The sequence below is a fragment of the Zophobas morio genome, unplaced genomic scaffold (genome assembly GCF_036711695.1).
Source record: "Zophobas morio isolate AGI-343-1 ecotype UQ-CSIRO unplaced genomic scaffold, CSIRO_AGI_Zmor_V1 ptg000006l, whole genome shotgun sequence".
Lineage (NCBI taxonomy): Eukaryota > Metazoa > Arthropoda > Insecta > Coleoptera > Tenebrionidae > Zophobas > Zophobas morio.
Window position 1 is genome coordinate 11,142,861 of NW_026972111.1, and position 72,089 is coordinate 11,214,949.

General features: G+C 32.5%; 4 protein-coding genes and 1 long non-coding RNA gene across 5 annotated transcripts; 3 read left to right on the top strand and 2 right to left on the bottom strand.

Annotated features, from left to right (window-relative positions):
• Positions 1-2,845: 2,845 nt before the first annotated feature.
• LOC135123103 (zinc finger protein 99-like) lies at positions 2,846-4,800 on the top strand. The gene is made up of 3 exons (XM_064047618.1): positions 2,846-3,014; positions 3,076-3,259; positions 3,307-4,800. The coding sequence occupies exon 3, from the start codon at positions 3,316-3,318 to the stop codon at positions 4,531-4,533; it is 1,218 nt and encodes a 405-aa protein (XP_063903688.1). The 5' UTR covers positions 2,846-3,014; positions 3,076-3,259; positions 3,307-3,315; the 3' UTR covers positions 4,534-4,800.
• Positions 4,801-20,549: 15,749 nt separating this feature from the next.
• Positions 20,550-26,052, top strand: LOC135123104 (U5 small nuclear ribonucleoprotein 40 kDa protein-like). Its single transcript, XM_064047619.1, has 3 exons — positions 20,550-20,617; positions 24,626-24,947; positions 25,010-26,052. Exons 2-3 carry the CDS (start codon positions 24,928-24,930, stop codon positions 26,034-26,036), a joined length of 1,047 nt encoding a protein of 348 aa, XP_063903689.1. The 5' UTR covers positions 20,550-20,617; positions 24,626-24,927; the 3' UTR covers positions 26,037-26,052.
• Positions 26,053-28,848: 2,796 nt separating this feature from the next.
• On the bottom strand, positions 28,849-29,429 carry LOC135123836 (uncharacterized). The gene is made up of 2 exons (XM_064048712.1): positions 29,263-29,429; positions 28,849-29,198 (listed from the first exon to the last, which is right to left on the bottom strand). Exons 1-2 carry the CDS (start codon positions 29,267-29,269, stop codon positions 28,849-28,851), a joined length of 357 nt encoding a protein of 118 aa, XP_063904782.1. The 5' UTR covers positions 29,270-29,429.
• A 5,527-nt stretch (positions 29,430-34,956) lies between these two features.
• On the top strand, positions 34,957-35,678 carry LOC135123105 (uncharacterized). Its single transcript, XR_010279541.1, has 2 exons — positions 34,957-35,394; positions 35,447-35,678. It is a non-coding gene; the product is annotated as an uncharacterized LOC135123105 (long non-coding RNA).
• Positions 35,679-40,279: 4,601 nt separating this feature from the next.
• On the bottom strand, positions 40,280-41,251 carry LOC135123106 (uncharacterized). The gene is made up of 2 exons (XM_064047620.1): positions 41,141-41,251; positions 40,280-41,076 (listed from the first exon to the last, which is right to left on the bottom strand). The coding sequence occupies exons 1-2, from the start codon at positions 41,216-41,218 to the stop codon at positions 40,399-40,401; spliced, it is 756 nt and encodes a 251-aa protein (XP_063903690.1). The 5' UTR covers positions 41,219-41,251; the 3' UTR covers positions 40,280-40,398.
• Positions 41,252-72,089: the final 30,838 nt, after the last annotated feature.

Genomic DNA, 72,089 nt, shown 5'->3' on the forward strand with positions numbered 1-72,089 from the left:
GACCATGAAATTATAGAACTGGAAGGAGACATCATTGTTCTGATTCATATATACCTTTATTGTAATTCCTCTAGGATAAATAATCATAGATTCTCCATTTCTTCCCTTTTATTTAGAAACGGTCACCACATAAAGCTAATGAAACTGACAGATAATTTGCATAAAGTGACACATATGACCATACGTTGCACAAGGGAAACTATAAAGGACTTCACCTTTATGCAACGGATCTATAAGGGTCCTATCTTTATATAAAGGACAATCCTTTTACCAAAGTGCCTTTATACTTTACAGAATTCGGCCCTAATCTCTTTTGTACATACTCATTTCTAAATTAAATATAATTATTCATTTAAGCAAAATGCATATACTTGAAGTAGTCCCTTTGTCCAGTCACTAGAATGTGTTACCATCATCACGAACCAGCCTACGAACAAATAAATAATATTTTCACTATATGTCGGGTACAAGGTCCACGACAAGAATATATACTAAATTAACAAAAGTTAATTTTGAAAATCTCCCAAGCCCGTCACAGTATAGTGTCGTATGGTCCGAAGCAGTGTGGCCTGGAAGACTGGCCTGGGATTTATACGAACCATTGATTAAATACATATAGATAGACCCATGCTATTGTTTGGAGCGAACAGGCCAACGGCCGGCGAACAAGAGATGGCGCACCAACGGTCGGCCGTCAAACGCCGGCGAAAAGCTTGGACACCAATCACGCGCATAGGTAACACAAATCACACAAATAATATATTTAATGAATCTACCACTCGATAGAGGGCGACGAAAAAATGTGTAAAAATCTCATAGTCACCATTTAAATAATTTGCAACGTTGCCAGTTGCCAGATGAGCCTAACACAAATTTGCCGTTATTTCTAGCCAAGTAGGTTTTATTTCGTTTAAAAGTTTCTGATAAAGAAATGGGATTATTATAATGAATAAAAATAAATAAAACAAACAAATTATTACTTGTTATTTTAAATACTTGTTAGTCCTAACATTATTATAAATACGGTCCGGTAACTCAAATTTTATAGAAAGAGTGAGATGTTTCAGGACGAGGCGACCGTAGGGAGCCGAGTTTTTAATTTCGAAACGAGTTCTGCGAAAAGAGTTATCGGAGGTATGTCGTTATGGATTTTATTTCATACTGTCAACATATTTTTTTTGTTCGATAAAATAATTACTATTTTGGAAAAAGTTCAAATCAAGTCACTTTTTCTGACATCGTTAGCAACCGCTGTTTGGCTAATGTTTTAATTTGTTTATTCGTGCAAATCAGCATCAAATGTTTAAACTAAAATTTATTAGTCTAGAGACGGACAGATATATACTAAAGACAAAACATATGTATTTAATCAATGTACGAACGTTAAAGTGTACATGTCGTGGATACTGGATAATATAAGACCATAGTTTAATACTGTAATATTCTTACAAATTGTGTACAAAGCAGTTTTTAATATATTTTTACGTACCGGCTGACTCTTAATGATAATGATTAAATTTTTGAGTTAGCAATGTTGTTTACCTTTGCCACAGATTACGGATACCAGATGGTTCACTTGTGGGCGTAAATGTCCGCAAATTTTCCGTGCGCATGACACTAAAATTGGTTCAGCACTTTTAAATCTCTTTGAAACTGGTTCGACAGATTAACACGCAAAATAACATTTACAATGAAGCAGATATAAGAATAAAAGTTTAAGTAATAATTCAGGGAATAAATAACATTACAAGGATTAATTTCTACGTTTTTTGGTTACGAAGGGATTTTTTAAAAGTTTTAAAATAAAATAATCAGAAAATTAGTTAAATAAATACCTACCTGCATTAATAGTTATTTATGTACCAAGGGCACAAAGAAGATGTTTATATTCGAGGGCAACGTTTACAAAATTTTGTAAGTTGCCCGAGATTTATAAACATCAAGTTGTGCCCGTGGTGCATACAAACTTTTATTTTTCACGAGAAAATCTAAAAAAGACATTAATTTATATAATTAATTCGTAAAAAAAAATTACGTGGCGTTGATTTTGTTGTCAAGGAGATTCTATGTTTATGGCAAACACTATTGACCCTTTTCCTGTAAGATCGTAAAACTTCCATAGTGGCTTTCCGTGCGCACGCATCTTCAAAACCACGTTGGAAATAGTATCCGGCACTCCGGCAGCAGAGCAAAAGCCTGTGACAACAAACCGCTTTGACAGAATGCAACCGGCTACACATGCGTAATCTGTCGCTCATTGGTTAATTTTAACTTGGCGCTCCAAAAAACTGACTTCGCCTGCGCGATGTTGTCTCACTCTGTATCATTGGAATTTATATAATGTCTACTCACTTTGCTTACAGGAAAAGGGTCAATTCACGGTGTCAACACGTATATTTTCGACCGCGAAAATGAATGAGGAAAAGTGTGAAATTCCAGAAAACATTGCGAAGAAAGCGCAAAAAAAGCAATGAAAATGTGTTACCTAGAACATCAGGATCCATATATGAAAAAGAATACAAAATTTTCCTTAAATGGAAGATTACAAATTTTGTAAATCGTATCAGCGAGACCACGGTTGTAGAATAGATAGGTTTGTACACTAATGGCTTGGAATGGCGACGCTTCTTTTCGATCCCTATATCCATGGAAAGGACACATACAGCTAGCGCCTCTACCTTGTCGAGCGGAAATCGTTCTAGTTATTTTGGGGATTTTCATTGACATTTCTTTATGAACAATACAAAATTTGTAAATGACATTTGATCGGAGTCGATAAATACGATTTCTTTTATTAATTACATCGGTTATAGACAGATGCCTATAGAGTTCTGGGTCCCTAAAACGTCAAAAACCAGGCGACGCGATCGGCAATTGGCGTCGCTGACCAGGGATATGCAAATGTATGCTAGTGTATCAACCTATCTATTCTACAACCGTGAGCGAGACAGTTATGATGGCTTCATCTTATAGACTTTTTTACGTTTGAACAAAATTTCTACACAAAATATACAGTATGTATATAAATTTTTTATTTTCACGATATTTGTTTATGATTGTGTCCATCTATTTAAGAATAGCTCAGTCGTGTTGGTAGTGGTGGTAGTGCTGTCAGTTGTTTCAATTTTTGAGGTTATGTGCATAGCGAAAATGTAAGGTTATTAACTTATTAGTCCGAGTATGACATTGAATATAAGTTTCCAAATCGTGAATTGCCGACAATCAGTGCAAATTTGAACAATACTTAAAGGAAATTAAGGTAACCAAAGCTAGAATTGCTTCATTAGTGTAATAAAACTATTTCAGACAACCAAAATGTCAGCAGTGAAAAATTCAGAAGCATTCCCAGCGGAGAGATTTTCATGGAAAAACGTTCACAACTGTAAACTATGCCCATATTTCACAACTTCGTATTACTGTTTGGTGAACCACGCGAAACTGCACCGTATCCCCGTGGAAAAATTTACATGTGGAAAAGCCAGAATTGAAGTTTTTAACTGTAAAGACTGTGATTTTCAAACTGAACTAACACTCTGGTTGAAGCAACACGTTGATAAATACCATGGTCGTCAGAGAGAGTTTAGAAACAATTTATCGAATGAGGAGTTCTACATACAAAACTACGTTTGTGAAAAGTGCTATTTCGAAACAAATTTTTCATTAAAATGGCTTCAGCATACTTTAGCATGCACGGGAAATAAAAAAAATCGTGAAAGTGAGAGTGCTCTGAACCAGTATGCCACACACAGTTATGATTTCAAGCAGACTGAAGAGATACGTTGGTTTCACTGTACAGAATGTTCCTACAAAACTAAACTCAATATTTATTTAAAACGTCACGTAGAAAATAAACATTTGAACAAGCGTTATGGATGTGATAAGTGTCCATTTAAATGTAGATTTGAAACATCTTTAAGAAAGCACACAAAAATGGTTCATTTAGATGAACACCTTGGTGAATGGCACAAATGCGAAAAATGTCCCTTCAAAACCAGAGCAAAGTGTACTTTAAAAAGCCACATAAATAGCTTACACTTGAACGAAGAAGAGGTCAAATGGTATGAATGCAATAAGTGTCCTTTCAAAACTAAGCATAAATCATCTTTGAGGATGCACACAATTGCAAAACATCTAGACAAAGAGGAAATTAAATGGTATAAATGCAAAGATTGTTTATACAAAGCAAAGAAGAACACACATTTAAAGCGACACATAATTAGAAAACATCTGCCTGAAGAAGAAGTAACCTGGTTTAAATGTGACTATTGTCCATTCAAAACTAATCTCGCGGCGAGTTTAAAAAGCCATATAAATTGTCGTCATCTGGATGAAGATAATGTTACGTGGTACGAATGCGTGAAGTGTCCATTCAGAACTAAAAACGTTTCAAGTTTAAGAAATCACATGAATTATCAACATGTAAATAAAGAAAAAGGTAGGTGGTACGAATGTGAAAAGTGTCCGTTTAGAACTACATTTAATTCATATTTAAAGAAGCACGTAAGTATTAAACATTCAGAAAAACCACAATGAAGGTATGAATTCTTTCTATAAAAGCAAAAGAAAAGATAATTTAAAACGTTGTATATACATAAATATTCACATATAAAGCGAAACGTAGTTGTGATGTTAAATGCTAAAGTAAAAATTGATGATTTTTTTAAAACCACAAAAAATCATATGTAAGATTTAAGCTACTTTTAAGTTGTATGTGGTAGTATCAAGTCGAATTTATATAACTATAATTACGGTTTTGGTTTAGTGCTGGTCTTAAGATATTTATGTCAGCATTTTTATAACATGTTTTACATTTTCTGACTATCTTTTCATTAAAATTTTGAAGAAAAAACTATGTTTTATTTATAGTAAATTAGAAATCCATTGTTCGCCCTCGTTCCTCGTAATATTTATTACAGTAAGATCCAATTCAACACTAATTTCTACTTTTTTAGAACATTTTCGTTTGTCTAAATTTATCGATGCAGCTAATAGTGTATTATACATGGAGCTGAAAGCTATTTAATTTTTTCATTCCTTTCGAGAAAAAAAATCATTATTTCTGGAGAAAGGAATGAAACTTTTATTTTGTATACTATTTTATTCACAATCTTTCTAAGTATATTTTAAATAAGTAATTAAAAATGGTGTGGTAATCCAACATCCCTCCTAAATGGGACGTGTGCACAAACTTACACAACCCTCGAAAATTTAAAATTTGGCCTTGAATTGTTATGGTCAACAAAATTAAACCTACGTCATGTTTTGAAGATGGCGGAATGTGTTCAAATGCAAACTGATGATTCTGCCACTCCAGTATGCAGTATAATGGTTAAATCCTTATCCCATCACTGGCAGTAGTAATCTATTGTTAAGCAAGTTAACTTTTACACATCATAAAACCGAATTAGAACTGGGGAAACTATAATATAATATGTCGTAATAGATTAAAAGTTTTCTGTTTTATAACAATTTTTTAAATTATTATTTGTGAAAGAATATTCTTTTAATTGTTTTTTTCTAGTTGAAACTATCTCTCAAATAGAATTAAATGAACAAGGACTAAAGTTTCCTTGCTTTATTACAGAAATTGATTACACAGTACCTTCTTCACGTAGAAACTGTGTTGTAGTATAACACAATAAAAGATTTTAAAGTTTAGAAAGTTTTTTTCTTAAGATAAAAGTAAAAAAAAAGTATTACTCTACTTTATGCTTCAAAATATTATTTCATAAAGTTGGTAGACACCATGCCCAACAGATTAAGACAATGTATAGAAAATAATGGTTTGTATACTTCACATCACTTTCTAGTATGTTTGGAATTTGACCAAGTTGTTTTTTTCTTCTGAAGTTTCTTAGTTTTAAATTTATATTTTCATTTCAACAAATTTTACGTAAGTGTTTTTATTATGCCAAGGACATATAATAATTTTTTAACATTTAACAACAAATTGTTTTATTTCTGTTTTTAGGAAAAAAAAACGAGTATGCTCAATTAATTATCTAGTCTCTCCTTTGCGTTGAGGAGACAAAATTAATAAAATTTCATTTTCTTTTAACGCAGATATTTGTTATCGGAGTGTGCTAATAGTCGAATTCTTTCGAAGTATGAACATGAACTGTCCAAGTGAAGCAGGCACTGGAAAATTGGGAGTTCATTTTTTCCTGTTGGTCATGTACTTTAAATGTAATTCAAACATAAACCGCATAATCAAATTTTATAATTTGAGGATTTGTTGGACTATACTTTAAGGGCGAGGGAGGTTCTGTAGAAATAACTTTTTGGTGTGAACAGATATAACGTTGTAATATACACTTACCCCCTTGGCTAACGAATAAAAAAATCATCACAACTGAGATAGGGCGGGTGGGCGGGGCTACATTTTGCCTGTTTTTACTTAATATATGTAGACTTATTTCGACAACAAGAAACTTAAAATATCTCTAAAATGTAGGAGTTCAAAAGTAATTTATGTTGAATACTCACATAGCTATAATTGATAGTTGTTTTTATTTACCTTTACAAATTTAACCAGTGGCCATTTAATTAAGACGCAAAACTCGAATGGTCGTAAGTTCTAACAATTATCAATTATATTTAAAAATCATGTTCTAAAGTACAGTGTTCATTTAAACTTATGATCACTCATGTCGTAATGCAAGATACAATTTAGTTTTAGTTTCATTAACTATAATTGATACTTCTATTAGTCAAATGTGGGCAATTAATACATAACTGATAAAATTGTAACGTAGTAAGATGCATAATATTATTATTATTATCTTTACCGAGCAGAGGTAACCTATAATGCTCGTCAGAGGGAACACATTATAGCAGCTATTTTCAGTTTACTACTATTTCTTCGTTAAGAAGTGTTCGGGCGGATGGTAGATAACGCAATATTCTATAACACATCATTCAGATGAATATTTAAACTTTTTTTAAATGAATTAACAGTTCTCGAGTTAGCAATTTGTTCATCTAAATTATTCCATAAATGGAACACCCTGTTGGTTAAAAAGTTTTGACGCCACCTTGTTTTATATTCCTCATGAAACAGTTTCGATGTATGTCCACGTAGTCGAGATGTGTTAGCCATAACAAATATATTACTTAAATTAATACTGAATTTATTTGACAGTATGTTATAGGTGCAGACAAGATCATTTACTATACGACGTTTTTCTAAGGATGGTAGCTTTAATTCTATTAATCTGTTTTCGTACGACTTGTTCTTTAAGTTTACCACAGTTTTGATGTAGCGTCTTTGAACTTTTTCTAATAACTGTTTTTCCTTAACAAGATATAGTGACCATATCACACTGGCATATTCGATAATGGGCCGAACATACGAGACAAAGAGTTTTTTCATTAGGTCCCCGTTTGGATTAGTAAAAATTTTCTGGAATAGATAAGTTTTAATATTAGCTCTTTTCACAACGTGTGCAACATGTTAAGAAAATACGAGTTCTTTGTCAATTAAGACACCCAGGTCGTTTATTTCACGAACCGTCTTCAAGGAATGGTTTTCAATTATATAATTTGTATTTGGGTTATTTTTCCCCAACCGGAGGACAAAACATTTGCTGTTGTTTAACGGCATTAACCAGTCACAAGTCCATTTGTGTATGATTTGAAGATCATCTTGAATCGCCTGCGAATTCTCTAGTGGATTTCCATACAACCTGCCATCATCAGCGTAAAAAGAATGGGAAGGCTTTATCAAAGCTAAGAGGTCTGATATGTATAAAAGAAAAAGAATCGGACCTAGTACGGATCCCTGTGGTACGCCCGATAGGACTGTGCGCTTAGTAGAAGAGAGTGAGCCGACTTTGACTGAAAAACATCGATTTTTAAGAAAGGCCTCTATCCACCAGTCCAGCTTGTTCTAAAAATTATATCCAAAATTAAGTCTTTGTTGGACAGTGTATATACATAACACTTTATGTTAGTTGTTAACAAAATCGCCATTTAAAATTATAGTTAATTGACAATAAAACGAATGTAAATTATTATTTTAAGTATTTGAATTAAGTCGGGACTCAATTTTGTCCACGGGAAGAATAAATCACGTATGTTATTACAAAACTATAATAGTTAATTAAGCGATGGAGAGCCATAATTACCATTGTTGTTTTAATAGTGATCTGCAAAATTTTTTGTCTTTGTTTTTAGGGTAACATTTAACTATAATTTAATTAAATTGAGAAGACTATGGATGTGAGTGTTTTAACGAAGAATAATTTTCGTTGTGCCACTTATCCAAAATAGTGAATCTGACCAAAAAACTAGTGTATATTTAACTTATGTTTCTTTCTAACGAATAAAAAATTCATGATAGTTAAGATCAGGGTGGGTATAGGTGGAATTTAATCTTTGGTTTTCTTTTTAATTTAACACATATAGTTTTACTTAAACAACACTATTTCTTAAGAGCATGTTCCACATGATAAATTTCTTGTAGAAAAATTAGGATTTTACAATTAAACTCCGCCCCCCGGCTCACGACGAATCAAAAATTATCAGAATTGAAATAGGTCGGGTGGGCGGGGCTTATATTTTGCCCTTTTTTTCTTAATATACATACTTTTCTTTCCACAACAAGAAACTTAAAAAATGTTTAAAATGGTAAATTTTTTGAAGGATGGAAATATGCATTTTGCAATTAGACTCCGCTCCTTGATCTGACAACGAACGAATTCATCACAACTGAGATCGGGGGATTAATTTTTGTGTTTTTTTTTTCCCTTTGATATATATAGGTTTTTTTTTAACAACATAATACTTAAAACATGTTTCATATACGTATATATATGATAAAAAAATAAAATATAAGCCCCACCCACCGGCCCTATCTCAATTGTGATGATTTTTTTTTATTCGTCGTGAGTCCGGGGAGCAGAGCTTAATGCAAAATTCTCATTTCTCTACAAGCAAGTATCTTCAATTATCTTGTGAATTTGTGATTCTTCTTTTCACAATAAGAAACTTCAAACGTAAATTTTTGTTCGAAAATATGGATTTTTCAATTATGCTCCGCCTCTTCTCGGTCTGAAAACGAACAAAAAATTCATCGCATTTATTTATTCATCGTGAACCGGGGGGTGGAGCTTAATAGCAAAATCCATATTTCTCTACAAAAATGTACCATTTTGAACATACTTTAAGTTTATTGTTATGAAAAGAACATTACGTATATTAAAAAAAACAAGGCTAAACATAAACCCCGCCCACCGTTCTATCGCAGTTATTGAGTTGTGATGATTTTTTTTTATTCGTCGTAAGTTGGAGGAGTGGAGCTTAATTGCAAAATACATATTTCTCTACACAAATGTACCATTTTGACATGTTTTAAGTTTTTTGTTATGAAAAGAAGTTACACATATCAGTAAAAAGCAAGGTTAAATATAAGCCCCGCCCACCCGACCTATCGCAGTTGTGATGATTTTTCATTCGTCGTCAGCCGGAGGGTGGAGGTTAATTACAAAATACATATTTCTCTACAAAAATGTACCTTTTGAACATGTTTTATGTTTTTGTTATGAAAAAAAAGATTACATATATTAAAAAAAAAAAAGGTTCAGTGTAAGCAACGCCCACCCGCCCTATCGCAGTTGTGATGATTTTTTTTTCGTCGTGCGCGGGGGGGGGGTGGAGCTTAATTGCCAAATCAATATTCCTATACAATAACTTACCATTTCTTGTTATGAAAAGAAGATTACATATATTTAAAAAAAGCTAAATATAAGCCCCGCCCACTCGCCCTATCGCAGTTGTGATGATTTTTTATTCGTCGTGAGTAGGAGGAGTGGAGTTTAATTGCTAAATACATATTTCTTTACAAAAATGTACTGTTTTAAGTTTTTTGTTATGAAAAAAAAGATTACAGATATCTAAAAAAGCAAGGTTAAATATAAGCCCCGTCCACCCGCCCTATCGCAGTTATGATGATTTTTTTATTCGTTGTGAGCCGGGGGGGTGGAGCTTAATTGCAAAATGCATATTTCTCTACAAAAATGTACCATTTTGAACTTGTTTTAAGTTTTTTGTTATGAAAAGAAGATTACATACATCAATAATAAGCAAGGTTAAATATAAGCCCCGCCCACTCGCCCTATCACAGTTGTGATGTTTTTTTTCCTCGTGAGTTTAATTGCAAAATCCATATTTCTCTACAAAAATTTACCATTTTGAACATGTTTTAAACAGCCCCGTAGCTACGGGGGGTCAAGATGGGGCTGAACCCCTCCTAGCAGTTGTGGTTGCCCCCCCTAGAAGACTTACACATTATAAATTTCAAATTAGTAATAAAATTCGAATATAATGCCGATTACCGAAGTAAATTTACTAGCCCCACCCGCATGCCCTTTATTTTCTTACAGAGTATGATGTTGATGTTGACGTTGTTAACCGTATAAAAAAATGAACTGTCATGTCACATTTTATTCCATAGCCTACTACTAAACATACAAAAAAATAAACTCAAACAAATTGGTTCTTACCAAGTGTTATTGGCCACTGCACAAATTTTTGTATGCAGTACAGCTGTTTGTGAATCTACATTCTCTGTTTTGACTTGAATAGATCGCCCGGCGCGTTCAATGACGCATCAAAGATTGGCAAACTTGGTTTTTCTGGCTTTTGAAAAGTACCTTACCAATTCTTTGGACTTCGACAGGTATTTACGAAAATTTCATATCGTAAAAAATCGACGTTTACAATTATTTCAATGCTCTTTCAAATGTAAAAACTGAGAAAAAATAAAGTAGTTATCTGAGTGTATTATTAAAATATATACATATACATATTTACATGAAGCCCCCTCTGTGGACAAACTTGCCCCCCCTGAATAAGTTTTCTAGCTACGGGGCTGGTTTTAAATTTCTTGTTATGAAAAGAAAATTACATACAGTTTTCGACAAAAAATTTCAAACATCACTTTTCTGTCATGTCAAAAATTTTAATGTAGTCTATGCTTTATTGTCATTATTTCGGACAGCTGGAATGTCAAACTTTCAAAATACCTAAACATCTAAAGGTTGCTTTACACTATCTGACGACTGAATGACATTGACGTCTGAAATTTTTTGGCGGCAACTGTATATTAAAAAAAAAACAAGGCTAAACATAATATTGTTAATATTATTGGATATGTGAGGAATCCATTGGGCAGATTTATTAAATTCAAATTCTTGAGACCGAAGTTGAGTAGAAAGTTGTTAGATTATCATGATTAATATTATTGTTACTATTATTAAATAAAGATTATTATTTTTGAGTATTTCGAATTGTTTATTCTTTCATAAAGTGACGTTTGTGATTGTTAAATTTATGATAAAAAATATAAAATTGACTTATGATTTAAAAAATGGTATTTATTAACAGACAAGGGAAATTTGTTCTATGCGTTGTTTTATTTATTAACAGATTTTATTTCATGAGGCCCTTCAGGAAAAGAGAAAAACTACACCACTGTTATTCGGATAGGCGCGCATCTGAAACTCCGCCCATGTCATCTTTCGTTCTGCTTGGCCAGAGAACATAGAGAAGCGCCATAGTTTAAATTAAATGACGGTTGCGGCACAGTATAGATATCAATCAGTAGAGGCAGCTCGCCGTTTTTTCGTGACCCGTTTTCGTGGGTGGTCGTTCGCATTATGACCGAATGAGGGCGCCCAACTGACGTCTAAAACAAAGTCAGTTGATAATTTTTTTTATAAAGTACCGACACGAGTTTGACAGGGCAACAATAACGATTTTTAATCCGTATGATGGCGCTTTCAAAGCAAATATTTCATGATACTCTAGATTTTGACGTAAAATCGTCATAAAATAGCATGGCCAAAAATAGTTTTCAAATTAATTGTAAAAAGTTTCATTATTTATTAATTTCAATTAACTCAGTAACGAGAACAAAATAATAACTAACACAAAACAACACTTAATTAAAGTTTAAAACTGCTCGCATACCTACACTACGACTAGATTTAGCTAAATTAGATCCAACAGAGGCAGAATGGTAAATTCTTAAATGAATATAAATTCTTGTTTTAAAAAATAAATTAATAACACGTTTTTGGATGTTGTGACAAATAGGAAATTGTTCCTCATCTAACAAATCTAAAAATCCGCAGACTAAATGATCTAATTTTAGAGATCCTGCACTTAATTTATTACAGTTTTGTCTAAAAATTTTTTCTGCTTCAAGTACTAAGTACATCAATTATTAATTTAGACGGATATAACAACAGTCCTTCCTTATATGATTTTAAATCTACTAATGTTTTTAAATCCTCAGTAGTTTCCAAATCTTGTGTAGCAATAGTTGAAAAACAGGTATGACAGTGCAGTTGGTTGTTCTTTATATTTCTTATGATGGACCCCAAAAGATAATAAAGTGATTGTTTTTCTTCAAGTTTTATGTCGTCTGCTGAAGAATCTATTGTAAGAAATGGCTCAACTTCTATATCAGACTGATTATCATCCGTAAAAAAATCCACCAGTGGAATATCGTCAGTTATGCCATAATTTCCGTATTTTGGTTCTTTAAAATACTGAGACACTGAAATTAATCGCATAGCCGTTTTAAATTCTTTTGCGTTAGCAACTGGATTTCGAGCTCGAATATTTGAAAATACATTTTCGAGAGCATCTTGCGTAAATCTACTTAGTAAAAGATACTGAAATTTATGGGTGTTTAAAAATTTTTCCTGTAAGTCCAAAACAGTTTGGGTACTTAAAAGAATGCCTGTTTGAATTGGTTTCCAGTGCCCTTTTTGTCCAATTTTAATGTTTGATGTTATGTGGATCATATCTATTAGGAATTTCAATGTTTCTTCGTATTCCACCATGTTATTTTTGCTGATCGAGAACTCAGGATACTATACCACTTATAAATAAGTTCTAAAAACCAAGCTGTTGTTAGATGATTTTGTGAGATTTTTCCTTTCGAAATATAAAATTTAATTGTTGCAGATGTGTCGTGATTTAAAATCGCCATAGCCCCTTGTACAGCCATTTTTTGGTAATGATTTGGATTTAAATGGGTTTCTTTTAAATAGGGTGCAATTTTTAGTTCCATTTTATTATCTTCTTCTACAACTTTCTTTATGGGTTCAATGGTAATTTCATTGGTTGGTAAATTATATTTACTAACATCTTAACTTAAATACAATGTGTTTCCTTCTGTTGACGCAAATCGAAAATTTTTGTACACATGGGTGGCGTCTGCTACAAAATAATTTTTTTTCTTTTCGGTGTCGTTAATGAGATATTCTTGTTCATTGTTAATTTTTGAAAACCTACCAGCCGAAATTTGATTTAGACGCCACAGAGCTCGATTTTATGGTCCCATATCCGAAATGATAGCGCAAACATCCAATTTGATCGAATGAGCTTTTTTCAAAATTGATAAAATTATTTCATTTGCCTCTGTAGCTGAGTATGTATTTCCTGTAAAATGATACCCAATAATTTGTTTCCATCTGGTCGTTACGCCGGCCAGCATAAACACAAGAGCGTGACTTGATACTCATCGCTATCTTTATCACCAGAATTTTTGAGTGTAGGTTTACCTAAGTAATTATTTATTATGACTAATTATTAAAAACAAAATTTGTGTTATGATCATACCTATAACTTCAGCACTACTGTTGTCAAATTGTAATCCAGGCTTTATAGCCATTTCATCAATCATTAACACGGCGTGTTTTTCTTCTGGAAGTAAACAGTCCACCTTTATCTCTAACAATTTAAAAATTTGGTCGTGTATTTCTGGCGTGCACTTAAAAAATTGTAATCTTCTTTGCAAAGTTCTGATACTTGGAAAAGGATAATTTTGTTTTCTAAGTTCTTCATAGCCATTTGAACCACAGGTAAGGTATAACTTTAAAGGCTTTCTTACCGTCTGCTTCGACCATTTTGTACAGTTAGAAAAACCTTTTTTTAAAGACCTAATTTGTTCGGATTGGAAAATTTTCTTTAAACTTTTAAGTAGTTGTTCATTTTCATTTTTTAAAGTTTGGATTGTTTTATTTGCAGTTTCCAATTTTTCTTCTAACGATTTTATCAATTCCTAAAATTCTTTAGAATGTTCAACGTTGATACTAGCGGTGTCTGCTATGGCTATAGATATTTTAATACGTAAGTCAGACTAATGTTACAATAATATACCAATATTTTCTTCATTCATTGTTATTCTTTTACGTTTTAGCGATTTCTTAGAATCTTGATTTGTGAAGTTAAAAACATTTGGGACAGCATTCCAACGTAACACTTTACGTAAAGACTTTACGGTCCTTTCTATTTTCGAACTGGTCTTCCGTAAAGTGATTCTATAATATATTTATAGTTATGAATATATTATTTTATGTTACTAGTTATTATTGGTACTTCGCAAATCATAGCGTATTCAGATCAATTTTCCCTCTGTATATTGTCAAGCCATTTTTTTCGTCTCTCCGGATCTATTTTTTTTTTTATGGCAGTCTGTAAAAGTGAACACCACATTTATTGTGGCAGTTTATTGCACAACAACACGGCATTTTTAGCACAACAGTTAAAAAATTTAAATTGTGCAATTTATTGTCGTCAAATTGAAATTTGACGACAATAAATTCTGAGAATTAATGAACCTTTTAAAAATCGTTATTGTTGCCCTGTCAAACTCGTGTCGGTACTTTATAAAAAAAAATTATCAACTGACTTTGGTCTAAAATATTTGAAATTTGGCAGTTTTGCTACAATATTTTTGCCGGTTTTGCTTGTTTAAGACTGCTTTTCCGGTAGAATTGTACAAATAGTATAAAAATGTAATTTTCACAATAAAAGGTAAAATCTTTGTCCGACGAATTTTCATACAGGATCCCTGTTGTGCGCCTTATTCTCTCCATCGTGTTTGGAAGTCTTGGAAAAGATAGCAAACATAACACACTTTTTGTTTAAAAAGTCGTCGCAAACGGACAACAACGGTGGTTATGAAATAAATAATAAAAATTTATTATATATGATTCCGTTGTTGTGGTAAAATTAAATATAAAAATAATAAGAAACAAACTACAAGTAACAAAAAATTATATAAGCAGACCTTCTCTCAATAAACAATTTTTTTATTCATCATGTATATATATATTTTTTTTTGACCTACACAATCTTGAGTTTTATTTTGGGACGTTGCTTAACCCATAAGCAGTCGCGCGTGGGTAAAAATGACCCAATCCCTATGGACTTCCGGTTTCATGAATTCCTTAATTATTCTTACCTGCGTCGACCCATACCAATTATCTGCACTTTATGTGAGCCGACAAATATGAATTTTTTTTGTAATAATTTTTTTTAAATAAAAATTTTACTTTATATGATATTACGCTTACGGGTTAAGTTGTTAGGTAAAATGGGTTTAACTATATATTAATAAGACGCCTTTGCCAAGACGCACTAGAAAACTGTTTTGGATGGATTAGGAAACAAAATGGAAATTCTATTAACCCCACATCTAATCAATTTCAAATGGCTTTTAGAAAATTAATCATACAAGATTATTTTGATGAAACGAACACAGGTAATCAAAACTGCGAGCCTGATATGGAAGAAATTTTAAAATTAAATGTAGGTCGTCGTTTTGATGAAGAAGACTCAGTCACCACGATGCAGAAGACCACCTTAAAAGATTGTGATTATCACTTTCACACAGCTGAACAAAACGAATTAGATATATCTGTGGCTACCTAATTCGGAAATGGTTATTAGTACATAGTTGTAGTGAATGTGAAAAATATGCAAATGAACATAAAAGTTTAGACAACACAAGCATATGTTCACATTTCAGAGCCTACCAAACGAAGAATTGCGAGTTATTTGGTAAATTAAATATATATGCCAAACGATAATTTCTCTTTTTTTACATTTGTGAATTAGAGCAAATTTTTAGTGAAAATTTTGAAAATATAATTTTACAAACAACTACTTTGTTGAAATTTTTAAATTTATATAAGCAAGCTACATTTGTTCATCCATGCCAAAACTTTCCATACGATTATTTGCTTGCTTTGTATGCTAGGATGAGATTATTTTATGCACTAAAATTTGTAAATGCTAGCTTTAAATTTACAAATGCCAAAGGTGAAAAAATTAATCGAAAGAAAATAATTTGGCAGCATTAACTTTTTTCATTTTTGTAATTTAATTTTTTATTTTATTTATTTTTTCTTAAATAAACCTCTTTCTTTTAGATGTATTTATTACATTATTTTTACAATGATAATTAAACCTCAAGTATTCGGGGAAAGAATGTGCGAATTGTCAAATTGTATAAGTAATAAAATAAAAACTGAAACAAATCATCGTGTTTATAAATTAAATATCGACTTTTCTTTTTTCTTGTTGCGATTCACGATTATACGATTTGAGCAAACTACACAGTTTACAATAAATTGGGTACACGAATCAATTTTTGAAATTGTAAATGAAGTGATACTTTTTAAATTGGGTGGCGACATCTAGGAATAGTTTAGGCAACGACCACCCATGACGGCTTAAAATTCGGGTCAGAAAGAACACAGGCGAAGACACGAGCTGTCTCTACTGATTGATACCTATACTGTGGTTGCGGACTCCTCAATTTATGTTGGTAGCAGTGTTTGTTTCTAACTAGGGATAAAAGTAACTAGAAGAAATGTCATAATATTTTTAACGACGCGTTTTATTTCCGACAAATTGACACTAAATTTACCAGAATATTACAAGCTGCTTACTGTTTCCTTGACTTTCATTCAGGTCACACGAATTACAATTATAGTGAAACAAGGTTTTTATGGGCGTCGACTATTTAAATTTGGCGCTTGCCTTTGGCGGTTGAGGACTCCAGTGTCAATAAGGGTGGTTTTGCAAAATCAGCCTCTATGTCGCTTCTCTATGTTCTCTGGCTTGGCACTCTACCTCTTCTTTCTTCTATGACATTTTGCAAGATTGAGTCGAAGCCACGATTTTAGGCCTCGTACTCCCTTTGGTTTATTCTTTCCTCCATGGTTCAAGCAAGGATATTCATACACTTGACCGACTTAAGCTAAACTATTATTTTTGAAAAAATTCTAAATCTCATTTTTGACGTAAAAATGTTAGGTTATGCGGTGGCATTTCTTTAGTGGTGAAATCGTTCAGTGGTGTGTGTGACAACCGTGAGGGTTAAAAATTTCTCAAAGATATTGTAATTTTTAAACCGTCAGTTATCGCAGTAAATGAGATTGAGGTAAACAAAGCTGCATTTATTTCCACAATGTAATAAAACGGTTTTAGGCAAACAAAATGTCAACTTTGAAATGCTCAGAAACATTGGCAGCGCGAGGAAGATCATCAAGGAAAAACGTTCACACCTGTAAATTATGTTCCTATTCTACAGCATCACTTTTTCTTATGAGGAACCACAAACGACGACACCATTCATCTCTGGAAAAATTTACATGTGACAATGCCAAAATTGAAGTGTATTACTGTAAAGAGTGTGATTTTAAAACTGAGCTAACACTTTGTTTCAAACAACACATTGATAAATGTCATAACCTTAAAAGCGACTCTAGAGGCGATTTATTAAGTGAGGACTACTTCTTCTACATACAAAACTACGTCTGTGAAAAATGCAATTTTGAAACAAATTTTTCATTAAAATGGCTTCAACATACTTCAGAATGCATGAGCAAGAAAGAAGAGCTTCAAAGTGCGACCTGGTATTATTGTGCTAAATGTTTGTACAAAGCTAGATTTAAAATTAATTTAAAACGTCACATAAATAGTATCCATTTAGATGATCAAGATGCTAAGTGGTACAAGTGTGAAAAATGTCCATTTAAAACTAAGTTAAAACACTGTTTAACAAGGCATGTAAATTTCTTACACTTAGACGAAGCAGACATTAAATGGCACCAATGTAAAGAGTGTTTATTCAAAGCTAAGACTAAAGCGGATTTAAAGATACACATAATTAGAAAACATATGAACGAAGAAGAAATAAAATGGTACAAATGCGAAAATTGTCCATTTAAAGCGAAACTCGCGTCGAATTTAAAACGTCATATAAATAATCTACACCCAGACGAAGAACAAGTTAAATGGTATGAATGTGCAAATTGTCCATTCAAAACTAAAAACGCTCTGGATTTGCAACGTCATGTAATTTGTGGGAATTTGAATAGAAAAGATGTCAAGTTGTACGAATGTGAAGAGTGTCCTTTCAAAACTAAATTTAATTCATGTTTAAAGAAGCACATAAATGGTAGTCATTCAAAACACCCAGAATGGTATGAATGTGCGAATTGTTCATATAAAAGTAAATCAAAAAGAAATTTAACATGGCATGTGAGGGTTCATTTGGAGATGAAATCGTATCAGTGCGGATATTGTACATACAGGGCGAAACACAATCGCGATTTAAAGTGTCATGTAAATCACCGTCATTTGGATGGAGCAGATGCTAAGTGGTACAAATGTGAGCAATGTCCTTATGAAGTTAAAAATAGATCAGCTTTTTATCTACACAAGAAAAAACACGCGTAGGACTTAATTTAAGTTACGTTGTGGAATTTTATTAGACAGATATTCTTTGAAACTACTGAACTGATTGTGAAATTTTGTATGTATATTAGAACTGTCATGTAGATGGTTTTACAATAACAAATTTGTTTTTATTTTTATAAAATAAAACTCTCCTGCATTTGTGGTGTATGAATCCGTGTTGAGTTTTCACCCTACACAGATTTTTGTAAAAAAAATAAAATTTTATAACAACATTTTATAATTTAACTTTGAAACTGCAAAACCGAATGTTCTGAAATTTTCCAAACGTTATAAGTTTATCGTAAGGATGATAAATCGTTAACCTAAATTTATTTATTATTATAATGAAAAATAAAATTCGTAAAATCAAATCTTATAATTTTTTGAAAAATGTGGAATTATTTACGTGCGACCAATTTTTTGGTATCACAATTTTTCGTTGTTTATTTTCTTTAATTTTTCAATTTTTCTTTGTTTCGGTTTAAAATTTTAACTTTAATTTGCCAATTTTTCGATTTGCAATTTGTCATTTTTCAGTTTGTCAATTTTTGATTTTTCAGTTTTGCGAGTTCTTAATTTTTATTTTTGATTTTCTCACTGTTTTAATTGTCTCGGTGTTATCTGACAACTTTTCGTTTCCTTTATTTTTTCAATGTTTCTGTTGATTTTATAATTTTCTGTTTATTCACACAAATTTCCAATCTTTGATTTTTTAATTTTTCGAATTTTCAATTTTTTTTATTTTTCAATTTTGCTATTTTTGGATTTCTCAATTATCGGATTTTACGATATCTTTAATTTCCAATATTTCAATTTTACCATATTTCGTTTTTACGATTAGTCAATATTTCCTATTTTTGTGATATTTAAAGTTTTCATTTTATACTTTTCCATTTCTGATTTTTCAATTTTACATTTTTCCATTTTTTTCATTCAAACAGTTGACAAATTGCAAAATTTAACTGTAAAATTGGAAAAGTGGGAAATCGAAAAATTGCAAATCGAAGAACTGAAGAAAGAGATAAATCGGAACACCGAAAAAATAAAAATCGAAAAATTATTGAATCGTCAAAATTGTCGAAAAACCAAAAGTTACAAAAAAAGTAATGAATCGAAAAATTAAAAATTGAAAACTCGAAAAATTGCAATTCTAAAAATTGAAGAAATAAATAAAGAGAAATTGAAAAAGCGCAAATCGAAAAATTGAGCAGACGAAAAATTTAAAAAATTAAAATAGATAAAAATCGAATAGTCGGAAAAATAAAGAAAGTAAACAACCGAAACGACAAATGGCGAATCGAAAAATTGCTAAATCTAACAGTTGAAAAATACAAAACTGACAATTTTAAACTTGAAAACTCCTAAAATTGCAAATCACAAAACTAAAAAACAAAATAAAATAAAAAACTGAAGAACTGAAAAATTCAAGTCAAAAAGCTATGGGAGTGGTTGTTTATTTTGTGAAATTTATTTGGCCTAGAAAATATTGTCTGTATTTAATTTTTTATTACCACCTGTGCATTGATAGAAAAATTAAATAAACGTTAATAACATAATAATTGTAAAAATAACACATTTAACTGAAATAAAACAAAAAAATCCAAACAGTATTATTTTAATATATTTTTTTTACCATTTAGTGCAAATAAAGAAAGACGTGTGTTGCATTTTACTGGAAGGAAAAAAAAGATTAAAAAAATATTTTAAATTTAAGTCTCGTGCTATTTAAAAAAATCAAGTTGGCCTTGTACCTCCAAAACAGATGTTGATGGAAATTTCTATGTATCAGAGGAGTACCAACCAGGTGCCAACACACGAAGAAGCCAACCGTGAGTTTTTTAATAAATGACGTCATGACGAAACAGTGGGGAGAGGAATGTTCAACGACTACACCTGTTCGTTATTGTCACCTGGTATCTCAGTACTCAGTCTCCATGTTTTGTTCTTGGTTGTAGTTTGTTTAGTTTTTGAGGTTATGTGTCACATTTGTAAAAAAAGTTTTTAAAATTTCTAGACTCGCCTGCATTGACTAATAATTAAAAAAATCTATTCAATAAAATGAAACAGCAGAGTGAGTACGTTAAAAGAATGTACGGAGTGTTCATTTTATCTGTTCGCGCCTGACAATTTTTGCATAGGCAACATATAATACACCCTAGAGACAACTTCGTATAATTTAATTTTTTTTTAATAAGCAATCAGCACTCACAGAAAAAAAAAATGACAAAAATGTCAATGCCAAATAATGACAAAATTGAAAAAATTAATACTCAATTTATTAATGGATCACATTTCAACGAAAACAAATTTATAATAAATGTTCAAAATACCTGTCTCGGCTCTATCTAACATACCATACATAACACTTTCCCAATATTAATAGCATGCCTGTTTTTTCTGAATTCGAAAACATTTTAAAGCAAACGAAAATTGAAAATATTTGGCTGACAGAAATAATTTGTCATAATTTTGGTTCTGATCATTGCTGTCTATGCGTTCATTGTTATTTAAAAATAAAAATTAATCATAGCTGTTTACGAAACGTAAAATGGGTTGCCTATGCAGAAATATTCAGGCGTGAACAGATAAAATGAACACCCTGTATATGACTAAGAGAGTACATTATAGTTGTTTAGAAACTATTATAAAATAAAAATTAAAAAAAAAGAAAAAATAAAAAGAAACAGGGCTAAACTGCACAAAAATTAAATGAGACTTCCTAAATTTAAAGGCCAAATTCTTCAATAACAGCACAGCTTAACGTACTCGCATTGTCAAAATTAATATCAAACTTCCTACATACACCGTGAGGTTTTTTTTTTCTCTGAACATAGGATAATTCATGTATGTTGGGTTGTTTCATCCTCCAATGGATTGATTTGGACTTTTAAAAACTGAACATAAGATCACATAAGATTCGTAATAATTGAGGAGTAGGCCATGTTAACGATGACATTTACAGTAAAATTTTTTACGAAATTGTTTTAAAAAGGTCAATAATGTAAATTTTCTGTTCTTTAAACTTGTACTTATTACAATACATGAAGACAGTAGTGCCAAATGTCAATGGGAATATCTTTGACATATCCTAAATCTCGATTAGATTTTATGTTCAGTTTTTAAAAGTCCAAGTCAATCCATTACAAGCAGGTATGCAACCAATTTAACATTAATTATCCTATGTTCAGAGAAAAAAAACCTCACGGTATGTATAAACCCATAGGTTCTGAAAGCTTGTTTGACCATGTCTTGTATGTGTCCAACAAAAGTAAACTGATTATCAAACAAAATGCCGAGGTCTTTAATACACTCTAAACGATTTATATTGACTGAGTAAATATCATATGGATAGTTAATGGTTTGTTTTTTCTCTAGAATATGTTGCAACATTACATATAGAGACATTTAGTGACAGTCGATTTAAGTCCTCAGTGCATTTAATTTCAGTGTACAATTTATAATTATCGGCAAATAAGAGACTTTCACAAGTAACAACTTCAAGCAAATCGTTAATAAACAGCAAAAAAAGGAGAGGCTCTAAATTGGAACCCTCGGGTACTCCCGAAGATGGCGAAAAAGTCGTATAGTTTCGATATCTCACATACTGTTGTCTACCAATCTAATAAAACTTTAACAAAGCTAGTAGTTCCGCAGAACAACCCAAGGCATTTAACTTGTTAAGAAGTAAAACAAAATTTAACAAACAAGTTTATTACTAAAGGATAATAATCGAGATATTTTGTTAATGTTCGAAATTATTAATTACTAATTAACAGTCGAATTAGTTATCATACTTTTCCGGCGATCGTAATTTTATTAAATTAGTGAAAATTCAAAACCTAAATTATGCAACCAAACATACAAGTGAATATTTTTAGACGTTATTAGTTGATTACATTATTTTGGATATGTCTAAATCATGATGGATACTTAAAGTGGACCATAGAATACTTTGGCCACAAGCTTATTATTAAGTCTTTGTGGTAAATTTCGGAGAAGTAATATGGATTCCGTGCTGTCCATGCAACGAACACATCATAGGTTTTTTGGTAAAGAATTTTACTTTTTTCTGGAAGTAAATTTAGTGAAGATACCATTGACTAATTATGCTGCTGATTGGCGTAAAGGTTATTTACTGATATTGAAAAATGATCAGAATATTCGACGGTTTATAGTGCTCATTTTGAAAGCGATTTTTGTTCATCAACAAAACGTCGAAAACTTGTATCAGGAGCCATTCCTTCTGTATTTGTCACATTGATTATTTATGGTCATATTTTCAAATTATTTTTTAAATTTTAGTGCGGAGAACTCTATATATAATTTTTTTGGATCAATTAATTATTCTCAGCAGTTTTGTGAATATGGAACTAAAACCGTGTATACATCTGCGCGAATAAAAATTTTTTTGTTCACAAATAGCTGTTTGGAGCAATATTTAAAACGAAATGCTAGTTTTGCGAAGAAATAGGTTAGTTTTATCTATTTCGCTCAAATGAGGTTTGGCAGTAATGTGTTAACTGTCTACTTGACAAATAAATGACAAATTAAAAAAGTTATTTTACACTGCGAAAAAATGTAAATCCCATTTTTATTGAACACACCGTATTTTAAAAATCCATAGCTCATTTAAATAAAGAAATTTCGGAAGGCCGTTTTCACCACTGTTTTCAGCTTACAAAACTCTATCGTATCAAGGACATTGTCGATTTTTTTGTCGGAAATGAGATACAGTAAAAGATAGTTCATCGAGTACCTACTTCCACACACCTTTTACTTTCTGTACATTTCGAAAATAAGACTCAATCATAAACGCTTTCTCCTCAAATGGAAATGCCTTTTTAAGTGAATAAGCAAACAGAGTTCTGAAAAGATTGACCACGAGAATAATTAATAATAATTGACATTAATTTTACATTAAAGTTAAAAATCTGTTTATAAGAATTCAGTTTTTGAAAAAAAGAGGTTTCCCGTTTCCGTCCTTCCAACCGTCCGCCTGTCTGTCGTTTGTGCCTATTTTTATTAGACAGAAAATCTCTAAAACTACTGAACCGATTTTTGTCAAATTTTATATGTATACTAGGCATATCATGGACCCAAAAGTTAGCTAACCATCCCCACCACCAAGACATTCAAATTAAAAAAAATAACAATAAAATTGTATAACAACATTTTGCAATTTAACTTTGAAAATGCAAAACCTCTGAGATCTTGCAAACGTTTTAAAGTAGTCTTAAGCATGGTAAATCGTTAATCAAAATTTATCATAGGTCGTATATAAAATATGCAAGACTTTATGAACCAAACTTGTGGTTTATCAACGCACTCATATTTTTTAGAATTACTATACAGGCTGACCCAAAAAAAAATGATTGAGGCAATCTATTTTGTTGATGAAATCAAGAACGGCTCATTGCATTTTCTCGTTGCCAAAAATTTGATGACGTCGTCACAAAATTTTGTTATGAAAAACTCGCTTTAACTCATATATATAAACTTGTTTATCTGTACTCTAACAGTTCACACATTTAACTTATAAATAAAATGAAATCCGCAGAATTGGATTTTAAATTTTTCCGAAGAATTTGTATTTATTCGCTTGCACTTCAGAAACGAGGGAAGTTCTGTTTAAATAAAAAACAGCTTTACACCAATTTTTTGATTTCGTAATTCTAAAATGACATTTTTTGTGCTTAAAAAACACAATTACGACTTGTTCATCCATAGCTTAAACTAAACTAATTTTAAAATTTTAAATCCGTACATCCGTAAAAAATACGTTTATGATTTCAATTCAAAATTTAAAAATTAAAAAATACTGACCCAAAGGGAGGCGCACTGACGGGCCTAAAATCCTTGCAAAACTTTTTTATGTTAAAATGGACCATTGGATGATGCGAAGGTTATCTTGGGTGACTCAGGTAGTTCCCTGAACAATGGTAACGAGAAATTAGTGAATATTGACTTTCTCTTTGCAAAAGTGTTTATTCAATGCCTTTGCTTAAGTTTATAATAGCGATAATTTACAAAAATGCATTATTGATGCACTTTTGAATCATACAACCTTTGTTTTTTTCAGGCAAGCAATCGGAGAGATAAGGCTGTAAATTTTATCATTACCATAATTCTAAGCCGTTCTACTAAATACATTAATTCCTGGTTTTTACTTTAATTATTTCTTACATGTAAATACCTACTTCGGGTTGGAGGGGGCAGAATTAATAAGCGGGTTTGTTTTTGAAAACTGGCCACGTGATTCGTTGTTTCCGAGGGTCTGTAAATAGTGGGTGGTTTCAAAAACCGGGTAGGTATATGAGGGTGTGTGTACAGTCCACTTCGGGAGCAGAGTGACGCCGCTGCTCGAGTAAGAGAACGTCACAGATGTATAAAGCGGCAGAAATGTAAGTAGGAAAATGTATATAACTCAGTGTGATAGTATATATCAAATTGTTATTGTTTACAGGCTTGAAATGGCCACTGAAGGGACGTCGCCAGCTGAAAAATCAGCTGGGAATGAAGCGGAAATTTCCACTGGAGACAAATCTGTGTTGCAAGGGGCCCCGGCTAGGACTTCAAAACTGTTCGCACCGACTATGTACCTGCACGGACACGAAGGGGAAATTTTTACAGTTGAATTTCATCCAGAGGGCCAGCATTTGGCTTCATCGGGCTTTGATAGGCGGATATTTATGTGGAGCGTTTACGGCAACTGCGAGAATTTGTCCGTAATGCATGGTCACACAGGGGCTATAATGGAACTGCATTTCACACCCGATGGAAGTAATATTTTCACAGCGAGCACAGACCATACTTTGGGTTTGTGGGATTTGCCAACGGGACAACGGATTAAATACTACGAGGGTCACGCTGCTTTTGTTAATTCAGTACAAGGAGCGAGACGAGGAGCGCAGATGATGGTATCAGGCAGTGATGATACAACAGTGAAACTCTGGGACACCCGTACACAACAAACAATTTCTACGTTCAATTCCAATTATCAGGTGGCTGCCGTCGCGTTTAATGATACAGCAGAGCAAATTTTCGCTGGAGGAATTGATAATGATATCACAGTTTGGGATATACGGAACCAAGAAATTATTTATACTTTAAATGGACACAGTGATGCGGTCACTGGACTGGCTTTAAGTCCAGATGGGTCATATTTACTTTCAAATTCTAGGGATAATAGTTTGAGGATATGGGATGTGAGGCCATATGTATTACAAGAAAGATGTGTTAAAATATGTACAGGACACCGACACAACTTTGAAAAAAATCTTTTGAGGTGCTCATGGTCCAAAGATGGTTCGAAAGTTAGTGCAGGATCGGCCGATAGATTGTTGTATATTTGGGACACTGCGTCTGGGAGAACAATTTATAAACTGCCTGGACATAATGGAAGTGTTAATGACGTCGATTTTCATCCTACTGAACCCATCGTTTTGTCAGGAGCTAGTGATAAACAAATTTATTTAGGTGAATTAAATTAATTAATATCATAATTTTCTAACTTCTGTATTTGATTTTTATCTTTGTAAAAACATGTTCAATATCTGTAGTTGTTTTCTTAGCCATTAAGGTTAGTTTTGCTTTCTATTTTTTTTTTAATTTTGACTTATTAATAACAATAAATTGATAAATATAATAATAATTTTATTTCGATTTCCACCAACCTATGAGATTACAGGAAAACATACAACTGAAATAAACAAAATAAAAAAGGATTAATAAAGAACAAACTGAAATTGAAAATGAGGGTGGGTATTGAACTCATATTAATTTGTAAATTATAGAAAAGTTAAGGTAAAAAAAATTGACGTAAAGGTAAGTTTATTAAATGTATCTGTTGTACAGTTCCATGCTTTTTAAATAATAGGAGTGATCTTCCTGGCAAACGAATTTATTGCACTCAAATTAAGCGATAACTGTACTAAAACTTTCAGCGAACTATATGTTTAAATTTTGAAAATATTTTTTTCATTCCTCCCCATAACCAGTCTACGCGATCGCCTTTATGGCACGACGTTTTGTTCTAAAAAATTTATATAGAACTGATGAATAGCTCCAGAAGATTTGATTTTGTGAATTTTATTTTTATTTCCCGGGCGTAAACGAAGGAAGTATTGTAATCGAATCCGTTGGCCGACTCTCTACTTTTACGTTTTCTTGACCTTTCGTGACCCCTAGAGTACGAAGAAATAGGTCTCCCGTTTCGGCCACTTCAAAGTTGTACGTTGTACATAGTAAATGGGTTTTAAATCGTACAAAATAACACAGTCCTACCCATGTAGTTTATGATGCCGTATTGAGTTTTTATCCGAAACGCTCAGATTTTTGAAAAAAAAAAATCAAAATTATAAAACAATATAGATTTCCTTATACAAATTTTCCATTTTAAACATGTTTTATGTTTCATGTTGTGAAAAGAAATCTACACATATTAAAACAAAAAGGCAAAATGTTAGTCCCCCCACCCGCCCTGTTTCAATTGTGATGATTTTTTTTATTCGCCGTGAACCAAAAGGGCGGAGCTTAACTGGAAAATACTTATTTCTTTACAATAAATTAAAAACATGTTTTTGAATATCGTGGTGTTCAAAGAATGCTATGTATATTAAGAAAAAGAAGCAAAATATAAACTTTTTGTAAGAAAAATGGATTTTGCAATTTTGCAATTAGGCTCCACCCCTACGTCTGCCTACGAATGAAAACTTCATTACTATTTAGATCAGGGCAGTTATGGGTGGGACTTAATCTTTGGCTTTAATTTTTTCTCAATATACATAGTATTCTTTGAATAACACGATACTCAAAAGCATGTCTTACATGGTAGTTTCTTCTAGAGAAATAATAAGGATTTTGCAATTAAATTTCGCTCCTTTAGGTATCGACGATTAAAAAAATCATCACACTTGGGATAGGGCGGGTGGGTGGGGCTTATATTTTGTCTTTTTTCTTAATATACGTAGCCGTCTTATATGTTTGGAATGGTAAATTCTTGTAGACAAACATAAATTTTGCAATTAAACCCCGCCCCTCTATCTAACGAATGAAAAATTCATCACAATTAAGAATTGAGATCGGGGCGGGTATGGGTGGGGCCTAATTTTCAGCTTTATTTTTTTCTTAATATACATAATATTCTTTGAACAACACGATACTCAAAAACATGTTTTTAATTTCTCGTAGAGACGAATAAAAAAATCATCACAATTGAGATCGGGCGGGTGGGCGGGGCTACATTTTTTTTTTTTTTTTCTTAATATGTGTAGACTAATTCCGACAACAAGAAACATAAAACATGTCTAAAATGGTAAATTTTTGTAATAATCAACTTAAATCGTCCATTTTTCTTCTACGACCCCTATAAATACGACAAACGTTCAACATCAAAGTTAATATCAACGCCAACTTGACAACGGAGTTTATAAATGACAATTTTCAGCTGGACAAAGCTAGAACAGCGGGAACAGCAAATTTATAAATCCCACTGCGTATAATTGGTTGCCTATACAATCACATTCACAATAATAAATTTAATTTCAAAATTGTAGCAGCTTTTGATACAGCAAATCATAATTAAATGTCTTTAACAAATTAATTTTCATTTTTTTAATCAGCTTGATCAAGGACGAAGTATTTAGGCAGAATATACAAGGTGAGTCATTTTAGGAAATTAGCATGCGCGCCAAATGTCAAATTGTCGAATGCTGATATTATAGGCAACGATAAACATGATAATCCAAAAATAATATTTTTATAAAAATTTCAAATTGTATCTTTATTTGGAAAATACCAAGACATTTCGGTAGAATCTTTACCTAGATAAAACAGTAATTAAAACATGATGATATAATTTATATAACTATAAATAAAACTCGAATGTGACAATTTAGCACTGGTAGATTCTACTGAGCTAGTAACAAATTATTTTCAAAAACTATTCCATGTTAAAGGTAAAATAAGTGAAAACGTTTTTAAGAGATTTTGTTCTCCTCACGGTTGTGAAGTGGAATATCACGTTCATCACTGGTTACACTTTTAAACAATAGTTAATTCCGATTGTATTCAATATGTGCGAGCCATTTTTGAAAGTTAGAAAAGTTTTGCTACACAAATTTTGAAAAAATTTAACTCCAAACCGTGCAACAGACACCTGGTTTTTTCGTATCGTCGCGTGATTATTTTGGTTTAAAAATGTAGTCACTTTTATAATAATTTTGAGAAAGAAATCACCCAGACTTGGAAAATATTTTATTTATATAAGTATAACATTACACATACAACATATTGTCTTTGTGATTATGACGATGGGGTCAATTCTTCGAGCATAAACGTCACTGTATCAAGTAAATCCACAGGCTGTAGATGTTTTTGTCGATAGTAGCTGCTATCCCTCTTCAAGTAGAGCGTCAAAATCTGCTTACGTTTCAAAGTCACGATAATCCTGTGTCGGTGTGCAGTAAACTTGGTGATATTTTGTGCACCAGTAATCATACAATGAAAACCCGCGTTCTGTTTCGGATAAACCTTGATCTTTTCGTCAATTTCTACAGATGCTTTCACTGCAAGATCGTTCTTGTTGGTAAATATAGCGTGGAATTTGTTTCTTCCCTGCTTCAGATAGAGTTGTTTCAAATCTTCTAGATTTCCTGACAATAAAAAAGTTATTAGTTTTTTTATAACTTGCTATATGGGTTATAGTGATAAACATACCTGCCATGTTTCTTGGAGTTATGTAGCAGCAACAGCCAACCAGGGAACCACAATAGATACAGAGAGAGTACTCGACAAGATGATAAACTGTAAAACCAGGAACACTAAATAGTAAACGCAGCACAGACCAGCAGTTTACAAAGTAGACTTCCACAGTGTTGCTAAATTTTGGCGTAATAAAAGCAAGCTCTATATTAGCGTAAAAGACGAATTTCACCTATCCGGATAGGCACCCCACAATACATTGTTGTTCTGTTTCTTGATTCATAGTAGAATTTAAAAAATATCATGAATCCAAGTTTGCATTCTTGTCACTTTTGAGCAGTTGACAATTATTCCAAAAATGCCAAGATATTCGTTTACCAATACCTAGAAAAGAGACATGATCTTAATTTATGGAGTGTCAAAAAAAATCCTCTGGTGGCAGCAAATTTGTACGAAACGATTGCCCTGTGACTAAACGGAGAATTATTTAACCGCTGCACATTTGGAGTTTTGGAGACTGGCTTACTTGTTCCTGTTTTCTTTGAGGGTCTTTCTTCCTTTTTGTGTTTTCTGAGCGAAAGTTGCTGGCTGGCTTCACAGGTGTGAGTTTGTTCCATTTGGGGTGTACACTTTCTTGGAATAAGTCTTATTTACTCTAAATGTAAAGCCTATTTTTCGATAGCATTCACATATCTTATCACCTTTTTTTCTTGTTTTTTGCTTCTTCTTTTTCTCTGTCCCGCATTACAAGAAATTTATTTACGGTTGATTTTATTGGGTGTTGTTATCTCGTATCTCCCGTTAAAGGGGTAGGGGAACTTGAACATATATCGGGAAAATATGGCATTTAAATGCAAGAAATGCAACAAAAGCATTTAAAATAATTGGTTAAAGTTATTTCGACAGGACTACCCTTGCCCCCGAAATGCAGTGCCACAAATCCTGTTTCTATGAAAAATTAAAAAATTAGATTTTGCGATTTTGTATCCAATAAAACAAATACAAGACTATGCTATTTTATAAAATTTAGGATTATAAATATTTTTGAGATGTTATAACATTGATAGGGAGATTGGACAAATTTTGGTTAGCGTTTTACCATCTACTCGATATTCCTAACATACATACAAAATACAATCCGTTCGGTAGTTTTGGAGATTATCTGCCAAATAAAAATCTGAACAGACGGCACACAGACTGAACCAGGAGACCTAATTTTTCATACTCTATGGGTCATGAATTAATAATATTAATAATAATAATAATAATACTTTATTTTTCTACAGGCTTAAAACCCAATTACAGAAAAATAATAATTAAGAAAAAAACAAATCATTCTATAAAAGAAAAAAGAAAAAGCAAATCATTCTAAAAAAACAAAGTTTTATTCTAAATTATTGAGTTAGCTCGATAACCTTTTTGATATTTTTATGAGTTGAATTCAGCAAACTTTCGACTCAACTACAGTATTTTTAAACTCTTGGGCTACTTGTTAAGAGCAGCTTAAAAGAGGCTGATTTTTTTTGCATTAACACTTGTCGTATAGATGAACATATAAACTTTCGATTTGGTAATAATATTTTTAAGCCCCAGTTTGCAAGGTTGTTTCGGGGGTAGATTTTGAGGATTGCTTGAAAAAAACTAAAATTGTATATAAATACTTCAGCCATCGACAATTAGGCAAATATTATGTTTCAATTTGATAAGAACATTTTTAAGGCTCAGTCTGTCATATTGTTTTGCTGTAGTCCTTAGAGGTTGCCTAGAAAAAGATGAAATTTTGGATCAACACTCTTTGTATGTAAAAATAAACAAATGTCAAGTGTTCACTTGATAGATGTATTTTGAAGCCCTCGGTTGTAAGGTCGTTTTGGTCGCAGTTTTTAAGGATTTCTCCGAACGAGTTTTGCTTTGATCGAGGTATTTTTAACCAATTGTCCGCAAGGCTGTTTTGGGGGTGGTTCTTAAGGGTTCCTTTGAAAGAGCTGAAATTTCGTATCATTAATCCTCGTCTTGAGAAATAAGCAAATGTCGAGTTCTGACTTGATTGGCGTATTTTTAAGCCCCAGTTTGCAGTTTGTATTGGGGTAGATTTTAAAGGTTTCTCCAAATGCCCTAAAATTTGGTGTCAGCAGTTCTTGTGTAGAGAAATAAAGAAGAACCAAATTAGGGCGCGGTTCGAACATTTGTTAAGTGCCAAAATTTTTAAAAATTTGTTAAAGGAATAATTATGAGTTTGATTAAAGTTAGCAGAATCATGTGACTACTAGGTAACATGAAACGTTTTTTAGGGATTTTACCTTGTTTTTGAAGGTACCCTTTTTAAAAAGTTAAAAGTTTAATTTCATATTATCTCTCCATATTGTAATTTTCTATGTAAATGTTTTTGTCGCTACAATATCTTTAGCCTTATTGCTATCGCACACTATCACATTTATACGGAGTTTTTTTATATGCTTTCAACACTTCAAATTTCACATAGAATTTAAACCTTTATTTTTTTGCATTATATTCATCTAGTTTAGAAGATTCATTTAATTGTTAAAAATGGAGTATTTTAGTTCTTTCAATTTAAATATTCTCATCAAAAACATCTGCTATTAATAAAATAATAAATTTATTTCATAGTACTGTTTAAAATTTATTTTGTTTACTTATTTTGTAATCGTTCCCGGCTTAGGTTTTTTACAGTTCTCTCAGATTTGAATTCAACATTCGTAAACTGATTTAAAATTCCTGTATTCCTTAAAATGTTCTTCTTATACGGGCTTAGCCGTAACGTTCCAAAGCGTTTTTCCAGCACCTTCAGAATAATCCGTACCTTTAATTCGACGCATATTTACAATCCACTCACGAAAATAAAGCCGTGATAGTGTACTTAAAATACATGTAAGGTGTTGTTATGAAGGATCTTAATATTCGAGTGCCCCAAGTGTAAATTTTATTCATGAATACTAATTATAAGTCATTTTTACCATTGAAAAGACAGTTTTCGGATCCAAAATATAGTGTTTCCAATTAAGTAAATAAATTAACAATTGAACATAAATTGATATTTGTCGAAAACAAATCAACTTTTATCTTGGGGTCATTTTTATTCTTCGTACTGTGGTTAGTTTCTGTCAGTTCGTTGTTTGAAATATACGAGTATATTCTTTTTCGCTTTCATACGCTTGTTATGATATCAGCATAAGTCCACAATGGACAATCAAAATAGACTTTCGCAACAGCTGATTCTAATGAAGGTGTTACATCTGAAGAAATTTCTCCAAATCAAAATTTTTGGCTAACAATCTCAATTTCGCTAATTTTTGCAAGACGATCTAAACGCATGTTTATATTTTGGAAAGAATTTTTTGATAAACCATAGTTCCCATTTACTTTGAATGTGATGAAATAAAAAGAAGAAAAGCAGTTTTTCAAATGAATCTTCAACCAAGAACAGAACAAATCATCCAGATACCTGTCGACAAAGATGTCACAGAAGAAATCTTACACCACCAAAACTTCGACACAGCCGAAATACCAGCCTCATATGTCAAGGACAAAAAAGCAACGACCACCACAATCAACCCAACGCATCAAGAATTGACTTTCACACTATTCAAGCCTTTAGAAATCAATACGGTGAATACATATGAATTCAATGAAGTACATGAACGCAGAAAAAAAAGACGCAATCTGGAAATTATGCATAGCTTATCGAGACGTCTTTAACACCGGATGTCTACCCTTAATGTTCAATAACCAAATTAAGCATCAAATAAGAACCAAAGACGAAAATCCAACTTTTACAAAATCATACAGATACCCAGAAGTACACAAAGAAGAAGTACGAAAACAAATATACTCAATGCTAGGACAAGGAATAATTCGACCTTCAATTTCACCTTGGTTGTCACCCATATGGATCGTAAATAAGAAAATGGACGCTTCAAGTGAAAAAAAATGGAGAGTCGTAATAGACTACTGAAAATTAAATGAAAAAACAATCGACGACAAGTATCCATTCCAAACATCAATGACATTTTGGACAAGTTAGGAAAAATCATGTACTTCACCACACTTGACTTAGTCTCAGGATTTCACCAAGTGGAAATGCACCCTGAGGACACACAAAAAACAGCCTTCACGACAGTCCCAGTTACTTTCCAACGAGTTATGGACAATATTCTAAGAGGAATATAGAATGAAAAATGTCTCGTTTACCTTGATGACATCATCATTTTTTCAACATCACTTGAAGAACATATTTCACGACTAAGTCTTCGAAAGAATAAGTAAAGCAAATTTCAAAATACAACTGGACAAAAGCGAATTCTTAGGAAAAGAAGTTGCATATTTAGGACACGTTATCACACCCGATGGAGTAAAACCAAACCCCGATAAAATAAAATCAGTCATGAACTACCCTTTACCGAAAACCCAGAAAGAGATCAAAGGATTTTTAGGACTACTCGGTTATTACAGAAAATTCATTAATATTATTATTATTAATTATATTATTACCATATAAGCTCCACAGGTCGCAACCCAATTACGAAGCTTAAACCATAAATACCAAAAAAAAACACATAAATAAATAATTATTCATTTAACGAAGGAGTAAAAAAAACAAACAAAAAAAGAACATCAATTCTGTAGTAAGCTGTTGAAAATTTAATGTTTTAACCAATAGAAAACCAATCTCAATCTTAAGAAGTTGATCAGAAACCACTACCAATATCAAAATAATTTGTTAGATGTTTTCTAAGTACTTGGCCACTGACCACGTGAATATCAATATTTACATCGGCATTGAACTTATCAAAATACATTTGCATCATATATATAGGCGAGAACTTCAAAATATTCGTCCTAGATTTTTTTATATAAAAGATGCTTTTGTCTCGTAAACTACGTGGTCGAGCCCAATAGCACACTTGTTCAAGTAAACTTGGAGCGTCCAATCTGTTGTTTACTAGGGAATGTAAAAACATGACTAAGTTTATAATTCTTCGGCACTTCTAAACTTAATATGGAAAATCTACCCAACAATAATTTTTGAGGAATGTTTCTTATGGGATATATGCCATCAATCCGAAACACCAGATATTTCAAGAACCGTCTCTGAACTTTTTCTATAGATTCGGTTAAATACTTAAATGATGGATTCCACACGATACTAGCATATTCAAGCTTCGATTTTACAAATGCATAATATAAATTAATGAATGTACTTGAGTTACAAAACACTTAGTATTACGAAGTACAAACCCCAAGCTTTTGTAAGCCGCTGATACCACCAATTCAACATGTTTGACAAAATTTAGCTGGCTGTCCAAAGTGACTTCTAAATCTTTAATGTATTCAGGTCGATTTATTACATGATCACAAATAGTGTAACAATGAATCATTGCATTTTTAATTTTTGTGAAAGACATCACTTTGGATTTAGAAGGATTTAAAAATAATCGATTATATATACACCATAGTACAATTCTATCCAAAACTTCCTGCAATTTGATAGAATCGGCAATATTTCCGATTTTTCAAAAAACTTTTACGTCATCAGCATATATTAAGCAGTTATCTCCGATAATTTTAGTGATATCATCGACGAACAATGCAAAAAGCAGCGGCCCCAAAACCGAGCCCTGAGGAACACCAGAACTCTGCCACACATTGGTCGATCTGTATTCAAAATAGTCAACAAACTGATATACTATTTCCAGCGATAGATTGGAAAATTTTGAATTCACAATCGCCAACCGGAGAATCCAAAATATACTAACATTATACGCTTAAAGCAGTTAAAGAGTTGTAGTTTAAGTTGGCAACCAACGTTCCTTTTCCCGCGCAACGAATTTCCTACGCCTCTATGCCTGCGCCAGTCGGTCGGTTTCGTTTAACCTGTGTTTTGGTCGATCAGCTAATTGACGTTAATTTAAAATTTTGGTTCAAAAAGTTAAAAAGTGTGTTTTTTGCGTTTAGTGTTTGTGTTTTTTTACTTGTTTCGATTTGTTAGGTATGATATTATAGACCTTTGTGCTGTTTTTTGTATAGTGGCTGAAGTTTGGACATTTTAGGTTAAGTTGTTTGTGTCAAAAAACGTTTCATATGGACCCCATGGAAGACATTACGAATAAAATTCATAATTACGCAAGAGTGAGTTGTTGATTTATTCTGTGCAATCATTATATACCATTATATTTTATAGCCCTCTTCAACCCGGTGCAGTATCACTGTTGTTGACAACATCGTGGCACAGAAAATGATTGCCAATGCGTATTCATTTTTCAAGAAGGAAAATTTTAATTTAAGATGCCCTACAGAGGTTGTTACTTCAATATAAAGTAGGTAATGTTATTCAAAGTGTATGTTCCAGTATAGATAATATTGTCTGTTGGAAATAAATTGTGTTATTATTAAAAGTAATTTTACGTAGTTCATTATTTTCAAATCTCCTTATATTTCAAATAAAGCGCCTTTGGCACTACTTTTTATAGCGGTATATTTGGTGACTTTTCTGTCAGCTAATCTATCGGTGGAAATACTATATCTATCTTGTAAATACGAGGTAAACATTTTTATCAATTTTGGAGAAAACCCATATATTTTCTCCAACTTCAAGATTAGCAAGTCATGATCCAGTTTGTCGAACGCTTTATTGAAATCTAAGAAAATCACATCCATTTGTCCCCTGCCATCCAAAACACTTCGTATATTTTGCGTTGACGTGACTAAATTAGTGACTGTGGACCTTCCACTTATAAATTCATGCTGACTGAATGATATTTTATTTTTAATATAGTGACTTAAACGGGAATGGACAACAATTTCAAAATTTCATATCAACATTTGCACAGCTCACAAGACCTTTGACAAAATGCTTAAAGAAAAATGCCAAGAAAATTTTAATCACCCATCCAATTTTTCAAGTCAACCACTAGCTTACGCTTCAAGAACAGTCAATGAGACCGAACAAAAATACTCAACGATCGAAAAATAATTATTAGCAATAGTATGGCCAACAAAATATTTCAGACCCTACTCACAACCTATACATCTCAACGTCTACTTCAATGGCTATTCTCACTCAAAGAACACAATTCAAAATTTGTTCGCTGGAGATTAAAACTAAAACAACACGACTACGACATTGTTTACAAAAAAGAAAAATTTAACACAAATGCTGACTCACTCTTAAGAATACAGATCTACCTTATGGACATTGACGCATGCTCAACTGCAGTTCAACGTTAACCAGATGAAGAATTATAACGTTTACTAAACGAGCTAATGCGGGAAAATAAAAGCCAAAACACAGTATTAAGGACTCCAGAACCAACAATCAGCAACAACGACCTTTCCATTCCAAACTTAATAGACTTCATTCCAACAACCCCTGAAGAATTCTCAATACCAACATTCAGAATGCCAACTCCAAACAATTCCCCAAGACATTCACCAAGAAACCTATCACCAAGTAATTCATACAAGACACAATATCAGCAATTTTAGTAACAAACCCATCCGACACAACAAGTGAACACAGATCAATTATACGCAGAGAATCAGATTTCAGACAAACAGGAAACAGCCAATTGAATTACAACCGATCAAAAAATAGTTAATCTGAAAGAACCATCACTTACACACTAAACACACCATTAGTAACTTCACGACGAGAACATAATGAAACGCCAAGAGCAATCAACTTCTATGAAGATGCGAACCCTTCATGAAGTCCAAAAATTATAAAGGATAACGGAATGATAATAATTAAAGCTCAAATCGCTCAAGACAACAATAATAATCAACAAATCAAAGATCTTTTAATAGATTATAACCCTAATCACAGACAAAAACGAACAGAAGGAATTAATAAGAGATCACCATGAAGGAAAAACCAATCATCGAGGAATACGTGAAACATATACCTGATTACAAAGCTTATACTACTGGCCAAAATTAACCAGAGACGTAGCAGATTACATCAATAAATGCGAAATATGCAGAAGGACGAAATATGAAAGACATCCCCCCGAGATTCTACTAAAACTGACAGAACAAATTGACAAACTCTCTCAACAAACGGACATGGATCTATTTACAGTCGAGGGAACCACATTTTTAACAGTTATTGACGCGTTTACGAAATTAGCCCAAGCATATCAAGTTTCAAGCCAAAACGCCATCGAAATTTGTGACAAATTATTAATCTTTTTCCAATACTATGGAGTACCAGAAAAAATCACCTTTGACTCAGGACTAGAATTTCAAAATGACACCGTGGAAAAACGTTTGGAAACCCACAAAATCAAAGCTCACTTTACAACACCAAGACACTCGCAATCAAGTGGTTTAATTGAAACACTACATTCGACTCTCACAGAACATTACCGAATTCTGAGACAATACTTCAAAGACCCACCAATCACCACCATCCATTCCGTTACCAGTTATACTCCACTTGAATTATTATTAGGATACACAGCGCCACGAAACCCTTTTGATATTTACCACCACACCACACTCGATAATTCCAACAGTACAACATCGATCACAAAAATCGAATGAAATTAATCTACCAGAAAATCGCCGAAGATATGCAACCGCATAAGGAACATGTAATTGAAAGGCGAAACAAATAACCCAATCAAAATACGTTCGTAATAGGACAACAAGTTCACAAGAAAAACCCCCAAGCTGACCGAAATAAATCAAAAAATCGATATTATCATTATCGCAATCAATGATGATAACACATGCATGATACGCTCACAAGATCAACAAACCAAGAGAGTACACATGGATAATTTAAGACCTCCTGCTCCAGGATAATCATCAAGATCTGTGGATCCAACCAACTTCAACCACAGATAACAAAAATTACCGAAAACTGTGTACTACTACCCCAAAATTTAGATATTGCCAGAAAGATAATCGATCATTGAACATTCATAAGAATATTCGACATAGAAATGCTTATTAGTGAATATGATAATCTCCGTAGACACGCAAGAGAATCAGAAAATAATTTCAATAATACAAATAATCCCACACGTTTACATAAACTCAGTTATTTCCCGAAACAATATCAAAAAACTATCGAAGAACCAAAAGAGGCCTAATCAACTTCTTAGGTAGCCCTGTAAAGCAAACCCAACAAGATAAACAGAAAATTCTCCTTGATGAACAAATCTCCCAAACTACCACGGCAATCGAAAAATTCAACAAATATTCAAAAAGAAGATCACCGAAATCGAATCAATCATCAATTGAACTATTTCCATGAAAATCGAAATTTACCCATTTCTGCATCTGCACACAGTTTTTCTCCAAATGATCACCATATCGCAGGACATATTAAGAATATTAGAAGAACTTGAAACAGCAATCAGCTTTGCAAAATTGAACACAGTGCACAATTCAATAAATAATCAACCCAAAGGTCCTGCTAAGTGAACTAAAAATAGTAGACAATAAACTCGACGAAAAAAGCCTCTCCTGCGAAGCCAACGAAGCAAATCTTCTATCCTACGAAAGGACAATTCAAATTAGTACTTATCAGAAAGGTCTGCATATCATGTTCATTTTTGAGATACCTCTTAGCGAACCTCATAATTACAATTTTTACCAATTAAACCCATTTCCCATTCAACCTGATTCCAAAACTTACCAAATCATTATACCGTCCCACAAATACCTCTATCTTAACGAGATTTACTTCAGTTTGAACGACGTTAAATGTAATGAAGTCACCCCTGGAGACACAGACCAGTAAAATTTCCAAAGAAGCATCCCGTGAAATTCAACTACTCAAATTTTCAAAGAATTACCAGCAGTGTGATATGATCAAATTCAACCTCAAAAACATGAAAATTAGAAAAATAGACAAAAACCAATGGATTGGAATATTTTCATTTGAACAACCAGCCACTTCAACATGCGGACAACAGGACGAAGACCTATCAGTAAAAGGAAGTTACGTTATCACTGTCCCAGTGGATGTAAACTAAAAATCAACTTCTCGACCCTTCACAACTACCAGAATCCTGAATTTAAGAAACAGTTGATCCAAACATCGAAATTAGAAATCTCATCCAATGCACCACTCAAAGCACAAATCTGGAAACAAGAACCGCAACAACTCGACGCAATCGACTTGGCAGACATTGACCCAATTTACCACAGGATGCACGAGATACAACACGATCTCCAAAAAGAGGACCATGGATACGTTACATAATCCACTAGTGTTTGGACAATTTTAATCTAGGTATATCTTTTTAGTTGTTACAGTAATCGTTTTCATTTGGCACAAGTGTATAAGGTCCCGAATTTATAGATATCGTTCCCGATGGTTGTTAGGGCCACCACCGGAAGACTTTTGAAAATTCGACATCATAGGCTCCCCTAATTTTCGTTCTAACGAGGGAGGTATTAAAGTTCTTTTTAAAAACAAGTTTATTTTTATTAAACCAATGAACTTAACTAGGTATTTGTTATTTTTATGAGTAATTCAAGAATAATTCCGATAATGACGTGAAGGTTACAATCTGATTTCTGTCGATAAACATTGCAGGTATTGCATACAGGAAACTTGAGATTAATACAAACGTCATTACATTTTAATCGTGGTCTTACCTCAGAAATTTTTTGTAGATGATTAGATTTCCTTGCTGATTAATACTAGATGTATTATACTATTTAATACACAAGAGACATTAAAAATAAATTTTGTTTTCTAGCGCCGTGATTTTTGTGATTACTGTGTATTCCTCAGCAGCGTCCAAAAAGGTTGGATAAGAGAGTTTAATTTTCCTTATAATTTTGGTAATACGAACAAGGATTTTCAGACTTCGAGACACATTGTAAAGTAAAGTCACTTGACATACACCTTGTAAAACTTTTATGACTTAAGCGGCTTAAGTCAAACCACCCTTATAAGTCAAACTGGCTTCGAATTCGCTTTCTGTGTAGTAAATACTTATTAAATTAAGTGACGGGAAATTTATTGTGAATAGGTAAATAACATCGAAAATACTTGTAGACAACAGTTCACTCTATTCAAGTCAAGATTAAAAGTTATATATTTTTAACAATTTTTATTAAACAAAACTCAAAAAAAGTAATAATATTAACAAATAATATAATCCTACTTATTTATGGGTTTTCATTTTTGTTACTTTCAATGACATTATTAACACATTCTTGAAATCCTTCGATGACACCTTCGTCATAAACATTGTTCCGAGTAGACAATGTGTTTATACAAAGATCAACATCCTCCATAAACAATTGTAGTTTATTCTCACTTTCGTGTAGGTTAAATTTGATTCGACTTGGTAGTACCAGCACGACCTCTTTCACTTGTAGTAGAATATCTTCCAAACAATCTACGTCGTCCGAATCACATTCCATAACGTCGCGGTCAACTTTATATGGTATTTGCAAAAGATTATCTATAAAAGTGCTGTGGTCGTTGTAGATTTGGTTAACAAACGTGTCAATTTTATCTTTAACGCATTGGTCCAGCTGAGATAGTATGCCATCTGCATCTATGTACTCAAAATATTCCCCACACACATCGACATCGATTCCCTGTGCCTCTGCTGATTCCCTGATGTTTTCATATTTTTCAGAATTTTTCTCGTTGCTTTGTTCAATTGCTTGAGCGGCTTTTAGTACCTTCTGCGGTATGAGAAGAGTAGCAGTGTGGGATATGTTTTGGAATACTGGGAAACCGGAGTCTACTCCGGTGCGTACTATTTTTCTTACTTCGCTGATCAAATTTTGCAGTTCTTGTGGGTTAAATGAGGTTGCATCATATGTCACAAAGCACTGGAAAAATAATAATTAAAATGTATAGTGTACAAGTATTTTTTTATAAAACAGAATTACGTACTTGTGTTGCGATTAGAGCATTAAATAGGAGTGCAGTCTTGAACAACATGTTGTTATTTAGAAGATGCAGAGATCTCATACTAGCAAATGCAGTGTATGTGAGTGGATCTTTATATTGGAAGGTACTGACGAATAGGGATCAATTGATATGAACTGATAAACATCTGATTCATCGTGGAATCCCCAGGTATAAAATTTTGTTTGTTACTCTACTTATCGCAGCTTCTAAAATAATAATTTATTACAGGGCACAAATCCATGTACTTTCATTGTCTTTTTGAAATCTTTAATTTCTTCTCAAATTCGTACTTAAAGACTACAGAAAGATGTGCAAAAACGTGGTATTTATATATTATGTATTTCACAGTTATGATTTTTCATATGAATCAATTGTACTATCCTTTGTTTGTTTCTTATCAATATTCGCATATTTTGAGATAGGCAGTTCGATATTTGAAAATGGTACTTTATTGACGGAAGAGTGAAGAATTTTGTATCTACAGGATGTACTAACGCATGATAAATGGTAATACAGGTTGTAATAAACGAGTGAGAAACAAACAAATGTGACTTTTTTAACACACCTAATTTTTTAGTCTGGAGATTTTTTCTTTTTCCAGGAAAATTTACACTAGGGTGGTTTCTAGATCGAAAGTAAAGCGTTATATTCTAGAATTTAATTTAAAATTTGTTGAAGACAAGAAAAGGTTTTATCTGAAAGCGTGAATTCGCTATTGTACGACACTTTTGTTCCTAGAAAAATGTGACGTTCATTGTTTCATATTTCACAATATTATTAATATTATTTACGTATGAATGACGAAATAGAAAAATTGAAAAACCGAAAAATTGAATTCCGAAGAATCGAAAAATGGAAAAATCGAGCATTGGAAATATCATAAAACGGAAAAATTAAAATATTAAAAATTTAAAAATCCAGAAATCGAAAATTTAAAAAATCGAAAAATTTAAAAACCTGGAAATCGAAAAGCCAACATTTAAAAATTCGCAAAAATTGAAAAATTGGCAAACTGGAGAATCGAAAAACTGAAAAGTTGACATATTGAACGGATTTTTCAACTGGTCTTGACCAATTTCCATATTGTATATCGCTCCTCTTAAACTTGTTTATAATATTGTCAAAATAAGTTTTGACAGTATTATAAATTCATTAGACAAAGCAAAAGTGTCTCTTATTTTTTATTATTACTACTTACAGTTGAATTAACAAAAAAGACAATTTTTCATTACTCCACAATGTATCTATATCTAAACCAAGAGGATAATTTAGTAAACACGTACATTCTGGCTTTCCTACTTATTCTGGATACATGCTTTTACCTGGATTCCACTGCGTTTTCCAAAAGGATATCTCATTTTCATCTTCCAAATATTGACAAGATTTAAAGCCCAAACTTTCAAACAGTTAATAGGTTGTTGGTTCTACACTGAATCATGTTCTAATGCAGATGTCTAAATCAGCGAATAAGTACAAAACTTCAAATATTTTGAAATTCACCAACTCTCGTTATTCAGAGAATCGCAATATTAGTGTTAGTATTCTACTAATGTGCCCCGTTCTTCCACGCAGTATTTTTGTGGTAATTTAACATAGAAAGTAATAAATGATATCATCAGATAAAATGTCTGTAACGATATCGATACTCTTCCTAGGCAGGTACCTAATCTACCTGACCGTGCCAGCTACTAATCCCTTACCTCGTCCGCAACTTATGGATGGGCTTAACGACCCCTGCAAAGCTGGTCCTCAATTTAGGTGCACCTGTTTGCCAGCACTATACCTCAGTGCTTATTATTAAATAAAATACGGATACTTATTATGAATCCACGATACCGCTTCTTTCAATTTGACTCGGTGAAATTAAAATTTTTCAAAATGTATTCAAATGCTGAGAAAGTGGATTTGATACTGATTTATGCCGAATGCAGAAAAAACGCTGCTCGTCTAAAAAAAATTAGGATGTATTAGCGATGCACCGACTGAGCTAAAAACATTTTTGGGTCTGGGACGCCTTTCAAACCACTGCTAAAACGTTTTGATCAAAAGAATAAAAAAAAAAAACGTTTTCTTTTGTTCAGTTAACGTGATGGATTTTCGATGTTGAAATCTACAATTCTGAGTTTTCGGAATTTTGTCAACTTGCAAACTTGGCGGTTCAAAAATTAGAAGGAATTTAATTATTATCAGCATCAAAAGTTGCGTTCAAAAAAATAAACTTTTAAATTTGTCTAAAATTTAAGCTGATATAACGTGTTTCAAAGAAATGATAATGAGTTATATGTATATAATTAACACACAATAACAGTTAGAGATTCGGTAACACAATTGTTACAAAATCTGATACTTCGTTGCGTTCAGGAAGATCATGAAACAATTATTGGTGACTAGCACTATTCTTAAATATTTCTTTTCCGGTGGACCAAAATTGAGGACAGGTCTGCAGGGGTTGTTAAGCCGATCCATAAATTACGAACTAATGAGGGATTAGTACTTTAAATTTAGATTTAGTACTTGGTAGCTAACTAGGAAGAGTACCGACATCGCCTATAGACAGTATCTGATGAAATTAGTTATTTATTACTTTCTAACTTACTAGGAGTATTTAATTATCGCTACTGCTAAAAAATAAAAATTCCCGAAAATGGAAATTCCCATACAATCTCTTCAAGAATAAAAATAGGAAAAAAATTGGGGACGACGTGGGTGCAAATTTATTATCTACATGGCCCGAGTTCCAAAATTTTGGAAGGACCCACCACTTGGTACTAGATAATTACTATGAACAGAATTATGTTAAGATTGTATATTATGTACATCCTTATAATATTTTTGTTTTTATTTTAATAAATAATAGTTTTTAAGGTGCTAAAAATTTTATTTAAGTACAGTTACAAATACAAATGATTTCCGAGTAGAAATGGAAGAATGGTCAGGAGGTCAGTTCTTAATATTTCTCAGGTAAAAGATGTCCGAAAAGGTTTAAAAGACTACTGCTCCTCAATTTATGTACACCCTTCTTTTCTTAGTTGAATACAACAGGTAGTATTAGGACTATTAAAAGACAAAGGGTTCATTCAGTTTATGACGTATGTACACTTGTTAGAAGGCTGATAGTCTTATTGGTGAGTTTGTCTTTGAAAATTGGGTATAAAAGGCTGTAAACTGCCCACATTATTTCAGTTCGAGTTCGAGAGAGGAGCCGTAAAGATGTAAGTAGAAAAATTCTTGCCACGATATACATTTATACCAAGTCCGGATTATTCAACATATATTCTTTCTTTCAGGACGATGGTACCAGATGACCTCAAATGTCAAATCCTGCGGGAACTTAGGCACGACTTACGTAGAAATTGGAGATTGGAGATCCGGAACCTCGAGCGGATCAGTGTAACTTTGATCGAGTCCCAGGAGAAGATTACCGACTACTTCCACTGGTGGCGGCATCTGCACCCTCAGGGGCAGATCTATGATGTGTATATAAAGTGGGAAAACAGAATTAGTGTCGAAGTTCAGTTTGTGAAAACAATATCAATGAACTGAAATAAAGTCATAACGAAACTTTTATTTAGATAGTCGTATTGTATTGTATATATAAATTTTATCTATACCATGTAATTTTGTATATTTTTTTTAACAAAAATAAAATTTGGATCCAAATTTTTATAGTAAGTTTCCTTTTTCGGATGAGGCTACTTTTCTAATAGAGGTGGTGTTAACAATCTGCATAACTATACGCCAGAAAACCGCTAGTGGATTCGTGAAGGGCATTTTCAAACAGAGTTTTCAACGGATATTTGGTGTGGAACAGTAGGAAATCAGATTGTTGAATTACCACTGTTTATAGATGGTCCTTTTTTCATTATCATAGCATCGCTCGGGATTACCTTGACATTATTTTACTTAATAGGTGGATAGGAAAGTGTTCCCCAATCCTTCACCACCGCGAAGCGCAGACTTTGTACCCTTCGATTTTTTTCTATGGGGTGCAGTTAATGAGCAATTGTACCAAGTTAATAGTGTCGAACATTTTGAGAATAAAGTAATTAATGCAGGCAGATCTATCACTCCAGAGACATTAGTTCGAATCAAGAAGTAATTTTTGGAAATAATTCTTAAAAGTGTTACTTTTTAATGTCATGTAACCTAAAAATTTACTTTAATTAAATTTAGCAATAAACATCCAAGCTACTCTTGAAAATGTGTTGCTGCTTGAAATTTAAATTTTGAAGGCTCATTATTCCTCATGAATAATACTGTATGGAAATAATTGTTTCAAATAAATCAAAGACTTTGTCAGGTACTTTGTCTAAAAAGAAATTTTCAGATAACAAAAGACGTTTTGCAGCATAAGAATCCAGATATCGTCGTTAGTGTTATACTTTCAGATTTAATTAAATATTAAAAGTACAGGTAAGCTAGTTTATTCCAACCAAGCGACTCAAGAAATTTATAAAACTAGAAATAGACGATTAACATTATTTTAATAGTTATTTACATAAGATTCAGAAAATATTGCATTACGGGCGAGGAGTTATATTGAAATACGAGGCACTTCGTGTCGAGTATTTTAAGGTTGCGTGTCACGTTAGACAATTTACTGACAAGTTCATGTAAATATTTTTTTGAAATCGGCATTTATCGTAAAAATTTATTGCAAAACTTTTAAAGATAAAGATTTCCTATAAATATCTAGTAGTGAACTTCGCAACTGCGTTCGTTACTAAGGCCTAAACTAATGGAAGTTTTTTAAAAATAGCTAATCATCATCTTGAAATATATAAAAGCCATGTTTTCCAACAAAAAATTCGACAATGTTTTCGGTAGTATTTATAAAATTTTATATGCTGAAAACATTGATGATACTTCCCAAATTTCCGTAAATTGATTTTCAAACATACGTCCTGAGAAATTGAACATTTTAAGATTTACAACGCTCCACCACAAAGACCGTAAACTGACCCGTCGGAGATTTGTGATGAGTTGATGAGAATAGGTCATTTTGACTTTCACAATAATAATGTAAGGGATGAAAAACGCTCATGGGCGAAGTAAGTTCTGACTAAATAACTTGATAGCAATTTTTTGTTGAACATGTTCTTATTGTTGCTATTAAACTAATATCTATTGATTGTCATTATTTTGTTACTGTTCAAAGTGTTAATTTTCTGATAATATGTATAATATAATAAAAACAAATTTCGAAATTTTCGCCGCGTTGTATTACAGTATTTATTTTATTCATCAGTGATTATTATCCTAGGGCGTTATTTTTCGGATTAATTTTGTAAGTGTGAAATAGCTCTTAGTTTATAAGGTTGAGACGTTAACAGTTGTATTTTACAGTTTAGTTATATGTTGTTAAATACTTTTTTTTTGAGAATCGTTGTTTCCGTATAATTATTTTTTTAAATGCTCAATTCTTTTACCTTAACTTACCTATCCTCGATATTAAAATGAATAAATTATTAGCGCAGGTAGAAGCTGGAGTAGAAGAACTGAAAGTAAAAAGTAGCGACCCTTTCCGTCTAAGTAGGTTCACCCGCTGTAAAATCAACTTTAATAAGTACTAATCCCTGTCATAACGGGATACCAAGAATAATTAAAGACCAGCTGTGCGGGAGTCGCGGTCAGGTAGATTTGGTACCTACCCAGGAAGCGTACCGACATCGGCTATAGACAGTATCTGATGATATTAGTTATTATTTTCTAACTTACTAGGAATATTTAATTATCGCTAATGCTAAAAAATAAAAATTCCCGAAAATGGAAATTCCCATATAATCTTCTCAAGAATAAAAATAGGGAAAAAATAGTGGACGACGATATTGCTAATTATTATCTACATGTGTGAAACACTTGGTAATAAAAAGCAGGTTGACGTTTTATATTTGGATTACTCTAAAGCATTCGATAGAGTGGATCATGCGGTAATAACAAAAAGATTGGACTTCTTAGGATTGCCCAAGAATTTGACTACACTCATATCATCATATTTTTCGAAAAGTTCTCTTTTTCTTCACTATAATGGATGTAAGTCATCTTCGTTTTTGCAACACTCTGGCGTTCCGCAAGGCTCAGTGGTAGGTTCTTTGTTTTTTATTACCCACATCAATGATTTAAAATCAAAGCTACAGGTTCCATATTTGTTCAATGCAGATGACTTGAAAATTTACCATCGAATTCACACTTGGGAGGACTGTCTTAAATTACAGCAGAGTAGTCATATACTAGTGACCAAAAATAATTTCTCACTGTATAAGTACAAATAATTAATTGTATCCTTCTCAAGGAAATCGTCAAGTATTATGCTTGATTAGTTGATCACATTCTTAAAATTTAGCATATTAAACGAACAGACATATATAAAAACTTAGGCGTTCTGTTTAACAGCAAACGCTTCTTTAAGGATCACATTGAAAATATTGTCAGCTGCATACAAAACTTTAGGTTTTGTGATACGTAATGGTAGATATTTGCATAATGTAGACACTCTTAACATATTATATAAAGCACTAGTAAGATCTCGTCTTGAATATACGAACGTTTTATGGTCGCCCGTCTATCGCGTACATATACATATATCCTCCCTTGAAAACGTGCAAAGAAAATTTGTAAAATTTTTAGTCTACATGCTAGACGGTGAATATCCACTTAGGGGCTTTCCAAATGACTTATTGTCCGAACGAGTTCAAATTCCATCGTTGTATAGCAGGAGAGTGTATTTCTCTGTCAAATTTTTGTACCGAATCTTTGCTAATCGCATTGGTTCTCCAAGTTTGCTATATAAATTATGTTTGAATATCCCACAGTTTTATTGGAAAAATTTTATGGTTTTTAACAGTTATATCTAAGTAGGTTTCAGCGGACCCCTCTATGTAGTAGCTTTTAACTGCAAGTTGGGATGCCCTCTTTTATTCCATCTGAACATAAGGGCATTAATTGGCTTTTAATTGGGTTTACACTTATTAGTCAACTTTACAATAATAATAATAGTAATAATAATGTCTCGAGTTCTGATTGGTACCAAAATTTTGGAAGGACCCACTACGTGGTACTAGATAGTTACCATGCACAAAATTATATCAGATTCTATATACTTCTAATATTTTTGTTTTTATTTTAATAATTAATTACGAAAGTGCTAAAAATTTTATTTAAGTACAAATACAAATGATTTTCGAATAGAAATTAAAGGATGGTTAGGTGGTCAATTTATAATTTTTGTGTACCTTCGCAGGTAAAAGATGTCCGAAAAAGTTTAAAAGATTACTGGTCCTCAATTTATGTATACCCTTCTTTTCTTAGTTGAATTCAGTAGGTAGGATTAGGATGATTAGGAGAAGTGTACATCATCCAGTTTATGATGTACACTTGTTAGAAGGCTGATAGCCCTATTGGTGAGTTTGTCTTTGAAGATTGGGTATATAAGGCTGTAAACTGTCCACATTATTTCAGTTCGAGTTCGAGAGAGAAGCCGTAAAGATGTAAGTAGAAAAATTCTTGCCACGACATACATTTATACCAAGTCCGGATTATTCAACATATATTCTTTCTTTCAGGACGATAGTACCAGAAGACCTCAAACGTCAAATCCTGCGGGAACTTAGGCACGACTTACGTAGAAATTGGAGATTGGAGATCCGGAACCTCGAGCGGATCAGCGTAACTTTGATCGAGTCCCAGGAGAATATTACCAACTACTTCCACTGGTGGCGGCATCTGCACCCTCAGGGGCAGATCTATGATGTGTATATAAAGTGGGAAAACAGAATTAGTGTCGAAGTTCAGTTTGTGAAAACAATATCAATGAACTGAAATAAAGTCATAACGAAACTTTTATTTAGATAGTCGTATTGTATTGTATATATAAATTTTATCTATACCATGTGATTTTGTATATTTTTTTTAACAAAAATAAAATTTGGATCAAAATTTTTATAGTAAGTTTCCTTTCTCGGATGAGGCTACTTTTCTAATAGAGGTGGTGTTAACAAATACAATCTGCATTACTATGCGCCTGAAAACCGCTAGTGGATTCGCGAAGGGCATTTTCAAACTGAGTATTCAACGGATATTTGGTGTGGAACAGTAGCAAATCATATTGTTGGATTACCACTGTTACTAGATGGTGCCTTTTGTCATTATCATAGCATCGCTGGGGATTACCTTGACATTATTTTACCTAATCGGTGGATAGAAAAATGTTCCCCCAATCCTTCACCACCGCGAAGCGCAGACTTTGTACCCTTGGATTTTTTTCTACGGGGTGCAGTTAATGAGCAATTGTACCAAGTTAATAGTGTCGAACATTTTGAGAATAAAATAATGCAGGCAGATCTATCACTCCTAAGACATTAGTCCGAGTCAAGAAGTAATTTTTGGAAAGAATTCTTACAAGTGTCACTTTTTAATGTCATGTAACCTAAAAATTTACTTTAATTAAATTTAGCAATAAACATCCCCAGCTACTCTTGAAAATGTGTTACTGCTTGAATTTTAAATTTTGCAGGTTTATTATTTCTCATGAATAATACTGTATAGAATACTTTGCCCAAAAAGAAATCCTCAGATAACAACAGACGTTTTGTAGCTTAAGAATCAAAATATCGTCGTTAGTGTTATACTTTCAGATTTATATAAAAACTAAAAATAAAGGTAAGCTAGTTTATTCCAACCAAGCGGCTCAAGGAGTTCATAAAACTGCTAATTGGCGATTAACATTATTTTTAATAGTTATTTACATAAGAGTCAGAAAATGAGTACTACTTAACTATTTTAAAGTTTCGAGTCAAGTGAGATATTTTACTGACAAGTTCATGTATATACACGGTGTATCAAAAATGGTGCACAAACGGGGCACCATGCAGTGGCGCAGACTATAAAATAAGGGAAAATTATGTAAAAAATTTTAATTGACGTCATTCTAGGTTTATAAATCTTTCAATATACGGAAATGTGGTATCGCTGTTAGAATGTTTTAACAATGAATTTTCGAATACTAATAAAAATAGGTATAATTGTTTCGATCACAACTTTCAACAAATGTCAAAATGACAATACAATCATACAAACAATAGGAACATAAATAGTGGAAGTGGAGTAACTAATAGAAAACCATTATGATTAAATACGTACATTAATAAATTACAACAAATGTTCAAATTACAAAATTACATCCGGGGTTAAAAATCTCTAGGTGTTAAAGCTTGGACTTTTGTAAAATTTTTGGCCCTAACGTAAAGTGAACTCCAACATCTTGTGCAACTGCTCTTGTACTTCGTCGGGGTTGATTTTCAAAAATGTCTATGACTTGTTCTTCTAGTCTTGGTGTTTTTGTTGTTCGGGGACGGCTTTTGTCGTGGTTATCAATCACTTGTGCAATAATCCCAGTTTCTCTCAAACGTTGATTAAGCCTCACAAATACATTTGTGTCTGCGTGCCGTCTGAAAGGGTAACGCACAGCATATTCTCTTGCCTCAGCAGTAAAATTTCCATTGCAAGCTCCCAGAATAGAAAACATCACAGTAATCATTGATGGAATACATTTTTAAGATCTAACGACAGAATTGCTACAGTTACTGACATTCTATGTTACTGACATTTCGTTTTTTTGTTTCCACTGTTTGTTTAATATTATTACCATGGTAAGACCCCGACAAAGGAAAGTAGATCATTACTTTCCAATGTTGCCACTGTTAGTTACAGCTAATTTCAAGAATTTAAAGGACTCTGTAGATTTCTTATTTTTAAAGATCAAATATTCTCAGTGAGTAATTTTGTTTTTTGTGATAATATGTATGATTTAAGGTAATTTTAAAGACCATCAAATGAATAGATTCTTAATTAATTTACTTTTTCAATGCCGTCTTTAAAGACCAGTAGATCAAAAAATAAGTGCTTTAGAATTTTTTAAATATTTTTCTGGTGATGATTGTAGTCGGTTCTAATTCGTGGTGCTCCGTTAGTGCGCCATTTTTGATACAACGTGTATATTATGTAACTCACAGTTATGATTTTTCACATGAATCAATTATAATATCCTTTGTTCGTTTCTTATCAATATTCACATATTTGGAGATAGACAGTTCGATATTTGAGACTGATACTTTTTTGACGGAAGAGTGAAGAATTTTTTATCTACAGGATGTACTAACCCATGATAAATTGTAATACAGGTTGTAATAAACGAGTGAGAAACAAACAGATGTGCATCTTTTAATACACCTAATTTAATTTATTTTGTCACCTCACTTGCAACTTTTTAGTCTGGAGATTTTTTCTTTTTCCAGGAAAATTTACACTAGGGTGGTTTCTAGATCGAAAGTAAAGCACGTCGTATTCTAAAATTTCATTTAAATTTTGTTGAAGATAAGAAAAGTTTTTATCTGAATGCATGAATTCTCCATTAAATACACTTTTGTTCCTAGAAAAAAGTGACGTTCATTATTTCATTTGAAAACAGTATCAACAAGCAAACATATTTCACAATATTATTAATGTTATTTACATATGAATGACGAAATAGAAAAATTGAATAACCGAAAAATTGAATTCCGAAGAGTCGAAAAATGGAAAAATCGAGCAATCGAAATATCATAAAACGGCAAAATTAAAATATTCAAAAATTTAAAAATCCAGAAACCGAAAACTTAACATCTCGAAAAATTGAAAAATCTGGAAATCGAAACGGAAACATTTAAAAAATCGCAAAAATTGAAACATTGGCAAACTGGAGAATCGAAAAACTGAAAAGTCGACGTATTGCATGTATTTTTCAACTGGTCTTGAATAGTTTCCGTATTGCACATAGCTTCTCTTAAACTAAAAAAAACTTGTTTATAATACTGGTAAAATAAGTTTTGACAGTATTGTAAATTCATTAGACAAAGCAAAAGTGTCTCTTATTATTTATTATTACTACTTACAGTTGAATTAACAAAAAAGACAATTCTTCATTACTCCACAATGTATCTATATCCAAAACAAGAGATAATTAAGTAAACACATAGATTCTGAGCTGACACAGAATTACTTTCCTATTCTGGATACGTGCTTTTACCTGGATTCCACTGCGTTTTCCAAAAGGATATCTCATTTTCATCTTCTAAATATTGACAAGATTTAAAGCCCAAACTTTCAAACAGTTAATAGGTTGTTGGTTCTACACTGAATCATGTTCTAATGCAGATGTCTAAATCAGCGAATAAGTACAAAACTTCAAATATTTTGAAATTCACCAACTCTCGTTATTCAGAGAATCGCAATATTAGTGTTAGTATTCTACTAATGTGCCCCGTTCTTCCACGCAGTATTTTTGTGGTAATTTAACATAGAAAGTAATAAATGATATCATCAGATAAAATGTCTGTAACGATATCGATACTCTTCCTAGTTAGGTACCTAATCTACCTGACCGTGTCAGGTACTAATCCCTTACCTCGTCCGCAACTAATGGATGGGCTTAACGACCCCTGCAAAGCTGCTCCTCAATTTAGGTGCACCTGTTTGCCAGCACTATACATCAGTGCTTATTATAAAATAAAATACGGATACTTATTATGAATCCACGATACCGCTTCTTTCAATTTGACTCGGTGAAATTAAAATTTTTCAAAAAGTATTCAAATGCTGAGAAAGTGGATTTGATACTGATTTATGCCGAATGCAGAAAAAACGCTGCTCGTCTAAAAAAAATTAGGATGTATTAGCGATGCACCGACTGAGCTAAAAACATTTTTGGGTCTGGGACGCCTTTCAAACCACTGCTAAAACGTTTTGATCAAAAGAATTAAAAAAAAGCGTTTTCTTTTGTTCAGTTAACGTGATGGATTTTCGATGTTGAAATCTACAATTCTGAGTTTTCGGAATTTTGTCAACTTGCAAACTTGGCGGTTCAAAAATTAGAAGGTGATAGATCGTCTTTGATGATGCATAAATTTAATTATTATCAGCATCAAAAGTTGCGCTCAAAAAAATAAACTTTTAAATTTGTCTAAAATTTAAGCTGATATAATGTGTTTCAAAGAAATGATAATGAGTTATATGTAATTAACACACAATAACAGTTAGAGAATCGGTAACACAATCGTTTCAAAATCTGATACTTCTTTGCGTTCAGGAAGATCATGAAACAATTATTGGTGACTAGCACTATTCTTAAATATTTCTTTTCCGGTGGACCAAAATTCAGGACAGGTCTGCAGGGGTTGTTAAGCCGATCCATAAATTACGAACTAATGAGGGATTAGTACTTTAAACATAGATTTAGTACTTGGTAGCTAACTAGGAAGAGTACCGACATCGCCTATAGACAGTATCTGATGAAATTAGTTATTTACTACTTTCTAACTTTACTAGGAATATTTAATTATCGCTACTGCTAAAAAATAAAAATTCCCGAAAATGGAAATTCCCATACAATCTCTTCAAGAATAAAAATAGGAAAAAAATTGGGGACGACGTGGGTGCAAATTTATTATCTACATGTCCCGAGTTCTGAATGGTTCCAAAAGTTTGGAAGGACCCACTACTTGGTACTAGATCGTTACTATGAACAGAATTATGTTAAGATTGTATATTATGTACATCCTTATAATATTTTTGTTTTTATTTTAATAAATAATTTTTAAGGTGCTAAAAATTTTATTTAAGTACAGTTACAAATACAAGTGATTTCCGAGTAGAAATTGAAGGATGGTCAGGAGGTCAGTTCTTAATTTTTCTCAGGTAAAAGATGTCCGAAAATGTTTAAAAGATGACTGCTCCTCAATTTATGTACACACTTCTTTTCTTAGTTGAATACAACAGGTAGGATTAGGATGATTAGAACGCAAAGGGTGCATCCAGTTTATGATGTACACTTGTTAGAAGGCCGATAGTCCTATTGGTGAGTTTGTCTTTGAAAATTGGGTATAAAAGGCTGTAGACGGCCCACATTATTTCAATTCGAGTTCGAGAGCGGAGCCGTAAAGATGTAAGTAGAAAAATTCTTGCCACAATATACATTTATATCAAGTCCGAATTGTTCAACATATATGCTTTCTTTCAGTACGATGGTACCAGAAGACCTCAAACGTCAAATCCTGCGGGAACTTAGACACGACCTACGTCGAAATTGGAGATTGGAGATCCGGAGCCTTGAGCGGATCAGTGTAACTTTGATCCAGTCCCAGGAGAAAATTACCGACTACTTCCACTGGTGGCGGCATCTGCACCCTCAGGGGCAGATCTATGATGTGTATATAAAGTGGGAAAACAGAATTAGTGTCGAAGTTCAGTATGTTTTCAATGTCAATGAATTGAAAAAAAGTCACAACGAAACTTTTTTAGATAGTCGTATTGTATTGTATATATAAATTTTATCCATACCATGTAATTTTGTAATTTTTTTTTTTTTCATAAAAATAAAATTTGGATCCAAATTTTTATAGTAAGTTTCCTTTCTCTGATGAGGCTACTTTTCTAATAGAAGTGGTGTTAACAAATACAATCTGCATTACTATGCGCCAGAAAACCGCAAGTGGATTCGCGAAGGGCACTTTCAAACTGAGTCTTCAACGGATATTTGGTGTAGAACAGTAGGTAATCTGATTGTTGGATTACCACTCTTACGAGATGAAGCCTCTTGTCATTATCGTAGCATCGCTCGGGATAACCTTGACATGATTTTATCCAATAGGTGGACAGGAAAAGGTTCCCCCAATCCTTCACCACCGCGAAGCGCAGAGTTTGTGCACATGGTTTTTTTCCTATGGGGCACAGTTAATGAGCAATTTTTGTTCCAAATCTCAGTTAATAGTGTCGAACATTTTGAGAATAAAAAAGGAATGCATGTAGATCTATCACTCCAGAGACATTAGTCCGAGTCAAGAAGTAATTTTTGGAAAGAATTCTCGCTTGTGACTTACAAGTTTTACTTATTAGTGTCATGTAACCTAAAAATTGACTTTGATTAAATTTAGGAACAAACCTCCAAGCTACTCTTGAAAATGTGTTACTGATTGCATTTTAAAATTTTGCAGGCTCGTTATTTCTCATGAATAATACTGTATAGAAATAATTGTTTCAAATAAATCAAACACTTTGTCAGGTATTTTGCCTAAAAAGAAATTCTCAGATAACAAAAGACGTTTTGCAGCATAAAAATCAAGATATCGGCGTTAGTGTTATACTTTCAGATTTAATTAAATATTAAAAGTACAGGTAAGCTAGTTTATTCCAACCAAGCAGCTCAAGAAGTTCATAAAACTAGTAATTGGCAATTAACATTATTTTAATAGTTATTTACATAAGATTCAGAAAATGTGGCATTACTGGCGAGGAGTTATATTGAAATAACGAGGCACTTCGTGTCGAGTATTTTAAGGCTGCGTGTCAAGTTAGACAATTTACTGACAAGTTCATGAATATATATTTTTTTGAAATCGCCATTCATCGTAAAAATTTATTGTAAAACTTTTAAAGATAAAGATTTCCTATAAATATCTAGTAGTGAACTTCGCAACTGCGTTCGTTACTAGGGCCTAATCTAATGGAAGTTTTTTAAAAATAGCTTATCATCATCTTGAAACAGAAGCCATGTTTTCCAACAAAAAAGTCGACAATGTTTCCGGTAGTATTTATAAAATTTTATATGCTGAAAACTTTGATGATACTTCCCAAATTTCCGTAAATTGATTTTCAAACATACGTCCTGAGAAATTTAAAATTTTATGATTTACAACGCTCCACCACAAAGACCATAAACTGACCCGTGGGAGATTTGTGATGAGTTGATGAGAGTAGGTCATTTTGACTGTCACAATAATAATGTAAGGAATGAAAAACGCTCAAGGGTGAAATAAATTCTGACTAAATAACTTGATAGCAATTTTTTGTTGAACATGTTCTTATTGTTACTATTAAACTAATATATATGATTATCATTATTTTGTTACTGTTCAAAGTGTTAAGTTTCTGTTAATATGTATAATATAATAAAATCAAATTTCGATATTTTCACTCGGTTGTATTGCAGTATTTATTTTATTCATCAGTGATTATTATCCTAGGGCGTTATTTTTCGGATTAATTTTGTAAGTGTGAAACGGCTCTTAGTTTATAAGATTGAGACGTTAACAGTTAGTTGTATTTTACAGTTTAGTTAGGTATATGATGTTAAAAACTTTTTTTTTTGAGAATCGTTGTTTCCGAATAATTATTTTTTTAAATGCTCAATTCCTTTACCTTAACTTACCTATCCTCGATATTAAAATGAATAATTTATGAGCGCAAGTAGAAGCTGGAGTAGAAGAACTGAAAGTAAAAAGTAGCGACTCTTTCCGTCTAAGTAGGTTCACCCGCTGTAAAATCAACTTTAATAAGTACTAATACCTGTCATAGCGGGATACCAAGAATAATTATTAAAGACCAGTTGTGCGGCAGTCGCGGTCAGGTAGATTTGGTATCTACCCAGGAAGCGTACCGACATCGGCTATAGACAGCATCTGATGATATTAATTATTACTTTCTAACTTACTAGGAGTATTTAATTATCGCTAATGCTAAAAAATAAAAATTTCCGAAAATGGAAATTTCTATACAATCTTCTCAAGAAGAAAAATAGGGAAAAAATAGTGGACGACGATAGTGCTAATTATTATTTACATGTGTGAATCACTTGGTAATAAAAAGCAGGTGGACGTTTTATATTTCGATTACTCTAAAGCATTCGATAGAGTGGATCATACGGTAATAACAAAAAAATGGGACTTCTTAGGATTATCCAAGAATTTGACTACACTCATATCATCATATTTTTCGAAAAGATCTCTTTTTCTTGACTATAATGGATGTAAGTCATCTTCGTTTTTGCAACACTCTGGCGTTCCGTAAGGCTCAGTGGTGGGTTCTTTGTTTTTTATTACCTACATTAATGATTTAAAATCAAAACTACATGTTCCATATTCGTTCTATGCAGATGACTTGAAAATTTACCATCGAATTCACACTTGGGAGGACTGTCTTAAATTACAGCAGAGTAATGATATACTAGTGACCAAAAATTATTTCTCACTGTATAAGTACAAATACTTAATTGTATCCTTCTCAAGGAAATCGTCAAGTATTATGCTTGATTAGTTGATCACATTCTTAAAATTTAGCATATTAAACGAACAGGCATATATAAAGACTTAGGTGTTCTGTTTGATAGCAAACCCTTCTTTAAGGATCACATTGAAAATATTGTGTCAGCTGCATACAAAACTTTAGGTTTTGTGATACGTAATGGTAGATATTTGCATAATGTAGACACTCTTAACATATTATATAAAGCACTAGTAAGATCTCGTCTTGAATATACGAACGTTTTATGGTCGCCCGTCTATCGCGTACATATACATATGTATATCCTCCCATGAAAACGTACAAAGAAAATTTGTAAAATTTTTAGTCTACATGCTAGACGGTGAATATCCACTTAGGGGCTTTCCAAATGACTTATTGTCCGAACGAGTTCAAATTCCATCGTTGTATAGCAGGAGAGTGTATTTCTCTGTCAAATTTTTGTACCGAATCTTTGCTAATCGCATTGGTTCTACAAGTTTGCTATATAAATTATGTTTGAATATCCCGCAGTTTTATTGGAAACATTTTATCGTTTTTAACAGTTATATCAAAGTAGGTTTCAGCGGACCCCTCTATGTAGTAGCTTTTAACTGCAACTTGGGATGCCCTCTTTTATTCCATCTGAACATAAGGGCATTAATTGGCTTTTAATTGGGTTTACACTTATTAGTCAACTTAACAATAATAATAACAGTAATAATAATGTCTCGAGTTCTGATTGGTACCAAAATTTTGGAAGGACCCACCACATGGTACTAGATAGTTATCATGCACAAAATTATATCAGATTCTATATACTTCTAATATTTTTGTTTTTATTTTAATAATTAATTATGAAAGTGCTAAAAATTTTATTTAAGTACAAATACAAATGATTTTCGAATAGAAATTAAAGGATGGTCAGGTGGTCAGTTTATAATTTTTGTGTACCTTCGCAGGTAAAAGATGTCCGAAAAAGTTTAAAAGATTACTGGTCCTCAATTTATGTATACCCTTCTTTTCTTAATTGAATTCAGTAGGTAGGATTAGGATGATTAGAAGAAGTGTACATCATCCAGTTTATGATGTACACTTGTTAGAAGGCTGATAACCCTATTGGTGAGTTTGTCTTTGAAGATTGGGTATATAAGGCTGTAAACTGCCCACATTATTTCAGTTCGAGTTCGAGAGAGGAGCCGTAAAGATGTAAGTAGAAAAATTCTTGCCACGATATACATTTATACCAAGTCCGGATTATTCAACATATATTCTTTCTTTCAGGACGATGGTACCCGATGACCTCAAATGTCAAATCCTGCGGGAACTTAGGCACGACTTACGTAGAAATTGGAGATTGGAGATCCGGAACCTCGAGCGGATCAGTGTAACTTTGATCGAGTCCCAGGAGAAGATTACCGACTACTTCCACTGGTGGCGGCATCTGCACCCTCAGGGGCAGATCTATGAGGTGTATATAAAGTGGGAAAACAGAATTAGTGTCGAAGTTCAGTTTGTGAAAACAATATCCATGAACTGAAATAAAGTCATAACGAAACTTTTATTTAGATAGTCGTATTGTATTGTATATATAAATTTTATCTATACCATGTAATTTTGTATATTTTTTTTAACAAAAATAAAATTTGGATCCAAATTTTTACGGTAAGTTTCCTTTTTCGGATGAGGCTACTTTTCTAATAGAGGTGGTGTTAACAATCTGCATAACTATACGCCAGAAAACCGCTAGTGGATTCGTGAAGGGCATTTTCAAACAGAGTTTTCAACGGATATTTGGTGTGGAACAGTAGGAAATCAGATTGTTGAATTACCACTGTTTATAGATGGTCCTTTTTTCATTATCATAGCATCGCTCGGGATTACCTTGACATTATTTTACTTAATAGGTGGATAGGAAAATGTTCCCCCAATCCTTCACCACCGCGAAGCGCAGACTTTGTACCCTTCGATTTTTTTCTATGGGGTGCAGTTAATGAGCAATTGTACCAAGTTAATAGTGTCGAACATTTTGAGAATAAAATAATTAATGCAGGCAGATCTATCACTCCAGAGACATTAGTCCGAATCAAAAAGCAATTTTTGGAAATAATTCTTACAAGTGTTACTTTTTAATGTCATGTAACCTAAAAATTTACTTTAATTAAATTTAGCAATAAACATCCAAGCTACTCTTGAAAATGTGTTGCTGCTTGAAATTTAAATTTTGAAGGCTCATTATTCCTCATGAATAATACTGTATGGAAATAATTGTTTCAAATAAATCAAAGACTTTGTCAGGTACTTTGTCTAAAAAGAAATTCTCAGATAACAAAAGACGTTTTGCAGCATAAGAATCCAGATATCGTGGTTAGTGTTATACTTTCAGATTTAATTAAATATTAAAAGTACAGGTAAGCTAGTTTATTCCAACCAAGCGACTCAAGAAGTTTATAAAACTAGAAATAGACAATTAACATTAGTTTAATAGTTATTTACATAAGATTCAGAAAATATTGCATTACGGGCGAGGAGTTATATTGAAATACGAGGCGCTTCGTGTCGAGTATTTTAAGGTTGCGTGTCACGTTAGACAATTTACTGACAAGTTCATGTAAATATTTTTTTGAAATCGCCATTTATCGTAAAAATTTATTGCAAAACTTTTAAAGATAAAGATTTCCTATAAATATCTAGTAGTGAACTTCGCAACTGCGTTCGTTACTAGGGCCTAAACTAATGGAAGTTTTTTAAAAATAGCTAATCATCATCTTGAAATATATAAAAGCCATGTTTTCCAACAAAAAATTCGACAATGTTTTCGGTAGTATTTATAAAATTTTATATGCTGAAAACATTGATGAAACTTCCCAAATTTCCGTAAATTGATTTTCAAACATACGTCCTGAGAAATTTAACATTTTAAGATTTACAACCCTCCACCACAAAGACCGTAAACTGACCCGACGGAGATTTGTGATGAGTTGATGAGAATAGGTCATTTTGACTTTCACAATAATAATGTAAGGCATGAAAAACGCTCATGGGCGTAGTAAGTTCCGACTAAATAACTTGATAGCAATTTTTTGTTGAACATGTTCTTATTGTTGCTATTAAACTAATATCTATTGATTATCATTATTTTGTTACTGTTCAAAGTGTTAATTTTCTGATAATATGTATAATATAATAAAAACAAATTTCGATATTTTCGCTCCGTTGTATTGCAGTATTTATTTTATTCATCAGTGATTATTATCCTAGGGCGTTATTTTTCGGATTAATTTTGTAAGTGTGAAATGGCTGTTAGTTTATAAGATTGAAAAGTTAACAGTTGTATTTTACAGTTTAGTTATATGATGTTAAATACGTTTTTTTTGAGGATCGTTGTTTCCGTATAATAAATTTTTTAAACGCTCAATTCCTTTACCTATCCTCGATATTAAAATGAATAAATTATGAGCGCAGGTAGAAGCTGGAGTAGAAGAACTGAAAGTAAAATGTAACGACACTTTCCGTCTAAGTAGGTTCACCCGCTGTAAAATCAACTTTAATAAGTACTAATACCTGTCATAGCGGGATACCAAGAAAAATTATTAAAGACCAGTTGTGCGGCAGTCGCGGTCAGGTAGATTTGGTATCTACCCAGGAAGCGTACCGACATCGGCTATAGACAGTATCTGATGATATTAGTTATTACTTTCTAACTTACTAGGAATATTTAATTATCGCTAATGCTAAAAAATAAAAATTCCCGAAAATGGAAATTCCCATATAATCTTCTCAAGAATAAAAATAGGGAAAAAATAGTGGACGACGATATTGCTAATTATTATCTACATGTGTGAAACACTTGGTAATAAAAAGCAGGTTGACGTTTTATATTTGGATTACTCTAAAGCATTCGATAGAGTGGATCATGCGGTAATAACAAAAAGATTGGACTTCTTAGGATTATCCAAGAATTTGACTACACTCATATCATCATATTTTTCGAAAAGTTCTCTTTTTCTTCACTATAATGGATGTAAGTCATCTTCGTTTTTGCAACACTCTGACCTTCCGCAAGGCTCAGTGGTGGGTTCTTTGTTTTTTATTACCCACATCAATGATTTAAAATCAAAGCTACAGGTTCCATATTTGTTCTATGCAGATGACTTGAAAATTTACCATCGAATTGACACTTGGGAGGACTGTCTTAAATTACAGTAGGGTATTAATGTAATCATATACTGGTGAGCCAAAATAATTTCTCACTGTATAAGAACAAATACTTTATTGTATCCTTCTCAAGGAAATCGTCAAATGTTATGTTTGATTAGTTTATTATACTTCTAAAGGTTCGCATATTAAACGAACATTACCTATAAAGACTTAGGCGTTATGTTTGACAGCAAACTCTGCTTTAAGGATCACATTGAAAATATTGTGTCAGCTGCCTACAAAACTTTAGGTTTTGTGATACGTAATGGTAGATCTCGTCTCGAATATGCGAAAGTTTTATGGTCGCCAATCTATCGCGTACATATATCCTGGCTTGAAAACGTGCAAAGAGAATTTGTAACATTTTTAGTCTTCATGCTAGACGGTGAATATCCACTTAAGGGCTTTCCAAATGAATTATTGCTCGAACGAGTTCAAATTCCATCGTTGTCTATCAGGAGAGTGTATTTCTCTGTCAAATTTTTGTACCGAATCTTTGCTAATCGCATTGGTTCTCCAAGTTTGCTATATAAATTATGTTTGAATATCCGGCAGTTTTATTGGAAAAATTTTATGGTTTTTAACAGTTATATTTAAGTAGGTATCAGCGCACCCTGTATGTAGTAGCTTTTAACTGCAAGTTGCGATGCCCTCCTTTATTCCATCTGAACATAAGGGCATTAATTGGCTTTTAATTGGGTTTACACTTATTAGTCAACTTTACAATAATAATAATAGTAATAATAATGTCCCGAGTTCTGATTGGTACCAAAATTTTGGAAGGACCCACCACGTGGTACTAGATAGTTACCATGTACAAAATTATATCAGATTCTATATACTTCTAATATTTTTGTTTTTATTTTAATAATTAATTATGAAAGTGCAAAAAATTTTATTTAAGTACAAATACAAATGATTTTCGAATAGAAATTAAAGGATGGTCAGGTGGTCAGTTTATAATTTTTGTGTACGTTCGCAGGTAAAAGATGTCCGAACAAGTTTAAAAGATTACTGGTCCTCAATTTATGTAGGTACACCCTTCTTTTCTTAGTTGAATTCAGTAGGTAGGATTAGGATGATTAGAAGAAGTGTACATCATCCAGTTTATGATGTACACTTGTTAGAAGGCTAATAGCCCTATTGGTGAGTTTGTCTTTGAAGATTGGGTATATAAGGCTGTAAACTGCCCACATTATTTCAGTTCGAGTTCGAGAGAGGAGCCGTAAATATGTAAGTAGAAAAATTCTTGCCACGATATACATTTACACCAAGTCCGGATTATTCCACATATATTCTTTCTTTCAGGACGATGGTACCAGAAGACCTCAAACGTCAAATCCTGCGGGAACTTAGGCACGACTTACGTAGAAATTGGAGTTTGGAGATCCGGAACCTCGAGAGGATCAGCGTAACTTTGATCGAGTCCCAGGAGAAGATTACCGACTACTTCCACTGGTGGCGGCATCTGCACCCTCAGGGGCAGATCTATGATGTGTATATAAAGTGGGAAAACAGAATTAGTGTCGAAGTTCAGTTGGTGAAAACAATATCAATGAACTGAAATAAAGTCATAACGAAACTTTTATTTAGATAGTCGTATTGTATTGTATATATAAATTTTATCTATACCATGTGATTTTGTATATTTTTTTTAACAAAAATAAAATTTGGATCAAAATTTTTATAGTAAGTTTCTTTTCTTTGATGAGGCTACTTTTCTAATAGAGGTGGTGTTAACAAATACAATCTGCATTACTGTGCGCGGAGGTCATTTTCAAACTGAGTATTCAACGGATAATTGGTGTGGAACAGTAGGAAATCAGATTGTTGGATTACCACTGTTACTAGATGGTGCCTCTTGGTATTATCATAGCATCGCTCGGGATTACCTTGACATGATTTTACCTAATAGATGGACAGGAAGAGGTTCCTCCAATCCTTCACCACCGCGAAGCGCAGACTTTATGCCCGTGGATTTTTTTCTATGAGGCGCAGTTAATGAGCAGTTGTACCAAATTTCAGTTAATAGTATCGAACATTTTGAGAATAAAGTAAGGAATGCATGCAGATCTATCACTCCAGAGTCATTAGTCCAAGTCAAGAAGTGATTTTTGGAAGAATTCTCGCTTGTGACTTACAACAAGTGTTACTTTTTAATGTCATGTAACCTAAAAATTGACTTTAATTAAATTTAGGAACAAACATCCAAGCTACTCTTGAAAATGTGTTACTGGTTGCATTTTAAATTTTGCAGGCTCTTTATTTCTCATGAATAATACTGTAGGTATAAAAATAATTGTTTCAAATAAATCAAAGACTTTGTCAGGTACTTTGCCTAAAAAGAAATTCTCAGACGTTTTGCAGCATAAGAATCAAGATATCGTCGTTAGTGTTGTAGTTTCAGATTTAATTAAATACTAAAAGTACAGGTAAGCTAGTTTATTCCAACCAAGCGGCTCAAGAAGTTCATAAAACTATTAATTGGCGATTAACATTATTCTTAATAGTTTATTTGTTTATTTGTTGCCAACAGAAAAATCCAAATAGGCAATTTACAATGTAATTTAGACCTAAAACTAATGAGACATAGTTAATAAAAATTGATCTAATTTAAACAATGCAGATTCTACCTTAAAAACTAACAGAAATAATAAAACTCAATAAATAAGATTATAGAATAACATTTTCTAAAGATATTCAAATTGCAATTAAATATATCGATAGATATATAATAGATTGCAATTCTCATGCAAGGAGAGTGAAATCCATAATTAGTTCTTTGAAGCTCAATAGAAAAGAAATCATTACTTCTAGTATTATACTTAGGAACTCGAAAGTTAAAAAAAAATAATTAAAATTGGACAATCAAATTGATTATGCAAAATTTTATAACCGTAAATTAACATAAATTTATTCCTACGAAATTCAAGTGATTCCAATCCTAGCAACTAAAGGCGATCATCATAAGAATATTTATTTTTGTCTATTTTAAGTTTAAACAAAATGAAATTAACCAACTTTTTTTGTATCTTTTCAATACCCTCAACTCCATTTCTGTAATATGGAGGTAGTTACATAAGAGTCAGAAAATGTTGTATTACTGACGAGGAGTTATATTGAAATACGAGGCTGCGAGTCAAGACACAAGACAAGTTCGTGTATTTATTTATTTTTTTTGAAATCGTCATTTATCGTAAAAATTTATTGTAAAACTTTTAAAGTTAAGATTTCCTAATATAAATATCTAGTAGTGAATTTCGCAACTGCGTTCGTTACTAAGGGGATCGAAACAATTATTCGAGTAAACAAAAAGAAAATGTAATTTTTTCGTAAAATCTGTGTTCACAAAAAAGCAGTATGTGCGACTCAAATAGTGAATCTGAAGATTCTGTGTACGTTCCATTTGGCATCAGTGCCAGTGCAAACGCTGCTATTTAAGATATGCTGCCAGACAAATCAAAAGTCCGACATGAAAAAGCGGTCACGATGTTCGAACACTGGTGTAATTCCAAAAGGATAAAAGGAATTACAGAGGATATTCTTCTTGCATTTTTTTTTTTTCGGAGAAAAGTAATTTTCATAAATCATCGAATATGTGGAGTTTGTACTCTGTGTTAAGATCTACATTGTTGCTGAATAAGAACGTTGACATTAAAAATTTCTCCAAGTTAATAGTATAGGTACTTAAAAAATCTGTGGGATACTGAACAAAAAAATTCAGAACATTTTCACGATCGGAAATTCATTCATTTCTTTCTCAAGCTCCTAATCGAGACTTTTTGTTAATGAAAGTAAGTAAAAGATGTATACGACTGGGGCGTGTCGTTGTGACGAAATCGTGAAGATGTTGATAGACGACGTCGATGACAGTGACGAGGTCTTGGTGATCCACATACATATGACTCAAAAACGCATAAACCAAGAAGTGTTGTTGTCGTTAATGGTCAAGAAAACAACGATATTGCTCTTTACAGGAAATATATAGCGTTCAGACCGTCTCACACAACATACTGTAGTTTATTTTTAAATTACAAAAAAGGAAAGTGTATAGTTCAATCTGTGGGTCTGTATACTTTTGGAAAGATCCCAGGTTACGTTGCTGGATATCTGAATTTACCAAGCCCTAAAGAATACAGTGGTTATTGCCTGCGCCGTAGCTCAGCGACTCTGTTATTCAACACAGGAGGAAATTTAACAACGCTCAAGAGACATGGGGGTGGCAGGGTAACAGCGTATCGGAGGGGTACATAGCTGATTTGATAGAAGACAAATTTGAAATTGCGAAAAAAATACAAGGAAGAACAACAAAAGAATAAAGTAATGTTTTGAATTCATCTTCCTCAATTGCCTCCGCAAATCTACCTATTACCTATGTTTCAAATGTTCAAAATACAACTATTAACTTAAATGTTATGTTTTAATGTTAAGAATAAAGAAATAAAAATTGAAATTTTGACAGCTTTTCTTTACATCACTAGTCCGGAAAGTTCAATTTTCCTGCTCCAAAATGTTTGTGTTCTTAATTAACCAAAATCAGACGATTTCAGAAAAATATTTCTTTTCTAATTTGAATACAACAGGTAGGATAAGAACAATTAGGCAAGGGGTTCGTCCAGTTTATCATGTATACCTATTAGAAGACTATCAGCTATCATTAAGAGGGCCATCAGCCCTCTTAATGAGTTTGTTTTAGAAATTCAGTATATAAGGATGTAAACTGCAGTTTCGTGTTCACATTATTTCAGTTCGAGTTAAAGAGAGGAGCCCCAAAGATGTAAGTAAAAAATTCATATCAAATATATGTATTTTAAGTCTGTATTATTCAAAATATATGCTTTCTTTCAGGGCGTTGGTACCAGAACACCTTAAACGACAAATCCTTCGAGAACTTAGGCACGACTTGCGTGAATTGGAGATTCGAAATGTCGAACGGTTCACTATAACTCTGATCGAGCCCCAGGAAAAGATTACCGACTATTTCCACTGGTGGCGTCATGTACACCCTGAGGGGCAGGTATATGATGTTTACCTAAAATGGGAAAACATACTTAGAATTAGAGTCGAAGTGCAGCTTGTAAAGAAAATATCAATGAAATAAAATAAATTGTTAATGAAATATGAGTGTTTGATTTAGATGGTTGTGTTTTACAGTACCAATAAATGTTATAATGAATAATTTCTATTTGAATTTTGAGTAGAATAAACAAAAAATTAAAAAAAAATAAGTTGTAGGATGTATAAGTTTCATTAATACGAAATTTATATGGTTCCCTTTTTTTGAACAACCGCAACTGTTCAGTCGCTTGACTAAGAATTCTATCATTCCATATCAAGTTTATTTTTGTTTACATTTTTGATAAATGCTTGATAAATAACGTAAATGTTGTTAACACGTTTAAAATTTTTGTCACATGGAACGCTGCTTTTATTCAGAGTCATCATTTTTTTCTTATTTGACAATTTTTAGATAACTAGGGAGAGAAAAAAAAACTTCCCCTCCAACGGAACGAAAATCTTCAAATTTGATATTATTATATCTATCTGCTTATTTGCAATGAAAAAAAATTGAGAAAATAATCTCCCACGGCAGGGGGTTTATACTTATGACCACCTAACCATCCTTCAATTTCTAGTCGGAAATGATTTGCAAGTATTTGTAACTGTACTTAAATAAAAATTTTACCACTTTAAAAATTATTATACAGGGTTATTCAGCTAAGATGACCCATTTATGTTTTTAAAATAGGCAACCCAAAATACCGATTCCACCTGAATCTGGATTACAAAAAATGTTTCAAAATTAAATTGTATCAAAGTTTGCTAAATGTATAGAAACGTCAGTGTTGACGTTGGTCAGTGTCAGAAAAACGCCTATGCATTCAATAACGAGAAAACCGACAAGATCCTTAGTTATGGACACGTTATGGAGAATGACACAAAAAGGCTAGGCGTACAGCACAATTGTATGTCCGAAGATACCCTGACCAAAATTTTCAAGAGGCTAGAAAATTCGTCGTTGCGTAAGAAAGTGGCCTGCTAACAAGAGGAAACGGAACCAGACTGCGACTAGCGTGGAAAATGAAGTATAACCTCTTGCACAAGTTAATGAGAATCCTCATACGGAGTTATGGGACAAATTGCTATTGCTAGACAAATAAATAAATTTCATCCTAACCGCTCAAACATCTGCACCTGGAGCATGCACTTCGACCCACAAACCAACCACAAAGATTTGAATTTTATAACTTTATAAGAAACCAAATGCAAATTAATCCCAATGTTATTGAGCGTGTTTTGTTCAGTGATGAAGCCAAAGTCAGCAATTTATTACAGTTGCATAACAGTCTTAAATTTGTTGAATGTGTTTCGTTCACCTACCAGGCAATGAAAAAACACAATTTGCCCACAAAAATCTCTTTTAAATTCGGCAAACATGTCGGTTTTCTCGTTATTATCATAAGAATGTATAGTATCCGTTCGCAAAACTCCCGCACTCTCAAAATGACATTCTGTTTGTATGAGAAATAATCCCTTAAAAATTTTTAAGTTTATATGATTACCACCTTGAATTTCAAATTTTCAAAAATTAATGTCTATATGGCATTTGAAAAATCGAATGTTTATTAAGTATTTTACCTTTTTGAGTTTCTGAAGTGTTGTATGTGTTTAAAGAACTTGTCAGTAATTCAAACAAATTGTAGCACCAAAAGCGTACAAATGGCCAGTAAGGTCAAAAATTTATATTATTCAAAAAAAAGCTTTCCTTGTCGTTCATGTGTCATACTCTTTTTTTACTTGAATTGATAAAAATCTTCAGTTAATGTGCTTTTGACATTTTTATTTGACAAGTTATTTTTAGTTACTAATTTGTCACTAAATTGCAATTTTGCAACATATTGTACAAGTTTTTCGCATCTCACCACTCAGTATACTCTGGTCATTTTTTCCAAATCTGCCACTGACAGTGCGGGAGTTTCGCGAACGGATATTAGGCACTGACGTTTCTACACACTTATATAAGCAAACTTTGATACAATTCAGTTTTGAAACATTTTTTGTAATTCAGGCTCAAGTGAAATCCGTATTATGGGTTGCCTATTTGAAAAACACAAATAGGTCATCTTAGCTGAATAACCCTGTATATGTATTATAAATATATACCATGTAACATAATTCTGTTCGTGGTAGATAGATAGATCGATAGATAAGTTTATTGCACAACAGTACAAACGGTTAGTTAACAGTGTATACCTACTGATAATTAACTTAACTAACCTAAGAATAAAACAAATAAAATCATACATCAAACTTAAGATAACACAATAAAAAAGGAACACAAATTTAAAATTTATTAAAAGAAATGCCTAAGTCGGTACCTCGTAAAATATCAAAAATTAGCCGCTTTTTAATGACTTGACTGGACATATCAAGAAATTGATCTAAGTGATTCACAATATAGGGAGCCAGATATGAGAAAGATGATTCAAAACGAGCAGTCATATGAGTGGGTATAGTCAATTGTTTATCAACAAATCTAAGCTCTCTACTATGGGAATCACTTCTTTTAGACAGTTTAGAAAATAAATAATCCGGCACTTTTTTAGCCAGCACCTTGCTCACAAAAGACATAAAGAATCAAAACGCTGTTCATTAAGTTTAAGCTGGCCTAAAGATCGCAAATAGGGTGTTACATGATTAAAACGTGGCACATGGGTCGTAAACCTCATACAATTACGTATACTGGATTTTTTGTAATTTGTATTTAAGATTTTCGGTCAGACATGGACCATAAACTATGTCGCAATACGTCAAGTGAGAAAGAACGAGCGAATTAATCAAAACTAATTTAGAACCTTCATCCAAGATTGTTCTAAGCGGAGCTAGTTGTTTTAGCCTAAAGTAACACATTCTGCAAAGAAAGGAAACGTGTTGAGAAAATTCCAATTTCGAATCTTAAGTAACACCCAGACTTGTTACAGTATTATGACATGAAATTTTGATGTTATTAATAAACAAATCGTGTTGCAGATTCTGAAGTTGATTGGGATTGCCAAATAATAAGTTAACACATTTTTTAGAGTTAAGAAACAATGAGTTGCAACTAGTCCACTTATAAATTTCTTCTAAACGGAGGTTAACTTTCTGCCGAGCAAATTCCTCATCCTCTTCTCTTATTGTTATGAAAATTTAAATATGAGCTGTTTACAATTTTCTTTGCCTAAACTAATGGAAGTTTTTTAAAAATAGTTTAGCATCATCTTGAAACAGAAGCCATGTTGGTTTTCCAACAAAAAAGTCAACTATGTTTCCGGTGGTATTTATAAAATTTTATATGCTGAAAACATTGATGATACTTCCCAAATTTCCGTAAATAATTGATTTTCAAAGATACGTCCTCATAAATTACACCAACATTTAGATTTACAACAACGCTCCACAAAGATAAACTTACCCGTCGGACGTTTGTGATGAGTTGATGACAATAGGTCATTTTGACTTTCACAGTAATAATGTAAGGGATTAAAAACGCTCAAGGGCGAAATAAATTCTGACTAAATAAATAAAATTGATACCAATTTTTTGTTGAACATGTTCTTATTGTTACTATTAAACTAATATATATTGATTATCATTATTATGTTACTGTTCAAAGTGTTAATTTTCTGATAATATGTATAATAAAAACAAATTTCGATATTTTCAAATTTTTCTTCTTTGTATTTCAGTATTTATTTTATTCATCAATGATTGATATCCTAGGGCGTTCTTTTTCGGAATGATTCAGTAACGTGTAAAACGGCTCTTAGTTTATAAAATTCGGAAGATAACAGTTGCATTTTATAGTTTAGTTTCAATTTTTTTTCAGAACCGTTGTTTCCCTAAAATTATTTTTTTTAATGATCAATTTCTTTACCTTAACTTACCTATACTCGATATTAAAATGAATAAATTATGAGCGCAGGTAGAAGCTGGCGTAGAAAAAATGAAGACAAGAAGTAGCAATCCTTTTCGGCTAATAAGTAGTAAAATTAACTTTAATGCTAATCCCTGTCATAGCGGGATACCGACCATTTTCGAGCACCAGCGCATCGACATCGGCTATAGACAGTATCCTGATGATATTAGTTATTACTTTCTAATTTACTAGGAGTATTTAATTATCGGTAATGCTAAAAAATGAAAATTCCCGAAAACGGAAATTCCCATACAATCTTCTCAGGAATAAAAATAAGGAAAAAGTAGTGGACGACGGTAGTGCTAATTATTATCTACATGTGTGAATCCCTTGGTAATAAAAAGCAGATTGACGTTTTGTATATGGATTACTCTAAAGCATTCGATAGAGTGGATCATGCGGAACTAATTAAAAAATTGGACATCTTAGGATTATCCAAGAATTTGTCTACACTCATATCATCATACTTTTCGAAAAGATTTCTTTTTGTTCAATATAATGGATATAAGTCATCTTCGTTTCTGCAACACTCTGCGTTTCCGCAAGGCTGAGTGCTGGGTCCTTTGTTTTTTATTACCTACATCAATGATTTCACATCAAAGCTGCATGTTCCATATTTACTCTATGCAGATGACTCGAGAATGTACCTTCGAATTGACACCTGGGAGGACTGTCTTAAATTATAGTAGTCCAAGAGCTATAAGGTTATATGGCCATCTTAAAATTATCTCATTGTGTCGAAGTTAAGTTGTTTACAATAGAAAAGGTTTTAGGTTCGTAAATAACGTGTCCACTGCAGCTCAACCGGCTGTTGTCATTTCGTTCAGGGGCTGCTTTCACTAAATATCTAAATCTAAGCAAGAAATGTTTAGAAGACGATTTATTGCCCACCGGTAAGCTTAGTGCAAACCACACAAAGGGGGTATTTAGTTTTTTTATTATTATTATTATTTGTAACTGTAAGTCAACTATACAACATATCATATAGGGCGTCTGGCGCAAAGTTTGCATCAAAATAGTTACCTAAACAAAATCAGTCCATTGTAAAAAAAGTTCATCGTGACTAACTTGAATTTAGAGCATATAAGGTCTAAGATTTTATGAAAATCCTATTCAGTAAAATCATGGATTCTTTTAGGTTACTTCTACACAGCTTTCAATGTTTTCAGTCCATTTTTATCCACCACTTCTAAAAAAAATCTACTATAAAATCACATATTAAAAAAATTATCAGTGCTTTGCAACTTTATGCTTAGTCTCTTAGAAAAGAAAAACATCTAAATAAAAGTTTCAAGTTTCATTAACATTTTATTTTACTTCAGGATCATTTTTTTACAAACTGAACCACTACTCCAATTTTGTCGTTGTTCACCCATTTCAGGTACACATCATGTTCGTCGTCTCGTATTTCCGATTATGTAACGCAAATTTGCTTTATTCCTCATGAGAGGACTGCCTCAATTAAGAGGGCAAGCAGTGATTATAAAGCAGTAGGTCAGCTATTATTAAGTAACAATTCCCATTTCGAAAACTGGAATATTTTTAAAAATATTTTGTATACTATTGAACGTAATATCGTAATGATTACTGTTAGAAAGTCTCCCAGAAAACCTTGGATTAGTGGTAGAATTTTACAATTAATTAGAAAAAAACCTACCCTATGGCGGAAGTTCAAATGGTCAGGTT

Coding starts and splice junctions, on each gene's coding strand:
- LOC135123103 (XM_064047618.1), top strand. CDS start 3,316: ATGTCAGCAGTGAAAAATTCAGAAGCATTCCCAGCGGAGAGATTTTCA.
- LOC135123104 (XM_064047619.1), top strand. CDS start 24,928: ATGTATAAAGCGGCAGAAAT. Junction 24,948..25,009: donor ATGTATAAAGCGGCAGAAAT/GTAAGTAGGAAA, acceptor TATTGTTTACAG/GCTTGAAATGGCCACTGAAG.
- LOC135123106 (XM_064047620.1), bottom strand. CDS start 41,218: ATGAGATCTCTGCATCTTCTAAATAACAACATGTTGTTCAAGACTGCA. Junction 41,077..41,140: donor ATGCTCTAATCGCAACACAA/GTACGTAATTCT, acceptor TTATTTTTCCAG/TGCTTTGTGACATATGATGC.